Source organism: Apium graveolens, chromosome 10 (genome assembly GCF_009905375.1).
Source record: "Apium graveolens cultivar Ventura chromosome 10, ASM990537v1, whole genome shotgun sequence".
Classification (NCBI taxonomy): Eukaryota; Viridiplantae; Streptophyta; class Magnoliopsida; order Apiales; family Apiaceae; genus Apium; species Apium graveolens.
Window position 1 is genome coordinate 149214248 of NC_133656.1, and position 72089 is coordinate 149286336.

General features: G+C 36.5%; 1 protein-coding gene across 3 annotated transcripts; it reads left to right on the top strand.

The window, feature by feature from the left end:
- The first annotated feature begins 34229 nt into the window (after positions 1 to 34229).
- On the top strand, positions 34230 to 42006 carry LOC141689199 (UPF0481 protein At3g47200-like). 3 transcript variants are annotated; one of them, XM_074493406.1, is made up of 3 exons: positions 34230 to 34365; positions 35447 to 36047; positions 41723 to 42006. In XM_074493406.1, the coding sequence occupies exons 2-3, from the start codon at positions 35459 to 35461 to the stop codon at positions 42004 to 42006; spliced, it is 873 nt and encodes a 290-aa protein (XP_074349507.1). In that variant the 5' UTR covers positions 34230 to 34365; positions 35447 to 35458. The 3 variants fall into 3 exon arrangements, with proteins under 3 accessions (XP_074349507.1, XP_074349505.1, XP_074349506.1); XM_074493404.1 differs by lacking the exon at positions 41723 to 42006 and having other exon boundaries at positions 35447 to 37124; XM_074493405.1 differs by lacking the exons at positions 34230 to 34365; positions 41723 to 42006 and adding an exon at positions 34410 to 35206 and having other exon boundaries at positions 35447 to 37124.
- Positions 42007 to 72089: the final 30083 nt, after the last annotated feature.

The window sequence follows — 72089 nt, forward strand, 5'->3', positions numbered from 1 at the left end:
TATTATTTGTTTATTTGTTTGTTTTGTTTTTTGTTTTTTTTTCAGATTTGCCTTGTATGACTATCGGTATGACAATCGGTAAGACTATCCCGAATTGTCATACCATTTGTCTACTTATAAGTTTTTTTTGTTTTGTTAAGTCGGTCATTCAGTTTTTGTTAAAAAAAATTCCAACAGTCTATCAATCTCTCTCTTATTTTTCTCTCTCTCTCTCTCTATTCGATCAAGCTCAACCGCCATTGTTCTCTGTGTCTTCCTTGCTCGAGTTTTTACTCAGCATACTAAAACTTCACTCCTGTGTTATATACATACACGTATATACGTACAGGAGTGCTGCCAATTTTTTTAAAAAACTTTTGCACTTCGTTTTGTTCCCCTCAAAATCGGGTTGGGTTTGTTGATTTTGGGTATTTTTAATTTTAATTTCTGTTTTGTGTCTTTTGGCTTTTCAAATCTGCGTTTGTGAGTTAAGAATTTTAACGAGATACAATTCTATCTAAATTTTTCGATTATAATTAATTCAATTCGAATTATTAAATTAATTTAATTAATTCGAATTTTCTTAATATTATTCTTAAAATTCTGAAAGTGTGTGTCTTATTATTATTTTTAAATGGCTCTCAATTTCCAAATTATTTCGCATAATCTTGTTGGTTATTTTAATCCGGATAAATGTGATGTAGAAAAATTTAAGTCGTGGATTAGATTTTTAAATGACCATTCGATTGTTAGCTCTGCTATTAAATCAAATGTGATTTTAAATGTTGATCTGCTAAGACTGATTTGCACAACCTCTACTGTGGCTGATGATTTTAAATCTTTTTCATTCACCGTGGCAAACACACAGTATGTGGTTGATGAAACAGTCGTCAATCGAGCTTTAAATTTTCCTATGGACAATTTCTGTAATTTGCCCTCTGAAAATGATATTTCAAACTTTTTCCATGCTATTCACTATCAGGGGGTCATCAATTTAACCAAACTTTCAAAATCCAATTTGGTGTCAGAATGGGACATTTTCTTCGATACACTTTCTAAAGTGTTTGCCAACTCCACTAAATCCAACTTTCGCAACATCACTTCCACTCTTCAGTATATTGATCTTGCGGTTGTTTTCAATCAAAGGATCAATTTTGGCAAACTACTTTTACCCATTCTCTTGAGACGTCTCACTACTGCTTTACGTGATCATTCTATAAATCGTAGGGTCTCGTGTTACTATGCTCGTTTTCTCATGCTCATAGCAGAACATATTCTCTCACCTGAGCATAAAGCCCTTTTTGCTAACTCCGCAGTAACCGAACCCCCTCCTGTAAGTAAAAAGATTTACACCCGCCAAGACACAACTTTCAAATTCATGCAAGTTCCAGTACTTGTATCTGCTTTCATGGCCACTTATATTCCCTTACCTATCTTCAATCTTCCCGGTCATGAACAGCAAGCTCAACCTCCAGTGGTTCAAACAACCCAGGCTCAAGCATCAGATGCTCTTCCTCTACAGGTAATAGTTCCTACAACTCAACCTCTTCCTACTTATGTTGAAAGATCCCCAGTGGTTGATAGGACTGACCATGAAGTTGTAGAACCACAGCTTCAATCCCAGGTCATAGAGCCAAACACAGAGTCACAACCTATCTCAACCTCTCCCTCACTGTCTAAAATGTTGCCTAGAAGGTTAATAGGAAGTAGTTTGTTGGTAGATGTGAATGAACCCTCAGCTCTGCCTCCTCCGAAGAAAAGAAGAACATTTACTGAGGCATCTGAAAGCCCATCCTTGTCATCCCAACAGGACATGGACTTTGAAATGGCCACTGAACAGTTACTAGAAACATCCTCTCAACAGGATGAATCTATTGAAATTCGCCATAGGGTCATGGCATCCTATACTGAGTCAAGCACAATTCCATTACTCACAATGGAAGCATACAGACCAGTAGATGATACTCAGGACACGGAGCGAGGAGTGCACATAGAGTCGGTTACAGTGCCTGCCATAGTTACGGCAGAAGAGCAGTCACATGCTTCTGAGGGAAAATCTGACTCTCAACCACCTTTAATAGAGTCATTTTCTCCCCTCCCAGATCCAACACCTCTGGCTCCCTCACGGGATTCTCCACTCACAGATTTATCTGGAGAAAGTGGAGGGCAACTCGGTCAATCTATCCCTGAAGCAATTCATACATCTATTTCACATGAAATGATAGGTTTGACTGAGGATCGGGACTCGCGAATTCCCATTACACCACCACTGACCTCTCTTGAAGAGGCTAGGGTGATTTTAAATGCAGGTACAGAAGATCAGCCTCAGGAAGACTCCTCACGAGCAATTATATTGAGAGATACACATGCACGTGAGATGAGTGAATTAAACAGGAGAGATATTCAGATGAGCGCACACACAGACACAAACACTGAAAATCTGTTAGCTCAAATTGCTGATCTCAGGGAACAACTTGCAAAAAGTCAGGCTGAAGCTAAATCATTCAAAGCACAAGTGGTTGAACGGTCTTCTTCTTCCACCTCTATCAATAATCAGCTGGCTCTTATCAGGACTGAAATATCATATCTCAAGACCACTGTCATACCAAAGCTCAATTCCATTCAGGAAAATCCAACTTTATCAGCTGATGACATTTCTAACTTCTGCTCTCTACATACAAGAATGACTTCTCTTGAAGACCTGGTTGAAATGAATCATTCACTGGACTCCTCCAGATTTCTAAAGATAGAAACGGGCATGGAACATCTCAATGAAGGGATGAAACACTTTTATTTCATGATCAAGAATTCTCACTGCCCTAATGAAGAACAAAGAACTTACTTTGAAGGGCCGTCTGGTGGAGGCTCAGGCTCTGGAGGTGATGGAGGACATGGAGGTTCTAAAGAAAAGTTAGTAGAGGATCCCTCAACTAAGGGGGAGAAGAAAGGGAGTAGTGGAAAAGGAAAAGAAAAAGATACCTCTGCTAGAGACAAAGGAAAGGCTGATGATGTCTACTATAGTGGAGAACAGGATGACTTTGATATTTTTGACATTCCCACTGAACTAGTCTTGCAAGATAAAGATGGTTTATTTGAAGCTGAAGAGGAAAGTGATTTTGGAGAATGGGAAGAGGAAGCTACAGTGGATCCTATCTTTGAGAACGAGTTTCAGCAATAGCAGTCAGACTTGAAAAGAAAAGAAGCTGAACTCAAAAAGGTATCCCAGATCATTGATATGAGGAAAAGCATTGAACGAACAGAAACTCTTGAAAAGCAACGTCTTCATGACATTAAAGCCAAAGAAAGGAGAAGAGATGTAAGGCTGAAGATTGGTGAAAAATAGGATGAGGCTAGGAAAGTACTTGATATGCCTCAGCTGAGCACTAACAATGATAGGCAGTTCCTACATCTTCTTGACAAGCTGGAAATCTCAAATCCTAACAATGACATGTACATGAATGCTATAAAGACTGAAGTCTCAAGGATCACAGCTGCTTTTGACAGATCTCTAAATGAAATGAGCATATTTATATATTGTCAAAGCGAAGGATCTTTCAAGGTGTCACTTCATCTGTTTGAGAATCGTTCTTTGTCAGAGATTTGTATTCTTCTCAACAAAGTAAAAAGAAGCTCAGAATTGAATGAAGTTCTTCGAGAAAGGCTTAAAGAGTTTGCCAGCAGGGCTAGTCCTCAAGTGGTCAACAATCCTCATCAGGTGAGATTCTTTAAGTCTGATTGTCTTCAAATCTGTCAGCTAGATGCACAATCTCTTAAAGACTACTCAGCTAAGCATCTGGTTTGGATGGAACATCATTTAAGAACTGCTGGATACTCATCCATGTTGAAGACTCAAGCTGCTGATTTGATTCAGGCTTATTATGAAAAGAATATTAAAAGGTACAATCAGTTCAAGAATAAGCTGAAGTCAGTTGGAGTTCAACCAGTCAGACCAGCAAGCTTCACTTCAGAAAAGGATCGTGTCTTTGACAAGGAGTTGCTTTAAGATTTAGAAGAAGGTGAAGTCAGAAGAGAAGACAACTGAAGTCAATTAGCTCAAAACTCAATGTAATATGATTAGAGCTTTATGAATCAAGATAGACTAATGTAGTTATATGTTCAGGCTAGAGGAACATCTATCTTGTATTCACTTGTAAATTTCTTTTGGAATCTGGAAAATGTTAAATATAATCCAGAACTTTTCTGCTATTTACTTTGCAATACTGTTTATATCTTTTTCTTATTTGTTAGTTGAGTTATCCTCTAGGTATTTGTTGTTATTGTCTAACAAGCAAATAGGGGGAGATTGAAAGGCATATGTCATAGCCTATTTGTTTATTCGAGGATTTAACTCAACTCAATTAAGAATGTAATAAGTAAATAGTGGATCTATCGTCAGAGAGATCTCACAGAGTAACATATGTCAAAGGATTAAGAAGCATTGTTCATCTACAGACTTGATAACTTAATTCACTGGAAGAAGCTCAAGAAATTGATCAAGCCTCAGTGATATAAATCAAGATTGTGGATTTAATCAAGTGACAGAGATCTCGTCAGGGTATCAATTAATTACAAGGATTTAGTCTGAAGAAAATCAAGAGTATCAAGGTCAAGGCATGAAGAAACGTCACGGAAGTTAGTCACTCATGAACCAGGCAGTACATCAAGTGTCAACATTGAAGTGGTGGAATTGATTCATATATTTCAGTGATTTTCAGAAGATATACAGAAGAATGGATGCTGCTCAAGATTAGTATTAATTCTCTATTAATTAATTAAGTCATATAATTTAATTAAGAAAATAAATTATATCTGCAAAGATTAATTTATTTGATTAATTGAATTAATTGATTAATTAATTCTGAATTAATATTAAGATTTTTCAGAATTTAAATTGGTTTAAAAATCTGTTTTAATTCAACAAGACAACTGATTGTATTAGTATGACAATCAATAGTCATACCGAAAGTCATGCTAATTCAAAAGGATTGTCTTACCAGAATTATTATAGGATTTAAATCTATTTATTTTCAGCAAAAACAAACTGATTGTCCTACTGAAAGTCTTGCTAGTTCATTCTGATTGTCTTGCTAGCTCTAAAGATAGTTCTACCGAAAGTCTTGCTGAGCCAAAGAGATTGTCATGCCAGTTCATTTCGATTCGGCTGTTTTGATAAAAGAGGCAGAAGACATTCATTCAAAAATATTATACATAACACACAAGTCAAGAACACAGCAGAAACAAAAGCAAATCATTTCATTTTTCATCTACTTTATTCAAGATCAAAATTCTAGATTGTAAAGTTAAATCCAAACCACTAGAATTATTTATCTTGTTCTTGTGTAACAATCTAGCGGATCAAAATCCCTAGAACTCAATCTCAAATCGCTTATAGCATTTGATCTTTTTATTGCAAAAATAGAAAAAGTTCATGTTGAATTTATTCTAGATTTGTGATAATTGATTTGAGATTAATCCCTTGTAAACGATACCGTTGTTGTAACACCTTTCAAGTTTAATAATAATTTTATTTAACTTGAATTTTGTTTCACTTTTTTATTCCGCATTTTATTCGATTAAACGGTATTGTTTGTATTCAACCCCCCTTCTACAAACATATTGAGACCTCACAAACTCAAACTTAAGAACCGAATGGTTCTTGATAAAAACCGAATAACACACACATACCACACATATTCAAGTATGTATATGTATATTTAGAACACAAGGAACTTAAATCTTAGATAAAGATTGAGTTTTAATGGAGGATTTGGAATAAAACGAGAGAGAGAGAGAGAGAGAGAGAGAGAGAGAGAGAGAGAGAGAGAGAGAACAGATCTTTTAAAACAAAGATCATAAAATTAGCTCTTCTCCCATATTTTTAAATAAATTTTTGAGCGAATGGATTATTTATTATGGATTTTACAAATAAATCTCAAATAATAGAAATGGACTTTGAAAAATCATTTTAAAATATCAAAGCTTCAAGATAAATCCATCTATCATTTTTAAAAAGTATTTGGGATCATTCTAAAGCTAACGAAACTAATTTCGCACCTTGATCACATTTTAATTATTTAATAAAAATATATAAGGACCATTAAATCCTTGTTTAAATCAAATAAATCTTTTTTAAAATATTTAAAAGCTCACAAATCTATAATTCATACACGTACTTACAAACAACACATATTCACATAACACTAGTCACCACCATTCACATTATATACCTTAGCACATAATGCTCTTTTAATTTCTGATTATGCGAGTAACAATCGCTTGATAAAATAATCAAAATAACTTTTTAATTACAAACTCAAATCATAGAGACACACAGAGATCTTCACATTTATCACAACTCATTATAATTCGATCCATCCTCTGAATAACGGGTCCCGTTCAACTTGACGGCCCGACAATCACAGCTTAAGTCATTAGCTGACTCATCAAACTGGAACGAGACCTTACCCGTTTCTTATCACTATTTCAAAGAAATTATACATTAACCACAAAATTATATTCTCATAAATCCACACAACAGCACAAGAACTATACTTTATTCATATAAAAACATCACGAAAATCTCAGTCGCTATAGTGTGTACTAACCTGGTATAACATTTGTTTTTTACTTTAATTAAACATAATATCTATATAACAATCGAATAATTGTTTTCACAAGATGATATAGTGATTGGTTTTTATGTAGAACTACTCAATCAAAGTGTTTTTTCACGATTCTCACAAAAAAATGCTTATTGGAGAAAACGACTATCGTAATAGCCGATTATACTTAAACATTCCAATTAGCATATATTTCAAATTATTAAGTAAAAACAGAACATGGTAACCAAATTGCCTATATAAACTGAGGTAACAACCTAATAAATCTCTTATCACAATTGGTCAAATTATTGATTATGCATAAGTTACCATAAACTGAAGTTACAATCTAATAATTATCTAATCACGATTGCTCACATTTTTGATTATGCCACAATCTAAATATCATTCTTAAAATTACTAAAACATATTTAATCTTCTAATTTAGTCCAATAAAAAATAAAAATAGATATTAGAACATCTTATTCAATTGAATAATTACATAGCTTTTTCTATAATATCTATCATGTTAGCATAATTATCAATGTCATATAGTTCCATTTTTCAGATAATTGCTGGTATGCTTACCTCTATGATTGGACGATGATTAAGGTGAAACTGCGGCTCTTCCATTTGTATACTCCTGACATATTTCAACTATAAGTATTTGGGTTTGTTTTTAATTTTGTTGAAGTAGTTGATTGAACCTCACCCTGCAGTTTAGTTTTCTATGTTTCTTTTTAATTTTAACTAAATTTTCATAATTTATTTAATATTATTTATTAAATTATTTAGAATATTATAGTATTTTTTAGTGTTATTAGAATATTTAAAACTAATAAGTAACAGTTTACAGCATTGTCACTGATGTAAACATAACATAAAAGTATAAATATGGTTGGTAGGTAGTAGTTTGAAAATAAAAAAGTAGGAGTATTAATATTTTAGCGATATGTTTTGTAAGTAAATCCTTAATATTAGATTTTGGCCTATATATGATAACGTCGACCAATCATTTTTCTAAGCCTGATAAGTAGTATGTAAAAAGTAAAAAAGTAGAATTATTAATGTGTGATGATAGGTTGTGTAGATAAATTTTCATTATTATACTTTCAATGAATTTTGTGAATGTTCACTATCTAAACACTTTTGTATTGGCTTTTTATAAATTTTTTGTGTTGATAATCTGTACACATATATGCTTCGCTACATTATAAATATAATGAACAATATTTAAAAACAAATGCAAAAGTTTTAAATTTTAGATTTGCTAATGTGTTTTTTGAATATTATTTTAGCATTTGTATTTAAGATTTTTTTGGTTATTCAATGTCTATGTCCTTTCTAATTTATAATGTTATTTGAAATATATTAGAGGTTTTTCTACATCAACATTAATGTATCTTTTTTAGTTGTCTAATTTTTATTTTGATTTATCCAATTAATTATTTTAACATTTTTGTAACATGTTTTGTGCAAGTTACAAAAGTATATTAATTAGACACACGCCCTGTCTCAATCTTTCAATGATTGCAAGGAAAGGAGGAGACCATGCCTCAATTTACAAAGTTTTTGATTGAACAAATGTGATTGTAGTGAAGAAATCTATGAGGCTAAACAACTTATGGCGAGCATCGATGTGTGTTAGGTCCCGAATTATCGTAAAAGGAGGGTTGAATACGATAATCACTAAATTAAAAATTCTTTCGAATCCTTAGCGGATAAAATATTAGTGCTCGGTTAGTGTTTTCGTGTTCTTGAGAGGAATAGTGTTTGGTCGGGGAAATATATATATATATATATTTGTATATAAATTCTCGAGGGTGTTGCTACACTCCGGTAAATAAATTAACCGGCTACAATCTAAGAACAACAAAGTTCCTAGTTACTACAAAGATTTACAAATCAAAACCTATACAATAATCTAACTTTTATTTATACTAGGATTTAATTACCGGGTAACGATTATAATGCTTCTAAGAATATACAAGAATTGAATCGGGCATTATAACGTTACTCTGGTGAGAAGTTAAACGGATATACAAATAGCTTGAGCTTCTCTGTAAATTAATGCTGCCATTTTCACTTCTCTTTTGGGAGAGAAGATGAACAGTAAATAATTCAGAATAAATGGTTGATTATCTTCTGCTATAAAGTGTAGACTTTATCCAATAATTTTGTGGCTGAGAATTGAGGAGCTCTGTGGCGACAGCTTTATTTCTTTGGCGACAGGTGTGTGTGGCGACACCTTGGAAACACAGGGGAGGGAGTTGATATTCTCTCTGTGGCGACATGTACTCACAGGTACATGTTAACCACCAAGTACATGAATGTACTTAAAAACAAAATCACCTGTGGCGATCATAAAGTCACCCAGGTTCCTTTTACTTTCTTTTATTCCTTTTTTTGTTTTGATTTCTTTTCTTTTGTTTTGTTTTCCTCTTTTTCTTTTTCTTTTTATTTTCTTTTTATTTTTCTTTTTGTTTTCTTTTTCTTTTCTATTTTTCATTTCTTTTTCTTTTTAAGTTTAAATTGTAACTAAATTAATTTATAAAATAAACTTAAATATAACTTATATAAATAAACTAATTTAGATTTATAAAATAAACTTATTTAAATTTTATGAGATAAATCATTTTAATTTTATTAAATAAATTATATTAAAGTCCATTAAATAATTTATTTAATTTAACAATTAAACTTTGAGTTTCGCCAGTCCCCTGAGTTGTTTAGCTGTATACCTCGCGCACCTCTTCTCGTACTTTAACATATAAATGTTTAATCCAAGTACGTTCCTCAACTTAACAATTCTTCTATAAATAATATCCAGATTCCTATCACGAGCTGTTGACGCCTGGTGCAACTGGTCTGGTTCACAGGCGACTAACCCCGATTCAGGTCTTCGTATTATAGCCTTGAATATATTGTTATGCTTGCCTCAACTTTATTGCTTTGAAAACTGACTGTCAATAAACAACTGTACTTTCACAGGAATCCTTTCTGGTACTTTAGACAACGTCTTCATTAGCCTATGCTTATACCCTGTCTTCAATTCTTCAGATTCCTATGCTTCGAACATTGTCTATCTTCAATCAATGCCAATACACTGAAATCTTCCGGTAGCGCTTGTATACTGAATCTTCAACCTTTCTGAAACCCTGAAAGTCTATAACCTTTGTTCTTCACTGAGGCATGATCATATTAATGAACTTCTTTCAGTGACTTGTAGACAGACTTCAGGCTTTCTTCTAATCTTTTGATTTTTTATATTCGCCTTGTCTTCATTCTTCTTGATTTCTTGTGTAGATATAGTATTATTAACCTGTCCAGTTCTAGTGTTGTTATCGTGTTGAGTTATCACGTAACTGTTCATACAACTACGTAGTCTCACCAAAAATCTCCCCCTATTTGATTATTAAACTTAACAAACAAATTAAATAGAGAGGATAACTCAACTAACAACTAGAAAAAGTAATGTACCAGGACTTGTAAATAATGCTACTGGTTTTCTGGATCAAATACTGCATTTCCAGATTTCTTGAGTAACTGAAATGAAAGATGCTTGTTCCTCTAGCACTGAACTAATCTTCAAGTAGTTTCATCTTCATTTCCTTGGTTCTTCAAATCTCTTCCAGATAGTACTTCTCAATCTTGAAGTAATCATCAGCAGCTTCTTTTGTACAACCATATTTCCTGTTGAGAAGTGCATATCTCTCTTGCTTCTCCCCCTATGAGAATCAACTGCTTAAAGGAGATCACCTTCTTCTACCACATCTCCCGTACAATAGGATCCGCAGATAAGAACTGATGGTACTCCCCTTTTGGAAAACAGCTTCTCCCCTTATGAAGAATAGTGATGAACCAAACCACTTCTTCTGATTACCAGGAAATTACCTTGTGTTTACCACCTCTCCCGTACAATAGGATCCGTAGTTACAAACAACAATGTTGTGGTGTAGTGTACATGTGCTTTACATTTTTCCTCCTTCCTGCTATTTCTCCCCCTTAGTTGAGGAATCCTCCAAACTATTATATAAGCTTTTATCTTCCCCTTAGAGAAGGAATGTATGTTGTTGTCTGAAGGAGTTCTCATATGTTACTTGGTTGGAAAAGAAATAACAAGTCATAGTCTGATCAACCATGTCCCTTTAAATGCTGTAAGAATGACTTCACTGTTAATCATCATGTTCACCAATCTTCCCAGCTCCTTATACCTCCTAACTGTGAGATCACCAATTGTTAGCTCCCAACGGTCCCGAAGTATTCTAATATAATCTGTAAATGTAAGGTCCCTAAGAGTTAGGTTTCAATCATAAACAGATTCGAGACCCGAAGTATCAAGAACCATGTTTAGGGATAGGGAATGGGATATGGTTTTTGTCTTTCTTCCTCACTGTGAGTGTGTGATTCTGTTTCGTGTACCTCACAAGTGTTTCACTTTTCTCTCCACTCATGTTTATACTCATTCTCACAAGTGTATCACTCCTCTCATAGCTCCAAAATCCAACTGTACCTGCAGGGAAAATCACCTTAGCCATCCTTAAGGAGGTCACAGGTGGTGTAATGGGAGTTCGCAAATCCCCATCCTTATTAGACTTGTCAGATGAATCTGAGTCATAATCTACAAGTTGCTTGTATCCCTTTTAGGGTTCCAGATTTGAACTCTGGGAAGGTAAACAATGATCCAAAGAATTTAGCATAAAGATCAAAGTTCTCTTCTAATGTCCGTGAAGACATTTCCTTGTGACTCATCAGGTAATATCTGAATCATTGTCAACAAGTTGCCGATCTGCACCTATGTCAGATCCACTATCCGCAGATGCATCCAGGTTTATTAGTCCTGGGGAGGTAGACACTGACCACTGACATATGGCTATTGGATCAGTATCCTCTCCTAACACCTGTAAAGACAATTGGTCCATTAAAGAACCTTGAACAATCGAATCTGACCGTAAAATGACCGAAACTCTTATTTCCGTCAATTCATCTTTTGTGTGTGTAACCTTTTCTTGTGTATCAAGAATTGTTTATGTTTGATGTGGTGACACTACATCGGATGCCTTGGCCGACAGGCGAATTTCAATAGACGCACCCTGTTGAGAGGATGAATCTAGTAACTGTTTTGTTCCTTTTCAGCCATTACATCTTTTTGAGAAGATGTATGGGGGCTAGCAATTGTCTCGGTTTAAATACTACTCATCTTTGTAGGAGACAGAGCTGTTGGGTTGACTTCAGAACCTTCCTTATGTGGTGCACTAAGGCACTTTCTCCCTTAAGCTCATTCATACTTCATTTTAGTGGTAAGAGAGTGTTGTTTGGTTCTGTTTCTGTGTTTGTCTTTACAGTCTGGGATAGAAGTTGTGGGTTTTCAACCTCATGACTATCAAATGAAAGAAGGCCATTGGAGGCTGAACCTGTATCACAGAATATATGGAAATATAGAGATAAAATGTACTTAAGATCTATAATGAATGAAAATTATGCATTTAATCTTTTGAGAGAAATGATGTACAACAGTGATTTCAAAAGATTTTAATGAAATAAGCAATCACCAATGTAGAAAGAAGTTTGATTTTTCTCTTAAAACTGTTCGAGTGCATGAGTCTGTTTTTATGCCTAAAAAGATAAATGATTTGATAAGACATAGACTGATGACCTAGCAGTATTAAGAAGAGAAAGAAAGATTTTGTCTTTTATTATGAATGAGTTTTTGTAAAAGCATTAATCACTTAGGGTAAAGTCTAAGCAATTCTCATTCATATCAAAAGCTCCATAATCTATCTTTATAAGATTATAATCAACAAAATTGTTTTTTGATAAATATCCTTAATAAGACTGACTATGCTGCTGGTTTGAAATTATAGTGAATCTTTCAGATATAGCAACTCATATAAATTCACTAGAACTCAAAATCTCACAATTATCTGCAATAAAATATTAACAATATATCATTGTATGATACTTGTCAAGTACTTTATATGCCAATAATTATGTTGCATCATATTTTAACTATTAAAAATAAGATATCAATTAATTAAATACCAATTATCTATCAAAAAGACATCAGCATTCAATTTCATATATCGTACAATTGTTAACTCCTAACAACTGTAATATCTCAAACAATATTGGTTCGATAAATAAAGCAACATTAACCAACATTGACTTGTTTGCAATCTTAGAAAAATATTCTAAGTTCCATATACTTTGATCCATTGAGTATTGCATCTATTATCAAAGTGTTTAGGAATTTGCAAATAAGTATAAAAATTATTCTAGGTGAACAACATATGGTTACTTCTAATCAAGAAAAATCCTCATTGACCATAGTTGTACTTTAAGAGATATTTTTACATATTTTATATTAGTATAAGTGACTGAGGATAAGAATTGATTACTTAGAGGAGTTCTAAGTAATGTCCAAATACTAATACTTCACAATTAGTTCATAGTTAAACTCTTAACTAAGTATCATTGACTGATATGAGTCAAGAATTAGCACACAACTAATCATGCTACAATCATGATTCTGATTTCAGAGAATTCTTGAGATATAAGCATTGCTAAATTCACTAAAACCAAAAGCTCATAATTAACTTATAACACATAAGTTACAATCAATATACTAGATATCAATTGTTGACAGATTAGTTATAATCAATCATGCTGCTTATTTTATTTTAAGTTAGTTTGAATTATGGAGCAAATAAAATCATTGAATTGCTTCAATTTCCATAATCCAAACTACCCAAAATAAATATTAATAAATAAATACTAAATACCTATGAGTTAGATACTAGCACTTAAATATTTTCATAATTATCCTTGAATAATCACCAATAGGATATATGACTTATATACATGGAAATTACTCTTTGGATAATTAGTAATTTTAGAAATACTTCCTAAACATATAAAATATTGAGAATTTTATACACATAACTTAGAAAATACTTCAACTTTCAATATTAGTGATTTTAAAAATAAGCATTGATTACTTAGAACAAAGATTCTAAATAATATCACTAATACTAAAATTATCACAATTATTCGTACATGATACAAATAACTATGTTGCATATTATTTTAATATAATTTAAATTATGAGACTGATATAGAATGAAATTATCTACAGCCATAATTTAAATCAATTAAAATAATATTCAAACTTAATGCTATAATACTTAACTACCACAAATGTATATGATATTGTAGTCATGATAATCAAGATAGTAGCACTAAGTACGAGGTACTGGATTACTAATAAATTCACAAGTCCTTTAAATATTGAAGATTTAATACTTGTGAACTTATATAAAGAATTCCTTACAGATGGGATTTCCAACTAATATGCAATGAATGATATCCCACACTTACAAACCATTCTTGGAAAATTAACTTTATCAAGTGATTTAATAAATGTTTATGTCAGTAACTCTTTAACTAAAAGACATACTCTCGAATTAAATGATACCTGGTGTGAAGGTGCCTTGTCATAGAGTGTTCACAGAGTTGTTGGATTTGAGGTTGTTTCTTATCATAACAAAGAAATCAATCTTCTTTCCACGAAGTTGACAGCTTCCTGAGATGCTTCTCCTGTCACTTATGTTGACAGCTTTAGAGATGCTTCTCCTGTCTTTCTTACAACCTGCGTAATCTATATCTATATAGTCAAACATGTTAAGCATAATATCTTTAGGGTACTTTACTCCAAGAGTTGATAGTCCCTTAAGATATCAACCAATCTTGTTAATAGCTATATGATTGGATTCTCTAGGATCCACTTGGAACCTTGCACTTTGGCATTTTGAGAACATTACATGTTGTCTATTAGCATATGAGTAAAAGAGTGAGCTCGTCATACCTCTATAGCTTGTCATTATACCCGAGTTGCACTGATCAAGCTCTAGTGGTTTCCGTTGGTAATTATTCTTGGCATGTTCAGAATCTTCTAAATTTTACATCTTCAGAAGATCCTTATACTTACTTGTATTGCCATCATCCTTTTTGTTTACTCGTGCTCCTAAAAGAATTTGTTTTTTTGGCTTGCTTGAGCTCCTAAAAGAATTATCCTAATGTCTTGTTTGAAGTAATTCCAAAAAGAATTGTAACCTTTCCAACATGCTCCTCCATACCTACTCTGCAATTACTTAGCAAATAATCTTGCACAAGTTTTTGTTAGTAGACCAACATATAACATTATCATTATATCAGAGCACATATATAACATTATATGTGTGTGCCTAGTGATAAGAAAGTTATTAATATGATGACTCTACTAGTTCATATTAGACTGTAACTTCAGTTAGAGTGCCATACCATGTCCTTGACGATTGCTTGAGTAGTATACTAGTTCATACCAACCTGAAGTGAGCTTGTGAAGAAGAGATATACGTAGACCAATAGATCTGCAACTGCAAAGTCCATGAACTATTGTGCATTAACTTCCTCTTTTGACTCACCAACCAGGAGTGCACTTGTACACATCTACTAGAGTCCAATTCCAAGTATAATGTGCATCAGGTGCCTGATATGTCATAATATCCTCAAGTCTCATCACTGGTGCTATCTGTTAGATACTGCTTCCTGACAATAACCTAGCATCCAGTTTGGCCTTGTCCCTCATAACAATGCCATTGTCATCTAGTTTGACTTCTGGTTATCCTTGTACCAATTACAATATTGTCATTTGGTTTGGATACCAGCTTCCATACAATCTGTTTGCTGACTGATTGAGTTCATCTTGCTTTGCAATCACCCAATCAATCCGGATCTTATCAGAGCTTCTGTAACTTTCTTAGTTTCTTCTTCAGATAGAAAACTAGAGAAATAATTATTCGCACTCAGTAGCCCTGCTAATCATTACTCCACCATCTGGATCACTTAAGAACTAGACTCTGGGAATAATATTGACATCAAACCCTTTGTCTCAGCAGATATGTTCTTGTAGTGTCCTCTTGATATTCAATGTGGTGTTGTATCTGATTTTGTTTATCCTTCTATTTCTCCCCCTAAGCTGTTGCTGGGATTTCCTAAAAATACTTACCCTTACTGACTGGCTTTATTGAAGTAATAAGTTGTATTATACACTTCCATTCCACTGCTTGGGTATGAATCATCAATACCATCAATTTCACCTTTAACATCTTGTAGCATGGAGTTGTTGAACTGTGCACTTGGACTTTCTATCACCTTCTGTTGATTAACCATAAATGCCCTGTAGGTTGTAGACTCCACTGAGTAGCCATAAAAAATATCCTAACTGTAGAACATTCTCTCCAAACACTTAGAGGTTATCCAGTGTTTGCTTCTGTTGGCTATTAACTCATTTATGGTCTTCATGTATACATCCCGATCAAGGTTTGATCTTACTTGTTGCAAACTATTTTGACTGCTCCAGCCCTTTAGTATTTAGAAAGTCTTGATTAGCTTGATATTTCCCTTGTAGCTTTAATCAAGTTCTAGTTCTTCCTTTGTACCACTTCATTATGACACGGAGCTTCCAGTGCTGAATATGTCTCAAAATATTCTTGATGTTACAGATATTAATTAGAACTGCTTCTTGAATTCAGTTCCATTATCTGACCACAAGATCATTTCTTTTACAGTTGCTTCCAGCTTGATCTTCTTTGATGTGATCAATCACCATCTGTGATGTCTTGTCTTGAGAACGCACGACCAACAAATTTATTTCATAAGAGTAGTCAACCACCATCACTAAGTTATATCTTTACTTTGATGTGATGTTGTCTTTGACTTCTCTTCTTGACATGCCTCACATTTATCATCCTTCTGAATTCCAGATGTGGCAGTCCTCTCACTAAACCCTTTTTATAAAAGAGTTCATTGTGTTAATGTTCAAGGGTGAGAGCTTCTAACTCACTCTTAATCAGAGCAAGCTTCTCAATCTTCCTGCTTCAGATGAGACATTAATCCTTCATTGAATTGACATTTTGTCCTTTGATGCAGAACTGTCTGATAAGAAGATTTGTGCCTTGATTCTCCAGCAAGGAAGTTGCTTCAAATTCCATGATGACATCCCTTTTCTGAATAGCTTGTTCCGTAATTAAAACCTTTGTTGTCATCACCAAAGATTATTGACGGAATAGCTTTTGTTGATCATATTTGATTGTGAGGCTCTTTCTTTGATCATATGCCTTGAATATGAATTACCAAGAATACATAAGAATCAATTGATCTGTTATGTCCTGCACTCACAAATGGATTAACAGTTCTTGGTACCCAACTTATCAGTTTGGGTCCAGTTGGATTAGAGATATTATTATAATCAGAGATAACAACAGCTACAACCTTATCATGCTAATTCTTATCTTTGACTGACCATTTTCTCCATTTTAATACCCTTGACATATTTGTCTCTAGGCTAGGGGAAAATGGTTCCAACCTTACATAAGGAGGACTAGCAGTATTTGCCCTATTGTAATCCTAAATGGGAATACATGACATTCATTCAGAAATATTACACATAAGAATTAAGCAAGACAGGCATGATATGGAACAAACAGAATTAACAAATAAATCACTAATTCTATCTAGTCCAATTCTGTTGATAAATCTCATCTAGCTATCTCAATCCAATTATAACTAACACATCTTAATAAACAATTCAGATTAAATGAATAAATCACAATGTAATAGGATATAGGAGATAAGCATAAATAAAGGTCTTATATGCTGGAAAAAAATATATCTCACTAAAGCAATTAATCATGTTCAACAAATATTCAAACTCATATTTAAGATCATCCAATGTAACATGCAAAAGTTAAACATCAATCCTAGTTACCAGAAAATAATCTAGTGAACTAGTTCAGCATTATCTATGTGTGATGCTATCATGCTTGTGCGAGTGTTAAACATTTAAACACTAAGATCTTATCATGCATTGAATATTGAGAACAAGATATTGCAATGGTTTAAGAAATTGAAACCTGAGATATGTGAGTTGGACCATCTTTAGAGAATGCTATGAAAGCAAGATATTCATGATTCTCGTCATCTGATCCATCCCAACTCTTTCCCGTGCACTATAAGTTTTGACTGGCTGCTTCCCTAAGAAAATATTCCACCTTTGTCACAGCTCTTCAACTGAAACCCTACTCATCCTTGTTTGTCAAGCTTCTCGTTCTGTTGTAGCAAAACCCCTGATAGTTACTTGACACATATGTCTTGTCATACATGTAGCTATCAAATCTTGTTTGTGTCCCAATCTCAGTCTTGTAACCACCTCTTGAACTGAATCTGTAAAAATTTCTGCTTCTGAATATATAAGCTTGATCCTTGGATATAGCTTATGTATTCCTTGTGAATCTGATACGACCAAACTTCCCTGACATGTGAACCACTGCCCTGACGTCCAGTCCCTCAAGTACTTCTACCTAAGCTTCTTCTGATTCAGCTGTCAGTAACTCTTACATTCTGTCCTGAGGTTCCAACTATACTGCATGTAACTGAGATATTTGTTTGTCCCCAATGTTCTCTCTGACCTCCACAAATCCTGTTCTCTCTGACCTCCACAATTCCTGCCTGTATGATTTCATTAATTCCCGGATAAATATAGCATTGGTACAAACCACTGTGTGACTATATAATCTGAAAACATAGAGTTGTCTTAAAATCTCTGAGAAAAATTGTACCCATAGAAATTTCATTCATTCCCTGCTTTTGAAAACCCAGTGGTATCCTATAGAGTAAGCCTTTGAGGAAGATCCACAATTTTCGTCTGTAGGTCTTGAATCAGTTCCATTGGATTAAGAAAACCATTATCTATAATTTCCGTGTTCGGGAATTTTCCGTCTGAATTGCACATGGTCTTCGTTTTCTTCAAAAGATTAAAATCCACTTTAAAAGCCCGGAGGAATCCTGAGTCTACCAATCCTTGAGTACCCTTAATTTAATATTTAAGAAAAATTTAAATTTCCAATATTTTTAATTTTCTTAGAAAATAAATTAATCAAAAATAAATATTTACGTAAAATCTAATTTTCAAGAATTTCGAATTTTCTTAAAAATTAAATAAAACGTAAATTATTATCTCAGAAAAATTTAAATTTAAGAATTTTAAATTTTATAGAAAAATAAATAAATCAAAAAATGATTAATTAAAGGGTTACAAAAATTGCTAAGTGTTTTATGGCGATCAGTCATTCCTGTATAACTTTTTGTGGAGATCAAATACTACAACAAGTCACAACAGAGTTTTAATATCCTTTTATATTCTTCTGTGGTGAACCCTTCTATGGCGACAAGAATGGTTATAGGAGGAATTACAGGAGTTGCCTTAAAAAAATAACAAAATACCTGCGGCGACCCATGTGTGGCGACTGCGGAATTCGGCTGTGGCGACACTCCTGCTAGCTTCTGTTCCTTTCTAAAAAAACAAACAAAAAAACAGTTCACAGCCTGGAGGGTAGAGAGCCCACGCACGGAAACAGGTCCGTGAAACTTTCTGTACGCGTGACTTCTCGTGTGTGTAATTCACATGCGCGTGTGACTTTAGTTGCGCACAGGAGCTTAAATGGTGTACATGTACAAAATAATTCAAGCTAATTCCATTTGCTGCCAAACCAACTTAGAATATAAATGGCAGCTAAAATAAACAAGAAACTGGCACACATTTTATAAAATAAAATGTCCCGAAAAATTAATTTAAGTTAAAAATTTTATTTACTAAAATTTAAATAATAAATTTATTTAAGTCAAATTTATAAAATAAATTTATTAAATTAAGTTCACAAAATAAACTTATTCAAGTTTAAATAATAAACCCATTTAAATTAAATTTATAAAATAAATTTGCTAAATCAAATTTATAAAATAAATTTATGTAAATTTAAATTAATAAAATAAATTAATTTAACAAGGTCTCTTGTCAATTTGAGTTCAAACAGTTTCTACACTTCGAACTGCACTGGCTGAGGATCCTGATTTGTGTATCAATCAGTCAGCTCTGATACCAATTGTTAGGTCCCGAATTATCGTAGAAGGTGGGGTTGAATACGATAATCACTAAATTAAAAATTCTTTCGAATCTTTAGCGGATAAAATATTTAGGGCTCGGTTAGTGTTTTCGTGTTCTTGAGAGGAATAGTGTTTGGAATGATAAAAACAAGGAACACAAGATATTCGGGGAAATATATATATATATATTCGTATATAAATCCTTGAGGGTGTTGCTACACTCCAGTAAATAAATTAACCAGCTACAATCTAAGAACAACAAAATTCCTAGCTACTACAAAGATTTACAAATCAAATCCTATACAATAATCTAGCTTTTATTTGTACTAGGATTTAATTACCGGGTAACGATTATAATGCCCCTAAGAATATACAAGAATTGAATCGGGCATTATAACGTTACTCCGGTGAGAAGTTAAACGGATATACAAATAGCTTGAGTTTCTCTGTAAATCAATGCTGCCATTTTCACTTCTCTTTTGGGAGAGAAGATTAATAGTAAATAATTCAGAATGAATGGTTGATTATCTTCTGCTGCAAAGTGTAGACTTTATCCAATAATTTTGTGGCTGAGGATTGAGGAGCTCTGTGACGACAGGTGTGTGTGGCGACACCTTGGAAACACAGGGGAGGGAGTTGATATGCTCTCTGTGGCGAAATGTACTCACAGGTACATGTTAACCACCAAAGTACATGAATGTACATAAAAACAAATTCACCTGTGGCGACCATAAAGTCACCCAGGTTCCTTTTACTTTCTTTTATTCCTTTTTTTATTTTGATTTCTTTTCTTTTGTTTTGTTTTTCTCTTTTTCTTTATGTTTTCTTTTTGTTTTTCTTTTTGTTTTCTTTTTGTTTTCTATTTTTCTTTTCTTTTTCTTTTTAAGTTTAAATTGTAAATAAATTAATTTATAAAATAAACTTAAATATAACTTATATAAATAAACTAATTTAGATTTATAAAATAAACTTATTTAAAATTTATGAGATAAATCATTTTAAGTTTATTAAATAAATTATATTAAAGTCCATTAAATAATTTATTTAATTTAACAATTAAACTTTGAGCTTCGCCAGTCCCCTGAGCTGTTTAGCTATATACCCCGCGCACCTCTTCTCGTACTTTAACATATAAACGTTCAATCCAAGTACGTTCCTCAACTTAACAATTTTTCTATAAATAATACCCAGATTCCTTTCACGAGCTGTTGACGCCTGGTGCAACTGGTCTGGTTCACAGACGACTAACCCCGATTCAGGTCTTCGTATTATAGCCTTGATTACATTGTTAAGCTTGCCTCAACTTTATTGCTTCGAACACTGACTATCAATAAACAACTGTACTTTCACAGGAATCCTTTCTGGTACTTTAGACAACGTCTTTATTAGCCTCTGTCTATACCCTGTCTTCAATTCTTCAGATTCTTATGCTTCAAACACTGTCTATCTTCAATCAATGCCAATACACTGAAATCTTCCGGTAGCACTTGTATACTGAATCTTCAACCTTTCTGAAACCCTGAAAGTCTATAACCTTTGTTCTTCACTAAGGCATGATCATATTAATGAACTTCTTTCACTGACCTGTAGACAGACTTCAGGATTTCTTCTAATCTTCTGATTCTTTGTATTTGCCTTATCTTCATTCTTCTTGATTTCTTGTGTAGACGTAGTATTATTAACCTGTCTTGTTCTAGTGTTGTTATCATGTTGAGTTATCACGTTACTGTTCATACAACTACGTAGTCTCACCAATAATGTGCTTGCAAAATTTACTATATTTCATTGTATATCTTTTTAATTATAATTCGAGTAAGGTGTTTCCTTTAGTCATGTAACAAGTTTAGCTTTAAATCTGAACTTATCTTTTTTAAATATCTTTTGTATGTTGATGTGGTTGAACCTTGTTAACATATATAATGATGTTATATTATTGGATAGTTTCATTATAATAATAGTTTTCTTATTAGGATATTTTCCTTATTATGTTTGGTTTTTGGGTATATAAACCCCTCTTCTATTGTAATCGAGAACAAGTCATATTATAATAAAATCCTACTTTTCTCTCTCCTCTAAATACTTTATCATGGTATCAGAGCTATGATTCGATCCGGAATAAGTTGATGATGAGTTATATCGGGTTGGGTTTCACATGTTGGGTTTAAAACATGTGATATGATTATTGTTTCTTCTCGTATTCTTCTTATTCCAATCGACTATTTTTTTCTTTTTTCGGATGATTTCAAATTTTAATCACGACTATTGTATTTTTCTTCGAATTGGTTGGATTTTTCATGGGTAAAAAAAATTGATTTTGGTTAAAGTTTATTTTTTCTGCTGGTTTTGGTTGGATTTCTCATGGGTAAACAAAATTGATTTTGGTTAAAGTTTGTTTTTTCTGCTGGTTTTGGTTAAGACTCTCATACAACTTTTTCTGCTGGTTTTGGTTGGAACTCTCATACAATTTTTCTGATGGTTTTGGTTAGGACTCTAATACACACTCCAGTCTCGCATTGATGATATTGGCTCCTTGATAATATTTTTTTTTAATTTATTACGCTCTCATCTTCCTTTCTTTTTATCGTGTTGATGATGGGGTAGCCCTAGGCACATCTGTATACTTTTCCACTTTTTTGTTTTATTTTATCTGGTACTCTAGGCACATTGTCCCTTCATTGGATTGGTGTAGGTTATTTGGTGCTCTAGGCACATTCTTTTAATATATTTGATGCTCTAGAAACATCGGCCCTACTATGGATTGTTTAGTTTATTTGGTGTTCTAGGCACATTGGCCCTTTGAGTGATTGGTTTAGTTTATTTGGTGTTTTAGGAACATTGGCCCATCACGGGGATTGGTTTAGTTTATTTGGTGCTCTAGGCACATTAGTTTAGTTTATCTGGTACTTTAGGCATACTGGCCCTTCGCGGAATTTGATTAGATTTGGATACAATTTGAATTGGGATACAGTTTTTATTTGGTAGAGGATTGAATACAGTTTGTTGACTTGGATTCAGTTATTTTGATTTTATTTTGGGTTGATTATTTAGTTTTGGATTTGAATTCAGTTCCGCATGCAGTTTTGGTTTTTATTTGGTTGAGAATTGAATACAGTTTGTTGACTTGAATTCAGTTATTTGGAGTTTGTATTGGGTTGATTATGGAGTTTGGTTTTGGATTTGAATTCAGTTTCGCGTACAGTTTTGGTATTGTTTTCAATGGTTGCAGATTTGTTAATTTGGTGATTTGATTGCTTTGTTTTCTCTTGGGTTGCTGCGCCTTCGGACGATTTCTCTTTTTCTGTTGCATTCTTTTTTATTGTTGCGTCTTTGGATTCGTTTGGAAGTTTTGTTTTTTTTGGATTTGTAACTCTGTTTTTGAATTTGTTTGGATGCTCTTGAATCTGATGTGGCGGCTTTGGATTTGTGTTTAGTTACGTGGCTTTGTCTCTTGGTTGACAAACTCCTGATTTAACATCGTTAGTTTGAGGGTGGATGTTAACATATATAATGATATTAAATGTTAGATATATTTGAGATGTCATGTCTAATATGATTCATGTTTAGTTTTCAGATCTTAACAAACAGGAAATATCAGGACTTACTGGAAGTCAGAAGATAGATATCAGAACTTAAGGTCATATCAGAACTTAAATACGGGAGGACTTATAGTTAAGGAAGGAAGCTGATTTACAGGATAGAAGATCGAGACTAAAAAAAAGAAGATATGCATGGAAAGAGAAGATAAGAAGACTTGTATAAGATATCTGATTGATATATTTTAGGAGACAGAATTATATTCCATATCAATTAGAAGTTATCTTGTAACTGTGTACTATATAAACACAGATATAGGTTTACACTATCTGTGTTATCATTATCGAGAAGATCATACATTATAACCTAGCAGCTCTTAGTGATATTTGTTCATCACTGAGAGAGAACAGTTCCATTGTAACAGAATTTATTATATTGAATATATTTGTTTACTATTACTTGTGTTCAAGATCGATTTGATTGTAATGACACTGTATTCAACCCCCTTCTACAGTGTTGTGTGACCTAACAATTGGTATCAGAGCTTATCTGTTAAAACACATACAGTAAAGATCCAAAACAATCATGTCTGAAGAAGCAGAAACTCCAAACAAGCCCACTAAAACTGAAGAAACTCAAAAGACTCAAACCCACAGTCGATATGAGACTATTAGGGTTCCCATACTGAGACCTTCTGAGTATCCCATATGGAAAGTGAAGATGGTTATGTTTCTGAAAGCTACAGATCTAGAATATCTTGACAGAATTAATGAAGGACCATATAAGCCAACCAAGCTCTCTGTTGTAGTTACAGATCAGCCAGCAAAGACCATACCAAAGGAGAAAAGTGAGTATACAGCTGAAGATATCTCATCCATTGCCAAGGATGCAAAGGTAAGGCATTTGCTGCATAGTGCCATTGATAATGTCAAATAGGGTAATTCATTACAAGACTGCAAAGGAAATATGGGATGCTTTGGAGATAAGATGCCAGGGAACTGATGCAATCAAGAAGAACATGAGGACTATACGCACTCAAGAGTATGAGCACTTTGACTCAAAAGCTGATGAGTCATTAACTGACTTATATGACAGGTTTGTCAAACTCTTGAATGATCTGTCATTGGTGGACAAGGAACATGATCTTGAAGATTTAAATCTAAAATTTCTTTAAGCTCTTCCTGAAAGTTGGGATTTGAAGTCTACTACTATAAGAGACAACTATGCTCTTGATGAAACTACTCTTGATGAAATTTATGGCATGCTCAAGACTTATGAACTTGAGATGGATGAAAGGAGAAAGAGGCATGGGAGAAAGTCAAGGACAGTTGCTCTTAAGGCTGAGGAGGAACCCCCCCCCCAAAGTGGTTGTCTCAAAGAAAGGCAAAGGAAAGGCTCTCATCATAAAGTCTGATTCAGAATCATCAAGTTCTGATGATGATGATTCAGAAACTGAAAGCTTACCAGAAATGGATGCTGATGCAGAGATGATGAAATTGTGTGCCCTTATGGTGAAGGGTATCACAAAGATAGCCTAAGGAAATTCAGAAAGGGAAAGAAGTTTTCCAGGAAAGGTGTAAGTGTTGATAAGAAAGGGTTCAGAAAGTCTGAATGCAAAAGTGCAAAGTCTGACAGAGGAAACTACTCAAATGTCAAATGCTACAATTGTGGTGAAAGAGGCCACATATCTCCTGACTGCAAGAAAGGAAAGAGTGATAAAGGCAAGGCACTTGTCACAAAGAAGAAAAGTTGGACAGATTCTGAAGATGAGGTGAATTATGCCTTGATGGCAAATGCTGAAGGCAGCCCTGAAACTGCTGAATTGAAGGTACCTCAAACAACTTATGCTTTTCATACTGATGATATTACTGAGTTGAGATTATATCTTAAAACCATGTTTATTAGTTACAGAGATCAAACTTTAACATGTGAAAGATTAACTTCTGAAAAGCTTGCTTATAAGAAAAGGAATGACTATTTAGAAAAAGAGTTAGTTATGTTCCACCAAACTCTGAACGAAAGAGATGATGCTTTTTATGTTAGAGATGAAGTGCTAAAATTGAATGAATCTCTAAAAACTGAGTTAGAAAAGGAAAGAGAGATTATCAGGACTTGGACTAACTCTGGCAGAACAACTCAGAATTTGTTAAGTAGTGGAAATTGGAAAGAGGGCTTAGGTTATGGAGATGATAAAAGTGAAAAAGGAACTGAACAAATTGAGCCAAGTATTGTTAAACAGACTGTTAAGCCAAAGGTGAATCCTGTTAAGTTTGTAGCTAAAACTGTAAAGTCTGATTCTGAAAAGATGAAAGAGTCTGTAGCTGAAGTTAAGGAAAAGTCAACTTCTGACAAATTAGAATAGGATAAACCAGCTGAAGTTAACATAGGCTTAATGACAAAGAAGTAGTTTAAGCATAAGCTGAAAGAAATTAGGAATGACAACAAGGTAAAAGCAGCTAGGAAAAATAGGAATGGTAAGGAAGGTGTGAATAAAAGTAATAATTATATGCCTGTTCCTAATGCTCCTAGAAAGAAATGTTATAATTGTGGAAACTCTAACCATCTTGTTTCTTCTTGCAGGAAGAATAAGAATATAAACTCTTTACCTCCTAAGTCAGGAGTTAAGAGTCAGTCTGTTAGGTTTAAGCCACAAAATCCTTGTTTTCATTATGGTAGTTTATGGCATTCCATTTGTACTTGTAAGGAATATCATAGTTTGTACTATGATTATTATCAAATAAAACCTTCTTTGAAGAAAGTTACTTTAATTCAGTCTAGTGTAAAGTCTGATGCAAAGTCTTATATAAGTTTCCGAGAAAGGTTCTGAAAGAATGATTCCCCCTGATAAACAGCATGTTAGCATAAACTCTGATATTAAATCCGCTGCAAATGCTAATAAACTTAAAAAGGCCAAAGGATCCAAGCAAGTCTGGGTCCTTAAAACTAATCATTAGTGGTCTTTGTGATTGCAGGGCAACAGGAAAGATATCCTATTGCTGGACAGTGGATGTTTAGGACATATGACTGGAAATAAAGCCATGTTATCAGACTTTGTGGAGAAAGCTGGCCCAGGAGTTTCTTATGGAGATGGCAACATCGGAAAAACTCTGGGATATGGCAATATTAATCTTGGAAATGTCATCATTGAATCAGTAGCTCTTGTCTCTGGACTTAAACACAATCTTCTAAGTGTGAGTCAAATCTGTGACAGAGGTTATCATGTGGATTTCTTTGAAGAACATTGTGAAGTTGTAAGCAATTCTACAGGAAAAGTGGTTCTGAAAGGTTACAGGCATGGTAACATTTATAAAGCCAGACTTTCAACAAGTACTGATGGTTCTGCAATCTGTCTGATGAGTAGAGCATCAATTGAAGAAAGCTGGAATTGGCATAAAAGAATCTCTCATTTAAATTTCAACAACATAAATGAGCTTGTAAAGAAAGATCTTGTGAGAGGATTTCCAAAATCAGTATTTGCTCCTGATGGCCTTTGTGATTCATGTCAAAAGGCAAAACAAAGAAAATCTTCATTCAAGAGAAAAACTGAATCCTCAATTCTTGAGCCTTATCACCTACTGCATGCTGATCTATTTGGTCCAGTCAATGTCATGTCTATTATAAAGAAGAAATATGTTATGGTTATATGGGATGAGTTCACAAGGTACACTTGGGTGTATTTCCTGCATAAGAAAAATGAAACTGCATCTACACTAACTGATCATGTCAAACAGCTAGATAAGTTGGTCAAAGATTCTGTTAAAATTATAAGAAGTGATAATGACACTGAGTTCAAGAATTCAATCATGTAAGAGTTCTGCAAAGAGCAAGGAATCAAATAGGAATTTTCTGCACCTGGAACTCCACAGCAAAATGGAGTTGTAGAATAAAAGAACAGGACTCTTATTGAAGCTACACGAACTATGCTTGATGAAGCAAAGTTACCAACCTACTTTTGGGATAAAGCTGTGCAGACTGCTTGTTTTACACAGAATGCAACACTCATAAACAAGCATGGAAATACACCAAATGAGATGGTAAAGAAAAAAAAGCCAAATCTGAAATACTTTCATGTATTTGGATGTAAGTGTTTCGTTCTTAAGACTCATCCAGAACAGCTGTCAAAATTTGATCTAAAAGCTGATAAAGGAATTTTTGTTGGATATCCACTTTCCACAAAAGCCTTCAGATTCTACAATTTAAGAACAAGGGTTGTCATGGAATCTATCAATGTATCTTTTGATGATAAGAAGATTACTGGACTTGAAGATTTCAATGATCACGATCAGCTGAGATTTGAAAATGAAGACTTAAACTCTGATCCTGTAAGTTCTGACGGGTTAAGTTCTGATGTCATTTAAACTGTGGTAATAACTCCAAAGGAAAATGCACCTGTCCAGGGGGAGCAAGCTGAAGATCCTACCACAACTCAAGACTCTTAAGAAGCATCAGAACCTGTCACTAGATCTTCAAGTTCTGATTCATCTAGTTCTGATGAGCCAAATTCGGATAATTCTGGAAACTCTGATACTTCAAATCCTGAAATATCCAAGTCAAATTCTGAAGTCTCAGAGAGCATAACTACAGGGGGAGCATCATAAAATGCTGATGGAGATAACATGGATCATGGGTGAGGATCCAGTTCTAGAAATTAACTTCCATCTGCAAGGAAGTGGACCAAATCACATACACCTGACTTAATTATTGGAGATCCTGAAGCAGGTGTCAGAACTAGAACTGCAACATCAAATGAATGTTTCTATCATTCTTTTCTATCTCAGACTGAACCAAAAAAAGTGGAAGAAGCTCTTCAAGATGCTGATTGGGTGCAAGCAACGTAGGAAGAGTTAAATGAATTTGAAAGAAACAAAGTTTGGACCCTAGTGCCAAGACCAAAGAACAGATCAGTTGTTGGCACAAAGTGGGTGTTCAGAAACAAAACTGACAGTGATGGCATAAATACAAGAAACAAAGCAAGGCTGGTTGCTAAGGGTTACTCTCAACAGGAGGGTATTGATTATGATGAAACATTTGCAACAGTTGCTAGATTGGAAGCCATTAAAATCTTTTTGGCTTATGCTGCTCACAAAAAGTTTAAAGTCTTTCAAATGGATGTAAAAAGTGCTTTTCTCAATGGAGAATTGGAAGAAGGGGTGTATGTTCTGATGGAGCTTCAGCCTTGCTAAGAATAGACGAGTAGTTGTTAGGAACAACCTTAGCTCCATTGAAAATCAAGTCTTTTGGTGCCATCTCTGTAAGAAATTAAGTGAGAGAATAGATTACTTGAAAGGTGTTTGTGAAAATGCCTGTAAGAAAAACTGCTTCAGAGAATATTAGTGGGTGAGAGAAACAAGAGAGATGAGAGAATAAGAAAAGTAGGTAAAGATTAGAAAATCTTTTAACTCTCTTATTTATACATCCCATGTGATAACAGTTAATTTTTGAAGCATGACAGAAAATTTACACCTGGCAACGTGTGAACAGTCGGTAAAAAGTTAAGGCAGGGGTTAATGGGTACGGGAAATAAGCAATAATTACCGGCACATGTAGTTTTTCAGGACATACACGTGTACCACTAACCCTTAATGATTATGACTGTTTTTATCTCACCTTAATATATTCTGATTAAATAAGACTGTTTTAGTTTTTACCACAAATAAGTCAAGTAAAGAATAATGCCACGTAAGCATCAAGGATTCCATCAGGATTTAATATCGAAACTTTAACTTATATCAGATTTTAACAGTCATCAGAATATGGCTTACCAACTCAAACAGTGAATATCTTTTTCTGTGATTCTTCATACAAAAACTGACTGGATTCTTCAGAGTTTAATTATCAGAATTTGTCCTCAGAATTTATGCAAATGACACTTAACTGTTTTTTCAAAAACATCTTAATCACCACAGTAATTTTTATCATTCATATGGAGTGATAGTGTGTGCATTTAGCAGAATATCATATAAAGATTAAAGTCTGATAAACTTCAGTACATCTTAGAAATAAGGCATAACTGAGAAAAGTGCTTAAAATCTGTCATTTATCATGGAGTCTACTATAGAACAAATTTATGCTAGAGTCCACCTCAACTGTTTGTGCTCATTTTATGCATCTTTTGAAATTCCTTTTTACAGTGGCTTCACAGTGTAAGTGAGTCACAACTGTTTATCAGAATTTATGCTATTATCAGAGTATTTCTCCAGTAATCAGAGAATGTGAAAAGTCACCAAGGAAATTTATTTGCTTTTCTAATGCATATTACTTAATACCAGCAATGCACTTGGGTCTTACCTTTCACATATTTACTCTAGATCTCAAAGGAGTACCTGACTTTTATTTTCTTTTCTTTTCTTTTGATAAGTGAGGCTTATCAGCATTTAGTTCATCCTTAATATTTACTAACATCAGAATTTGACAGATAAGAAACAGAAATCTAGTTTGTGACTTAGTAAAATGATACACAAAGTAAACTTGACTAAGCTCAATATCAGAATTTGCTTGTGTTAATGAGTTTCCACATAAACAACTAATTCAAACATGGGATTTCTAGTATATTAAAGACTACTATGTCAGCATCTAGCACATATATCTTCATTGGATTGAATAGTCACAGAACATTCAAATCACTATCAGAGTATAAAGTACCTTGGGAAGAAACTCACAGGGGAGTTGAGTGGACCAAGAAGTGGAATGAATCAGATTTTATTCCAAACACCAAAATTTTGACAGAACATGTGTCAAAAGCTGATGAGTTATTGTTAAATTCTGATTTCAAGACTCAACTTAAGGTTACAGCTATGAGTACAAGAAGTCTTCATGGTCTACATTCCATTACTCATGATAAGGTTGATACACTAAAGGAAAATGTTGATAAGCTAGATCTACAGATCAAGCTTGACAAGAACAGATATATGAGACCTACTCTTGAGAAAATTGAAGCCATTGAGAAGATTCAAGAGAAGCAACAGGCCCAAATTACTGAGGTCCTACAAAATCAAGCTTCTCAGAAAGCTCAATTGGATGAGATCCAATCTTCAGTTGAACTTCTTCTCTCTCTCTCTTACTTCCTGACGATGCCAAAAAGGGGGAGAAGGTAGTTAAGTCCAAATGCTCACCTACTCAAATACTGAAGAAGAAGGATGACAAAGGTGATGACCAGGGAAACTCTGATAAGAGCAGAGGTCAAGAAAAAGTTCAAGGAAAATCTTCTACACAGAACAAGTCAAGTTCTGATACTGTGAATGCTAAAAGTCTAAAGTCAAGTTCTGATATCCTGATTCAGTCAGGATCTAAAGACTCTCAGAAGTTTTTACAAACTCTGAAGCTAAGCAGACTACTGTTTATTACAAAGATCCTAAAATACAGACACTTGATGAGGATATAGCTAGAAGATTATTTCTGAAACAAAATCCAGGAATGGATTTGGAAACTCTCAAGGAGGAAGAAGCTAGATTTGCAGCTGAGAAGACAAATCTAAAGTCTAAAGTTTCTGATGCAAAGAAACCTCTAAGGCCTAAGGAAAAAGGCATTGTTATCAAGGAAAAGTCAAATTCCGAGGCTTCAAAGTCCAAGACTAGATCACAAACTGAGATTGATCCTAAGTCAAAAGGAAAAGAAAAGGTTGGTGAACCTTTAAAGATTCAGAAAAAGATAAGTTCTTCCGTTCCAGTCTATCAAGCTACAATGCATGATGATGATTTGATAGAAGATGAAACTGTTCAAATTCTGAAAAGAAGAAAGTTAATTGAAGAATCTAAAACAACCTCTGACACTGCTCAAGTTGTTCAGAATGAAGAACAGCAGGCTATAGAAGAAACAGCAAATTCTGATCAAGCTATTAAGACATCAACTACTGACAATGCTCACGTTGATTTGAAAAAGATGATAATTGCTTATAAGAAGAAGCTGTTATGGAAGAAAACTACTCCAGTTGAACCAAAATTCAATCAAATGATTAATCAACTCGCAACGTTTGGGTTGAGAGCCAAGCAACCTAGAGATAGAGCTAGATTATGTTCTGATGAACAAAAGATACAAACATGAGTAGAAGTTACTCTAAGATATCCTTTCATGTTGACAGAAAAACCATATGAACAAATCAAACAAAAGCACATTGACAAAGTGATGTCTGCTCAAATTGTGATAGATGCTCATGATAAAGAAAATCTAAAAGAGAAATTGATCTTATTTCTCAATGATGGAAGAACTTACAGACTAGCTGATAGAGCTTCAAGATATTCACTATCTTCTGGAAGTAAAATCTGATGTTACAAGAAGATGGTCAGAGTACATTTTGAAGGCTATAAGAGATCTTCTCAGAATCTCTGGTACAAAGGCTTCTCAGTACATTCCAATGATTACTAAAGATGATGGAAGAGAAATTCCTATGCTGAAGAACTCTGTTAAGGTGAAAGTTATTCTGAAAGGAAGATGCTTATGTTATAATGAAGACTCTTCACATCCTAGAGTTATCAGACTTGGTGATGGACTTGAAAGAACATCAATTCAAGCTCTCAGAACAGCCATTTATCAAATTGGTGACAACAAAGATGAAGAACTGATGCAGGTCAAAGCACAGTTAGTTGAAGTTCTGAGAAAAGCTGAAGATAAGTTGGTAAAAGATTTTGTTAAGAATCGTTATGGATTCCGATTGATCCAGCGATGTTGGTAAAGCTGCATGTTCTGTAAGTTGTAGTTAATAGTCTTATTAAACTCTTATTGCATTTGAATTTAAATATTTTTGACATCATCAAATCTATTAACTTGTATATTTTGCATAATTTACAAGTTGGGGGAGATTGTTAGATATATTTGAGATGTCATGTCTAATATGTTTCATGTTTAGTTTTCAGATCTTAACAAACAGGAAATATCAGGACTTACTGCTGGAAGTCAGAAGATAGATATCAGAACTTAAGATCATATCAGAACTTAAGTACGGGAGGACTTACAGTTAAGGAAGGAAACTGATTTACAGGATAGAAGATCGAGACTAAAACAAAAGAAGATATGCGTGGAAAGAGTTAGAATAGAAGAAGACTTGTATAAGATATCTGATTGATATATTTTAGGAGACAGAATTATATTTCATCAATTAGAAGTTATCGTGTAACTGTGTACTATATAAACACAGACATAGGTTTACACTATATGTGTTATCATTATCGAGAAGATCATACATTGTAACCTAGCAGCTTTTAGTGATATTTGTTCATCACTGAGAGAGAACAGTTCCATTGTAACAGAATTTATTATATTGAATATATTTGTTTACTGTTACTAGTGTTCAAGATCGATTTAATTGTAATAACACTGTGTTCAACCCCCTTCTACAGTGTTGTGTGACCTAACATTATATTATTGGATAATTTCATTATTATAATAGTTTCATTATTAGGATATTTTCCTTATTATATTTGGTTGTTGGGTATATAAACCCCTCTTCTATTGTAATCGAGAACAAGTCATATTATAATAAAACCTTACTTTTCTCTCCCCTCTAAATACTTCAAACCTAATATTCGTAGTAATATTTTTTCTAATAATTTATAATTAAGGGTGTGTTTGAAATTGTTATTGTAGACAGTAACATCAGTTTTTCGCTAACAGTTTAGTAAAATGAAAAAACTGTATTATTTCCCCTATACTTTTGAAAAAAGTTGTTCTTCAGCTTTTGCGGGAAGTAGTTACTGATTTCACCATCAAATCTTACCAAAAACATTATTTTGTTTCAAAAATATTACCAAATATTAATCTGAAATAGAAACTAAGTTTTTCTTTTTGCAATTTAATTTATAAATGTTTATAAATTAAATAACCAAATCGTAATTCTCGAACGCGTAACGCGAACACACGTCCTAATTAATAAGAGAAAACATTAGTGTCAAAATTGATAAACCTTACAAAGGAAAGTGAGCCTGGTATCACCCTGAAAATAGCTAAACTTTAAAAAAGAAAGTGGATTAGGTATCACCAATGGATAGTAAACTTCAGTGTTTTAGTATGCATGCCAAGATTTATTGATATTTTAATATTAAGTAATTTTTTTGTCTTAAAAAATCTAGGCAAATTGTATGTAGCACTACAAAAAAGTCAGGGTATTTCCGACCAATTAAAAATGACTACGACTAATTTTACTGTATTTTATCGAATTTACGGGGCACGAGTAAATTCGACCATTTACGGTCGGTCGAATTAAGGAGAAGTCATCTTTAATCGGTCGAATTTAGCAGTTTAATTTAGCACCGATTTTTATTCGGCCAAATTTAGCACCGATTTTTTATTTGGTCGAATTTAGCACCGATTTTTTATTTGGTCGAATTTAGTAATCTGCCAAAAAAAGGGGAGAAACTTTCCACTAATAACTTGAATTTTGAAAAATAAATTCAACCATTTTTGGTAAAATTTAGTAAATGGTTTGGGCAGGAAAAATCCCGCCTTTTTTTCAAAATTAATGAAAATAATAAATTTATCGCCAAAAGAAAAGTATCAAAAAATTTTACTAAATTTGATCAAAACTGATAGAATTGAGCTAAATGCGACCAAAACTAGTTAAAAATTTCTAATTTTTTTAAAAAGATTATTTTTATTTTTTTAATAGGTTAGTACATATATGCATAGAAAAAAATTAAATTGAAGTGAAACTTTCATTGTTTAAAAAAAATTATTTAAGAATATATATATATACCCCACCTTTTTCTCCACTTGAGTTGAGTTGACTAGAAAATGTAGATAAAAATTTTGTTTTTAATACCTATATATATTCACTGGCACTTCAAATCCTCCTTATTTAAATTTTTAACTCAAAATATAGCTAAAAAAACAAATGAAAATACAATTTCAAGAGATTTTTAATGGTTCTGAAATTACTAAAAGCATCTTTTACCTTTTCATGTTCAAGTGCATGTCACACTTATTATATTGTATTATAAAATTATATTTTCACCTTTTCTGTTCTCCATTTTTTTGTTCTTTTATAAATTAAATTTACTTTTATTAATAAAAAAGATAGATAACAAATGGGTTAAAGATTATTACAAGAAATGACTTACATTATTTTATTGAGATCTAATTTTATATTGATTAAAAATTATTGCCAGAGATGACCTAATGACAGCTAATTTTTATATCATTTACTAAGGTTAGGATCGGATGTTATAAGAAATATACACTTGACTTGCCAAGCTGATGAAAAGGAGGCAGGAAAGGTTTAGCTTTAATACAGTTATTATACAAGTCAGCTCTAAAGGTCACCGGTCATCTCTAAACCAACAGGGTACAAATTCTATCTAAAGTTTCTTATATTTAAATTTATTTGAGCTTATCGTATAAGATTTGTACATCTTGATAAGTTTGTAGCAGTTGCATTGCCTGGTTCCTAATGTTTACAACTGGTTTATTTTCTGAGTTTTAGATATTAGATATGATGTGCAGCACCTGAAATTCCTTGGGTTTATCAAACTAGCAGATCATTGCAATGTTTTTTTTTTCGAAGTAGGGTCTAGGGATAAAAATACAGCATTGGTATAATGGTATTAGTCCAAGGTGCATAGTTAGCGGCTTCAGCTTTGGTTATAGAATATTGATAAATTGGACAAATTAGAATTGGTAGTTTTAAATCCTCAGTGTGAGGTGTATTCCAACTGAATTTCAGACAAGTTAGAACATCTGTGAGTAATGCAAGCTCCTTTCTTAATTGAAAGAATGTAGAAATATTGCTTAGTGAAAATCTAGAAGCTAGATCATTGCAGATTTACTTTTCAGTAGACATATGTGAAGTGAAGTAGTTCAACAAGTATCGATGAAATGGATGTGAGTATCCAAGAGGCAAGAGATTACCAGATGAATGGTAGGGTTCCAGAGTGAAAAGTGCGGTGATGTTTCTGCAGGTTACTCATGATTTCCATCCATGAGCCCTATATCCTAATAATTCTGCTTTGTGGAGCAGGAAGTTTTGCAGATCGTCATTCTTTGCCAGTGATGATTAAATACTGTACCTAAACTTTCCGAAGCTAGATGTTAAAACTTAAAACTATAGAGGGGAACTAAACTGCACTTGCACTTGTTTGTTTTTCTTGATAACAAGAGTTCAGTGGCATGTATGGTTATAAACTAAGGTATGTAAAAATTTGTCAATAGTAAATCTAGGTGGTTAATTCCTCATTCCATGTATACACAAAACATGATTCTAAATGTCTGACAATTTTCCCAAAGGTTCGACAATGCATAGCTCAACTTGATTTCACAAAATATTTGTCAGTACATTGCTAAACTCGATGTAGTGCCAACCAATTGCTTGCTTTCTTTTTTAACAGCATCACTGTCTGTCAACACTAAATCAAATATATTTTCTGCAGGATACAGTGAAAATGGAACCAACGTCTAGTTTCAAAGGGAGGATAAACAAAAATTACTCCCCTAATGATATAGAAAAATATTGGGATTGGATACACTCTGTTGATGCGACACTAGGTCTACTAAGGAGCAGACCATGGGATGCAAGTACTTATAGGGTTCCCAATAAGCTTCGAGCAATAAAACACGAAGCATACACACCTCAAATGGTATCTATTGGTCCATATCATCGAGATAAGCCTGACTTGCGAGCTATGGAGGAGTTCAAATGGCGATACATGTTGGCTTTTGTTGATCGAGTGGTAATATCGGATACAGAAAACACGCAAAGAAAGGAAGTTAATAGCGAGTCTAAGGAGCACTCCCCTGAAATATTAGCATTACATAAGTGTAGCAAAATCGTATCTGAACTGGAAGAAGAGGCTCGAGCGTGGTATGCTGAAGACATGAATTTAGACAAGCATCAGCTAGTGGAAATGTTACTTGTTGATGGTTGTTTTATACTTGAACTCTTCCTCAGGTGCAAAGTGACAGATATGCCAAAGACTAATGATGACCTTCATGTACCTCCGCAGGACCAAGTCCCGTTTGTATCGCTAGCAGGTAATTTCACTATGGTACAAACTTTGGCTCATGATTTAATGCTACTTGAGAACCAGATCCCATATGTCATTCTGCAAAAGCTTTTTAACATAATACAAAGTTCGAAGCAAACATCTAATGACATGTTTTTAGACATGTTGCTTTCAGAGTACGCCATTTGGTTTTTCAACTCTGCTCCGATGTTACATTATAAATTCTTAGAAATTACAATACTGATTGATGACACCTGCACTCATTTATTGGATTTGTTGCACGATGCTTGCTTCTTCAGCTTCAAGAAGTTACCCTCAAATTACTACCACAAAAATTGGGGTTTCAAAAGATGTGCAACGGAACTCCTACAGTCTGGCTTTAAAATTACATTTGGTAATAGATTGCTCATAGTGGACATAGGTTTTGATGCGGGAGAGATATCTATCCCACAAGTGATCGTAGATAAATCCAGTGATACATTGTTTAGGAATCTTATTGCTTTAGAGCAGACTAGCTTTGGCAGACAGGCTATTACCTCGTATGTTAAACTTATGCGCAGTTTAATTCGTTCCCCGGAAGATGCTTATTTACTTGAACGAGCAGGTATCATCATTACATCAGATGAGGTAGAGGACGCCTCTGCTTTCTTTAAGAGTTTATGCAGAGAAGTTGTTTTCGTAGACTTCTATTTTGAAGCTTTGTGCGATGATGTTGAAAATTATCAAATCCCTCTCTGGAGATGGCGCAGAGTAAAGGGATATTTTAGTATTATGTGGTTTAGATGGAAAGAATCTGTTAAGGACTTGGAACGAGAATATTTCAGAAATAAATGGAGTTTAATAGCATTCTTGGCTGCATCTTTTGTAATCGTTCTTGCTCTCGTGCAGACTTTCTATGCTGTTCGTGCCTACTATCCTCCGTACCACTGAAACCGCCTATAATGTGGTTTAGTTGTTTAACTAAAATAAAGCATTCATTTAGGTTTATGGTTATTTCTATCTATCAAAGCTGAGACATTTGTATACGGGTCTTCAAATGTTCAAGATCTATTTGCTTGGTTATAAACATCTATTTTCTCGCTCAGTCAAGGAAAATTTTGTTGTCTGAGATTTATTTGCAGCATGTTGGTCACAGAGAATATAAATTAGACCATCTTATAGATATCCAAGCATGAACTTTAATTTTTAACCTCATTTTACTGCTAATATATTTATAAATCTGCTGCCTGCTACATTCTTTGCCTGTCTGTGCCCTCTTGTGTTCTGGTCTTCAATACACCTCCATTTGGATATATATTAGCTGTTATGAACAATTGCCTTATAAGGTATAGACTTGTAGTTAATTCTATATATCTAGTATGCATATAAACAACTTCATCAATTCATCGATAGACGAGGCTTTAGAAGGTCTAAGGTTGAATGATGGGGGTGTTCCACAGTTGTGGGATTGCCAAGGGGGATCTATAATTTACTACCTTCGTTTCATGAATGTATGAACCAGAATTGTTGTTGCCAACATAACAAAGACCCCAACTCAAACAAGGAAGATTGGACAAATTATGACGTTACAGAGATCTCTTTACTTATATTATAGTATTCAATAGCTTCTTCGTGTTCTTCATCTGCCTCTTTGTGCACTATTAATAATATTTCAGGCTTCGTGAAAGAAGAAGATACATTTTTATTATGGTTATTTGATAGAGTATTCTAGTTCAGTAGTTCGGAAACTCCCTTGAAGGATATTTTTTGTAGGCCAGTGATACATGTTGACGGAGGAATCTGGTAACAACAAAGATTGAGGTTTCTCTCCGGAACTAAGATCTATGACGGTGATTTTTCGCCGGAAAATCAAGCGGTATATGGTGGTTTGTGGTTGTTTTAGGCTGAGATTGATCAGAGTAAGTGGTAGCTCTCTTATCAGCTCTCAACTTCTTACCTCTTCAATGTGCCTACGTACCCTTTATATAGGGATCAAGCCTGACGTAGTTCTTGTGGAACAAGAAATCTAATGGGCTCAGACTTCTTATTCATAGGCCCGGTAGAAGCCTATCCAAAGTCCGTCTTCCGCTAGCTTTAGGAATATCTAACTATGAGGCCCAACCGCAAAGGCCCAAGGCTCGTCCGTAATCGCAGGACTTCACGGATAATGCATCTCCCTGCGCAAGGATAACATTCCGCTACAGCTATTTCCCTTGATTTACGGACGCAGGTATAGCCACGGTTCACCCCAAGTGCCGTACGCATCCCTGTCCCCCGAATGAGGATAACCCACCAGATAACAGGACAGGTGATCCCAAGCTCTTGGGTGCTAAGTGCAGGATGACTCCAAAGTTCTCCAACGAAGACACCCGTTGAATACAAGAATAGAGTTCCTGAAGCACACACCAATGTTAACCCCGCATCCCCAACGAGAACACCCGTTGAATACAGGAGGAGGCCTTCAATCATCAGGCATACCCCTGGAGGCCTTCAAGCTTTTCACGAACATCCCCCTCCTTGACCGCCTCAAGGAGGGAATTCTTCAAAGAGTACCTGCAACAAATACATTAGTAAAAATAACCTCCATTGCTCCTCTCCATGCAAGCTCTGTCCTGAAGTCACCATTGAGAACACATAGACCAATCACAGGACGCGTCCTAACACATTGGGCGCGTCCTCACCTTTATGAAACTTGCACTGTCTCCTCAAAAACCATCATGCACAGCATTCCACTACTTAGGGCGCATCCTTCAGCGTCCACTGCCATAAGACCACATTTGCCAAGTACTTTCACCACGGTTGACGCGTTCACATAGATTGGGCGCGTCCTACCCTAATCACGCACTCCCATGCTCCGTCATTACCAGACTATAACACATCTTCTCACAAGTAGGCGCGTCCTCTGCGCCTAGACGCGTCATACTCTTCTAAAACGCAATACCGGGTTTGACCGCACGTAATCCGCATTTGACCCGAGTCAATTCAATGCCAAATTTTGGGCATAACAACTACCCCCCAAATTCCATTTGCAGTTGAAAATAAAATTGGAATTTTTATCCTTAAATCCAAGCAACAAAATTTGGCTCACGAACACAGGACGCGTCAATTACTGAGGACGCGTCTTGCCTTCACTGGGTACTTGTGGCATACAGCTGTCCTCCACGTCAGCTATCCTTTCTTCTATGAATACCCAAAAAGGGAATTTCTATCAACACTTTACCCTCTTCTCGACAACCACCATTGCCGCCCTTGGAAGCAGTAGTATTGAAGTTCAAAAATCCGGCGATCTATCCGGCCATTTCTCGATTTTCTCAGCTTAATCAAACCCCCAACTTACGAGGTACATAAATCATCCTTTATTTCTTCATTTGGTCGAATAACCCCGTTAAAATAAGTAAAAAACCGTTCATATGCTCCATGTTCATGTCAATTGTTCTTCATTTTCTTTTGTATGTATATATGTATATATCTATAAATGCATCATACTTTGCTTCTTTGATTCCATAATTACATGTTTTAGGGCTTCAATTGGATTTCCCCAAACTGCTAACAACCGGTTAAAATTCCATTACATTACAACCACATAGGACGCGTCTACCTTTAAGGTTGCGTCCTATCTTTCCTTGTTTAAGACGTATGTTTAAGTCATTTTAACCAAAGGTCACATAGGGACAATATTCTACTAGGACGCGTCGTCGTATTGCATCTCTCGAGACAGATTCTTAGGACGCGTCCTCGAATGTATCCAGTATCTTCTCTTCTCTTTTTTTTTATTTGGACGCGTCCTCAAATTTTTTCTTCCTTCTTTGCAGATGGAGGACACGTCTTCTTCATCACCTTTTCACCCATTCAAAGTTCTCAACAAACGCCTTGGAATTTATTCCCCGCACTTGATCTCTTTCAAACCCGACTTCCCTGAATCTCATAGGACGAGCTCCTCTCTTAAAGAGGAAAGACGCGTATTTGAATCTCTCAACTCAAAGACTTCTATAATGTCTGACTCCAGCTCCGATTCCATGGATCACGTCCCCATAAGCTCAAGAATGAAAAAGAAAGGACTCAAACGCCAAAGTACTCCAGTTCTCCATACTAGGGCCGCCATCGAAGATTGGACGGACGATGAGATTATACCCACCACAAGCCAACAGCCCCAACGCATGCCTGTTTCAGACGAGAACGCGTCCCCTTCTCAGGACGCGTCAGCTTCGTAAGGCGCGGCTCCTTCTCAGGACGCGCCCTCTCCTCACAGCGAGGGTGAATTTGAGAGACGAGCCCCAGAACCTGAAAAATATGCCATTTCTCCTCAACAGTCTGTTTCCCCACTGGAACATTGGGAACCCAGTGATGTAGAGCTTGATTTTGATTGGAAAGAACTGGAGGACCTCCCTGAGACTAAGAAGAATACTTGGAGGAAGAGGGAAAATAAATTAGCTTGTGTTGGGATGAAATCCACTGCAACTGATCTAGAGATCGGGTGGACCATGAAGCACTACGACATGGAGGGAATCTGGGCGCATCCTCTCAGGATGATGAGACCTCATATCTTTAACGTGGAAAATCTGAGAATTCCAAGAATGGTTCTAACCCCAAAGCTCATTTCTTTAGGTGTGGGCGCGCCCTTGCACCCCTTCATCAAAAAGATCCTGAAATGGTATGATGTTGCCCCCATTCAACTGTCTCCAAATTCATACAAGTTAGCATGGGCTCTGTACATTATGTACCACAACCTTGGGTTGGACACGCCCTCTATGAAAGAGTTTAGCTTCTTCAACAGTATCAGGAAATCCATCCCAGGATACCACTTCTTGGTTGTCAACAAGTGGTTGAACAACAAAGGGTTTAATGAGGGCAAAATCAGCCACGAACGAGATTGGAAGGAGCCATTCTTCTACATCTATGATGTTAAAAGGGCTCGTGTTCGTTTTAACTTAGAGCCAAGTAAGTGCAACATCTAGGACGCGTCCTCTCCTGCAAGACGCGTCTTTTTCTTTTGTTATTTTTTCCCTTCTCCTTTTTATAACTCTCATCTCTCTTCCTTAGATAAAAGAACTCAGAAAGAGCTTACAGGAAGAAAGAAAAAGAGAGTTGCGAAGGTATTGAAGTATGTCGAGAAGCACTTTAATCTTAAGGACATGATCACGGAGGCCAATCTCAAAAAGATTGGGGCTTTGTTTTCAACGGTTGGCTCCATTTGTAAATATCGTAATTTTTACAATGGAAAACCCGTCCTAACTGCATCTGAGAAAGCTAGAGGGTTAAATGCAATGGAACTTGTCCAACTGGACATAAGTAGACAAGTAGATCTAGAGCAAGGTAAGAATCATCTGGACGCGTCCCTCGCGGACGACGCGTCATGCACACTTTTACCCCTTCTCTTACAGGCATAACCTTAATCTAACTTGTAAACGTTTCCCACATCCTATTTTATGGCTTTAGATGTGTCTTTTCCATTGGGCGCATCCTCTTTTGTTATTAGCTTGTCACTTATACCATTCTCATAGTCTATGATATGGGCGTTGTGTCCCCTATATTGGACGCGTCATATGTTTAGGACGCGTCGTGACCCCATAAATGCACCTTTTACAGCTTCATGCATTTATATGTGTCCATATGCATTTTAATTGGCATCCATACCTTTGTCTTTAAATTATGCTTATGGTGCATCCTTCTATAAGGACGCGTCTACCTTATCTTGCTAACACTTTTTCCGTATTCATGTCGCAGAAATGACTTCCCTTCCAAAGGGATTCGCAATTGGAGCTTCCAGAAAGTTGAGAGCCAAAAAGCAGACTCATGTGAAACCTGATCCCAAAGCTAAGGATCCTACTCCTGCTGTGACACCTTCCCCTCCGCCAAAAATCATCGACACCACAGTGTTGGACATCCCTGAGAAGGAGGACGCGCCCTTAAAACGTCAAAAGACTGTTCCTGACGACCAATTTTTCGTTCTCGGATATCTGAGCGCGTCCTCGGTTGGCGACTTTACAAAGGATGAAGTCAGGGGTTAGACTTTCAGGACTGAGCAACAGACAGAGGAGGCTATGGTTAGGGCTGCAGCTGAGCTTCACTTGCACGCCAGGCAAAGTGCTAATATGTCTGCAAGGCTCAGGGCGCGTCTTGCCGCCACCGACACTGCAAAGAGACAAGCGGAAGATAAGGTAAAATCTCTGGAAAAGTATATTAATTTGCTTGCCAAAGAAAAGGATGCTGAGATCAAACACCTGGAGGAGGAGAAGACGCGTCTTGAGTCAAAAAAGGCTGTGTTAGAAGGTAATGTCTCCTCTTTGGAGAAAACGATGGAAAGTGTTATCACACTGAATTCCACCATGCAGCTGGAGCTTGACACTCTGAACGATGACAGGCTGCATGGATGGACAGAGGAGAAAAAGCTGGTTTACCAAAATGGCTTCGCAGCTGGGTTTGAGGAGTGGTGCTCTGGGTTTATTGCAAATGATCCAGAGTATACCTTTTCAAAGTTCGATGCAGACACCCAGATATGGGTCAATGATTTCAGAGTCAGGTCCGCGTATTCCATAAAAAGTAAAAGGATTTTTCTTGGTTTGGAGGAAGAGGACGCGTCCCCTGCTCCTACTCCGCTTCAGGCTCAACCTCCTCCTGCAGACTACCAAGACAAACCTCAGGACGCGCCTCCTGCCTAGGACGTGTCCTATGTTTTTTCATGGATTTTTTTTACTTGAACTATTTAAGGGTGCGGGCCCTTTGAATCCTTGCAATTTGTAATGATCACTTTTGAACTACTTTTGCTTGCATGCTTTCATGGCATTTCTCCTTAATTTGCCTCTACATATCTTTTTCCTTATAAACTTTATTCAGACACAAGTATGGGCGCGTCTTGTACGAAGGACGCGTCCCCATTGAAACATTTATTGAAACATTGTTATCCTTTTTACTCATATATTAAACAGGTGTTATGAATGGGCGCGTCCTTTCTACTTGGAGCGTCTGTGTAGAGTTGTCTGGAAAGTGCATTTTTAAGTAGCATAATATCATGATGCGCTTGTGCATTTAGATGAGACAGAGCATGTGGGGCGCGTCCTCAGTAAAGACGCGTCTTCCCTTTAATTATTTTTATAAAATTTGAGGGAACATAAAACTGTCGGAGCATCAACCAAAATAACTTGGGCACGTCCTTTGAAGTATTACGCGTCTTAATTCCAATTTTACTTGAACTTTATTGTTCCTTTAAAATCTGCATAAAACTATTAACTAGGGCACGCCCTGTAGCTTGGACGCGTCATGAAACCAAGAAAATTAACAAACAAATATATATTTTTTGGAAAATTTCAAAGTTTTCATAATAATGCGCTCTAGTGTCAAAATTGCACTAGTCCCATGGCTACTATGCTCTGTGGGGAAATTATTCGAAAGAATGACCCTTCAACTAGTTCTAAGGTAAGTAGTACATGCACTACCCCCATAGGCTAGGAGGAATTTATTTAATTCTAGCCTATAATCCGGGCATAGCCCTGAATATATAATAAAAGAGGTACGTAAGGGGCCAAAGCCGCGTCTTACTCATAATACTTTCGGAGATGCTCCGCGTTCCACGCTCGCGGAATCAGCTTCCCTTCCATATCTTCAAGGTGATAAGTCCCTTTCCACAAGATGGCCTTTATTTTGTATGGTCCTTCCCAATTAGCTCCAAACACTCCATGTTGGGGGTTCTTCGTGTTGGGCATTACTTTTCTAAGTACCAAATCTCCCACCTTCAGCAATTATCCCTTTACCTTCTTGTTATAATACCTTGCGGCACGTTGCTGATACGCTGCGAGCCTTAGCTGAGAATTTTCCCTTGTCTCCTCCAAGAGATCCAAATGAAGCATTTGATTAATCTCGGCATCTTCCTCTGTGTAACGGTCTCTACGAAGCGATCGCGACCTGTTAGGTCACACACACTGTAGAGGGGGTGAATACAGTGTAAAATACAATCAAATCGAACTTTAATATCTTAAGTAACAGAAAACAAACTTTATTGAAACAATAAACTCTGTTACAGTATGGAACTGTTACCTCTCAGTGATGAACAAGTATCACGAGAGCTGCTAGGGTTACAATGAATAATCTTCTCGAATATGATAACACTTATAGTGTAAACCCTATGTCTGTGTTTATATACTACACAGTTACAAGATAATCGCTAATTGATATGGAATATAATTATGCTTCCTAAAATACATCAATCAGATATCTTTTCTTCCAAGTATTTTATTCTTCACGGAACTCCTTCTTCATGCATATCTCTTCTTATGTTTATCTCGATCTTCTTTCCTTTAATCAGCTACTTTCCTTATCTAATCGTCCTTTAGCACTTAAGTTCTGATATCCAACTTCTGATGATTATCTCCTGATAATATAAGTACTAATATCCTTAAGTCCTGACTTCCAGTATAATTACTGATTCCCAGTTAAGTACTGATTTGTCCTGTTAAGTAAGATCTGAAAACTAAACATAAATCATATTAGCCATGACATTATCAAATATATCTAACAATCTCCCCCAACTTGTAAATTAGCATAATATATAAGTTTAACAGATATTTGATGATGTCAAAAACATTAAGTACAAATGCATGAGAATTAGACTAGATAACTACAACTTACAGTCCTTAAAGCTTTACCAATATTTAACTTCTGATAACTGTTGGATTTTTAATCGCAGTGGAGGCATGGTAAAACACTTTTACACATATAAAATCCAAATAAAAGCATATAAATCATGGTAAAAACATAGGGATCGATTACTAACCTTTAATATGCGATCCAAAAGCAACGATCGGAGATCCTTAGCAGCTGCTCCTCAAACGTGAAGCACTCCACCGGTATCCACCAAGAAAACGACGTTAAGGAGGAGAAGGAGGTGGAGAGAATTAGGTTTTATAAAAATTTTGGGGTTAGAATAAAAATAGGGTTTATAATAGTATATTTATAGGCAAATTTTCAGCTGAAATTTTCCCATAAATATTATTATTATTATCCCATTTATTATTCTCATTAATAATTAAAATACCTTTTAATTATTAATCCTTTTTCTAAACACTTTAGAAATAATTCTCTCTCTTGATTTAATTTCCAAAAATTAAATCCTTAATTAATAATATTAAGAACTTTTCTTAATTAATTTATAATCAATTAAATCTCATTTAATCAATTATTAAATTTGCCAATTAATTATTTATTTCACATATAAATAATTATTAGCCATTATTAATTAATTCCTCCACCATTAAATCATTCTCTTTTTATGGTGTGACCCTGTAGGTTCAATATTAAGCCGGTAGTAAAAATAAATAATAATAAAACTATTTTATCATTATTTATATAAATTCTCTAATTTATTAAATATGATTAATTAATTAATCACATTTATTCTACATCGTGAGGGATACTTCTCAGCATATCGCGACTATCCGGATAATATGAGTTCACTGCTTAGAATACCAAGAACCTATTCAGTGAATAGTTACCGTACAATAAACTCCTTCTACCCTACAATGTCCCGATTAAATATAAGGCATGGATCTCGTGTCAAGCCTATCTAATTCAATCATTTGCTTACCATTTAATATGCGTAGTTCTATGCAAATTAGAAACTCCTTTCTAATTTCATTCACTCTGGCCAGAGATTCCTGAACTAGCATAAGTGGATCAGCCTTGAACATTCGCTTCCTTCACTGGAAGGGGTAGATCCTTTATTGATCATACACTATCTTCGTGTACAAATTCCTATACCCAGTAGAGCCCTAATAATTGTCCCTGGAGACTAAGAACTAAACCAAAGCATAGTTCAGTGTACACAAGATGACTATGATGACCTCAAGTCTAAGGATACTTGTACAACTATCACTATGTGAACAACTGCTGACACGTGAGTGAACTCCATCAGTTGTTCAGCTGGGCGAGTCATGTTCAGTGAACTTATTCTATAATAAGCACCTACATACTAGCTATAGTGTCACCACACAAATGTCTATGAGAACAGACATCCTTCATAATGAAGCAAGCATAGTATGTACCGATCTCTGCGGATTATTAATTACCAGTTAGTAATCCTACGACCAGGAACTATTTAAGTTTAGAGTTATCATCTTTTAGGTCTCACTATTATGATCTCATCATAATCCATAAAAAGCTTTACTCTAAACTATGGTATATCTTATTTAAACACTTAAATAGATAAAGGCCGTAATAAAAAACAAAACAAGTCTTTTATTAATATCAATGAAATCAAAACAGATTACACAGGAAGTTATTCCTAAATCCTAATATATGATTGGACTTAGGACATATTCCTTTCAATCTCCCACTTGTACTAAAGCCAATCACCCTGGTATCTAATACCCATCTAGTCTTTATGACGATCAAAGTGACTTTCAGAAAGTAGCTTTGTGAGTGGGTCTGCTATGTTGTTATGTGTGTCAACTCTATTTCAATACAATACAAGAAATGTTACCGCGCTCCCACTAACCCTTTTGTAGACGCATGGTTCATCTACGTTTTTGATAAAATCAAACTCTTTGATTGTCTCATCAAAACGAATGTTCCATCTTTCGAGAAGCTTGCTTTAAACCACATATAGTTCGCAGCAGCTTACACACTAGGTTTTCATTTCCCTTGGAAAGAAAACCATCTGGCCATTTGCCAGATCTCATAGTCGTAGTAAGCAGCAATCGCAAGCAAAATCCGAACTGATTTTAACAGGGCTACAGGTAAAAGGTTTCATCAAAGTCAATCCATTGCCTTTGTTTGAATCCTTTTGCCAAAAGCCTGGCCTTATAGGTCTCCACCTGCCCATCTGCTCTAATCATTCTTTCGTATACCGTATACATAGATTCCATTCCGGATTTCATGGCACTTTGCCATTTCTCTGAGTCAACACTACTCATAGCCTCATTATAGGTCAGAGGGTCGTCATCATCAATGATCGACAACTCATTGTCATTCTTAATGACAAGGCCATATTACCTCTCAGGTTGGCGAGACACTCTCCCTGTTCTATGAATGGGCTGTTCCACAAAAGGTTGTTCAGTCAGAACAGGTGTTTCCACTTGATCCGTAGTAGTTTGTGCTTCTTGAACTTCATCAAGTTCAATTTTGCTCCCACTGTTTCCTTCAAGGATAAACTCCTTTTCCAAGAAGGTAGCATGTCTGGAGACAAACACCCGATGATCGGTGTAAAAGTAATACCCTAAAGTCTCTTTAGGATATCCCACAAAACTACATTTTACGGATCGATATTCCAGCTTATCTGGGTCAACTTATTTGACATGAGCTGGACATCCCCAAATCTTAACGTGTTTAAGACTCGGTTTCCTTTCTTTCTATATCTCATACGGAGTTTTGAGGAACAGATTTGGAAGGCACCTTATTCAGTAAATATGTTGAGGTTTCCAATGCATAACCCCATAGGAATACTGGAAGATTTGCATAGCTCATCATGGACCGAACTATGTCTAACAAAGTTTGATTTCTCCTTTCAGATACCAATCTGGAGGCGTCCACTGGGAGACTATACCATTTACTTTGAGATAATCCAGAAACTCTCCATTCAAGTATTCACCACCTCGATCTAATCGAAGAATTATAATACTTTGTTTGGTTTGTTTCTCCACTTCATACTTATACTTTTTGAACTTTTCAAAGGCTTTAGACTTGTGTTTCATCAAACACATATCCGAATCTAGATCTATTATCCATGAAAGTAATGAAGTATGAAAATCCACCCATAGCTTGCGTAGACATTGGTCCACATACATCTGTGTGTACCATTCCTTGCAAATTTGCAGCCCTCTCTCCATATCTACTAAATGGAGACTGCAGTGCCACAATGAAGTGAGATTTTCATCATCCCTTTTCTTTTATTAGTTTGTTCAATCTGAAGTAAATTATGTCACATTTATATAGACCATTATTTAAAGTACCACGTCCATAAAGAATATTATCTCTAAGAATAGAACATTCATTATTCTCAATAATAAATGAAAATCCAGCCAAGTCTAACATGGGAATAATATTCCTCACAATCGAGGGAATAAAATAACAATTATTTAAAACAATAATCTTGCCCGTAGGCATATGTAAATGAAATAATTCTACATCTTTAGCAGCAACTCTTGCTCCATTTCCCATCAGTAGAATCACCTCTTCTTCCTCAAGAGTCCTACTTCTCCTTAGTCCCTGCAACAAATTACAGATTTGAGAACCACAGGCGGTATCTAATACCCAAGTAGAAATTTGATTTAATGACATATTCACTTCTATCATGAACATACCTGAATCAGAAGCGGTAGTCTCACTACCCTTCTTCTTCTTCAATTCTGCAAGGTAAACCTTGCAGTTCCTCTTCCAGTGCCCCACCTTGTTACAGTGAAAGCAAACAACTTTGCTCTTGGAGTCTTCAGCTTTTGGTGGAACCGGCTTTTCTTCACCTACTTTCTTCTTCTTGGAAGAGTTCCTCTTCCTTTTCTTAGGATTGGAACCTTCACCAATTAGAAGAACAGAACTCTTCTTAGGGGGAAAATTCGATTCCGCAGTCTTCAACATGTTGTGGAGTTCAGGCAGGCTGACATCCAACTTATTCATGTGAAAGTTCACAACAAACTGCGAGAACGAACTCGGAAGCGATTGCAAGACCAAGTCTTGGCTCAGCTCCCCATCCATGGCAAAACCAAGTTGTCCAAGACGTTCAATCAAATTGATCATCTTAAGTACATGGTCATTCACAGATGATCCCTCAGACATCCTACAATCGAACAACTCCTTCGATATCTCATATCGAGTTGTCCTCCCCTCCACATCATACAACTCTTGTAGATGCATGAGGATAGTGTGAGCATCCATATGCTCATGTTGCTTCTGTAGCTCAATGTTCATGGAAGCTAGCATGATGCATTGAGCAACATTTGCATCATCTATCCACTTACGATACACAACATGTTCATCATTATGCGCATCGCTAGCAGGTTCAGTAGGCTTAGGTGAGTCAATCACGTATTCCAGCTTCTCAATCCTGAGAACAATTCTCAAGTTTCGAAGCCAGTCAGCATAATTAGGACCAGTCAACTTGTGAGCATCTAGTATGCTCCTGACTGATAGTGCAGAAGACATGACGTATAAAGTAAATCTGTAAATGATAAACACATAACAACACTTAGCAAATATTTGATTTCATTTTAAAACACTATATGAATCGGGTCTTTATTCATAAGTGGCTCCCACTAGTTTATCTAATTTATTCAACCCCCTACGTGAAAGATTAAGCATTCATAATGCTAGTGGGAATAGGGATCCTACATTCCATTACACAACCCCGGCTGTGGCACGAACCGCCATGTAATGTTCAATAGGCAGAAACCTCTTGTCAATTACATCTAATCTTATTCCCTAATCAAACTTTAGCCTCTTGAATACTTGAGTCACGGCTGTGGCACGACAAACTCAATATTCTAAGTCAAGTCTAACCCAACATTCCGTACATTTGAATCAGTCTCCAAAGGCCCACGGCTGTGGCACATACCGACCTTTAGATTCTAATTCAATGTACACATCTCTATGTAATAGACAAGTATTTCTTATTTCGAAATCAAAGCCATCGGCTGTAGCACGAACCGACAATTATTCAAAAATAAGAACTATTTTTCTATCATGTTGGAAGGCTATGACCGACACAAGCCCGTTGTGTCATTGGCCAATTACTACTTGATATTATTTAATTTTAGAGGGATTATATTACGTTACAATCATAATCATATTATAAAGAGATTCTTCCTTTTAAATTAAATATTTCAAATCAATAATCAATAATCAGATGATTCCCAGATCGGGTGGAGCATTGTCAAGAGGCGTCACTTAATAACCCTTTCTTACAGATAAAAATCTGTTGTTGACAGAATCATCCTTTCTCTCATATTGAAAATTCATATTCAATTACGTGTTTCATAAACACAAGAATCTCATGATTGTATTCATAATATTATTATTAAGGTTATGAAACAATTTCACTATACTAGGTTGTCTAACAAACGCCTTATGTTCATTTAAGTTCACCTAAATCTATCATCGCATGATAAACTAAGCATATATCACATATATAAACATGAATAAACATCAAGGTAGACATGTTACATCATCTAGCATATTAGTCTAAGCATTATACATCTCTATGTATCACATGAAGCATTTAAAAGCAGTTAAAACAGCTTTAAAACACTTTCGGAAATATAAACAGTTCAAAACTTTTATATAAACTAAAATTTGATCACTCCATTAGATCCGTCTCGGAAAAACGAATCCAACGATATATTGCACGCCCAAAACAGAGTTACGAAACTCCCAGAAAATCAAATTTAATGTGGATAGTCGGGCTGTAACGCATTACAGGAACGCTTACAGGAACGCGTTACAAGCCCTGTAACGCATTCCGGTGATGCGTTACAACCCTTTTAACCAATTAAAAGGTGTAACGCATTCCGTGAATGCCCCACAGGGTGTAACGCATTCCCGGAATGCGCGACACCCCCCCCCCCCCCCCCGCGCACGTGCGCTACACGCGCCTGCAGCAGCCGCACCTGATCTGTCTTCTTCGATCGTCGTGCCTGTCCTTTTTCTGTCGTACCTTTGCTTTGCTTTTCTCTGTCTGTGCTTCCGTGCAGCAGTAACAGTAGACAAACAGATGTACAAGTATATAGACATACTTACAGTTCACATATATATATATGATTATTTAATTACGAATTTAATTGCAAGATCTTCAAAAATTCATAATAAAAAATCTATACATCATAAAATTATGAAACAAATACCCAGACGATCTACAACACTTGTAGAACCCAGATCAACATTCAAAATTATTCTGAGAAACGATTTCTCATCAGACAAACTTAATCCATAATATAACTTGTAAAAATCATAATTAATTCATACAAGCACATAAAATTCTGAAATTTTTACCACAGATCTATATGCATACAACCTATGCTCTGATACCATTGTTGGATTTTTAATCGCAGCAGAGGCATGGTAAAACACTTTTACACATATAAAATCCAAATAAAAGCATATAAATCGTGGTAAAAACATAGGGATCGATTACTAACCTTTAATATGCGATCCAAAAGCAACGATCGGAGATCCTTAGCAGCTGCTCCTCAAACGTGAAGCACTCCACCGGTATCCACCAAGAAAATGATGTTAAGGAGGATGAAGAGGTGGAGAGAATTAGGTTTTATAAAATTTTGGGGTTAGAATAAAAATAGGGTTTATAATAGTATATTTATAGGCAAAATTTTCAGCTGAAATTTTTCCATAAATATTATTATTATTATCCTATTTATTATTCTCATTAATAATTAAAACACCTTTTAATTATTAATCCGTTTTCTAAACACTTTAGAAATAATTCTCTCTCTTGATTTAATTTCCAAAAATTAAATCCTTAATTAATAATATTAAGAACTTTTCTTAATTAATTTATAATCAATTAAATCTCATTTAATCAATTATTAAATTTTCCAATTAATTATTTATTTCACAAATAAATAATTATTAGCCATTATTAATTAATTCCTCCACCATTAAATCATTCTCTTTTTATGGTGTGACCCTGTAGGTTCAATATTAAGCCGGTAGTAGAAATAAATAATAATAAAACTATTTTATCATTATTTATATAAATTCTCTAATTTATTTAATATGATTAATTAATTAATCACATTTATTCTAAATCGTGAGGGATACTTCTCAGCATATCGCGACTATCCGGATAATATGAATTCACTGCTTAGAATACCAAGAACCTATTCAGTGAATAGTTACCGTACAATAAACTCCTTCTACCCTACAATGTCCCGATAAAATACAAGGCATGGATCTCGTGTCAAGCCTATCTAATTCAATCACTTGCTTAACATTTACTATGCGTAGTTCTATGCAAATTAGAAACTCCTTTCTAATTTCATTCACTCTGGCCAGAGATTCCTGAACTAGCATAAGTGGATCAGCCTTGAACATTCGCTTCCTTCACTGGAAGGGGTAGATCCTTTATTGATCATACACTATCTTCGTGTACAAATTCCTATACCCAGTAGAGCCCTAATAATTGTCCCTGGAGACTAAGAACTAAACCAAAGCATAGTTCAGTGTACACAAGATGACTATGATGACCTCAAGTCTAAGGATACTTGTACAACTATCACTATATGAACAACTGCTGACACGTGAGTGAACTCCATCAGTTGTTCAGCTGGGCGAGTCATGTTCAGTGAACTTATTCTATAATAAGCACCTACATACTAGCTATAGTGTCACCACACAAATGTCTATGAGAACAGACATCCTTCATAATGAAGCAAGCATAGTATGTACCGATCTCTGCGGATTATTAATTACCAGTTAGTAATCCTACGACCAGGAACTATTTAAGTTTAGAGTTATCATCTTTTAGGTCTCACTATTATGATCTCATCATAATCCATAAAAAGCTTTACTCTAAACTATGATATATCTTATTTAAACACTTAAATAGATAAAGCCCGTAATAAAAACAAAACAAGTCTTTTATTAATATCAATGAAATCAAAACAGATTACACAGGAAGTTATTCCTAAATCCTAATACATGATTGGACTTAGGACATATTCCTTTCAATAACAACTTCAGTCTGTACAAATATCAGAATTTAAGCAGTTGTAGATCTTTGACTTGGCTTCATCTTCTGATCTCTCTGATGTCAGGAGTTGTTCTGAGATAGTTCTTCAACAAACATCTCTCAGCATATCTAAGTTCATCAATCATTCTCCTCTTGGCATCTTTAAGTTCTGCAGTATCTTCACCAATTTGAAAGATTACAGCCCTGAGATCATTAATCTTTGCTTTTCTTATATTCTGATCCAGTCTGATCAAATAAGCTTTATCAGACTCAAGATTGAATTCCACAGCCCTGTACCCTAGAAAGGTAGTTATAATTTGAGCAGAATTAGGCTTCATTTCAACTATATCACCCTTGTGATCTCTGTACTTTGTAACATATGTGCTGTCAGACTTAACAGAATAAAGCATTTTCTGTCTCTAAATCTGATCCTTCAAATAGTTTGCAGCAGTTCCTGTCAATCTGTCATCCACTTGAAGTAAGAATAGTACATGCTCCAATTCTTCAAAATACTTCAATGGAATGGCATTTTGCCTTATATGATAAACCCTACCATCTGTCATGAAATACAACAAGATGTATTCTTTCAAGTAGGTATGATAAACCATTTGTACAGATTCCAGTTGATTCAATCTCTTAGGAGTTGCTCCAAAACCTGGTTCACTCAAGGAAGTTGGATCATTGGTAGTGTTATGTATTCTTCTTTCATCAGCACTTCCCAATCCAGTTTTATCTCTTGCTTCCTTTCCAGTAACTACTCTAGCTTCAAAACCACTTGTAGTAGTCTTCAAAGGTTGAGTCTGTTTTGCCTTAGTGAATCCTGGTAGGAGTGTCTTTAGTCTATCTTCTGATATCAAGTTAACTTGAGCTATGTCAGAGGTTACTTGCTTCTTCTGAATATCAGAACTTACATTTTCTTGACTCTGAACAACTTGAGCCATGTCAGAGGTTGTTTTAAGAACTTTTCTTGAAGTCAGAGCAAGATCATCATTTTCATCAGTAATTTCTTCATCCTCAGGAGGCACATAAACCTTGATAGGTTCACCAACCTTTTCTTTACCCTTGGATCTTGGATCTATCTGCGGTTATGATTTAGCCAATGTTGCTTCAGTATGTGTCCTTTCTTTGATCACAATGCCTTTGAGTTTTGGAAGTGGCTTTTTACCAGAAGCTTCAGACTTAGATGTGACTTTCTCTGATTTAAGTCTGGCTTCTTCTTCCATTAAACTCTCCAAGTCCATTCCTGGATTTTCCTGAAGAAATAACTGTCTTGACATTTCCTCATCAAGATCTAAAAGTTCATCAGAACTTATCCTTTTACCAGTAGTAGAACTTATTCTTTTCCCAGTATCAGAACTTGTCCTGTGACTTGTGATTTCAGCTTTTCTTGATGTGAAACCTCTACCTTGACTATGACCTCTACCCATTCCAGAGTTTCCTTGATCATCCTTTTCATCATCCTTCCCTTTCAGTGTCTTGTCAGTCTTGCATTTGGACTTTATTACTTTCTCCCCCTTTTTGGCATCAGCGGGTAGTAGAAGAGAGACAAGCAATTCCACTGAGGCTTGGATTTCATTAAGTTGTGATTGCTGAGAAGCTTGATTTTTCAGAATATCATCAATCTGAGCTTGTTGATTATCTTGAGTCTTCTCAATATAAGCAATCCTGTCAAAGGTAGGTTGGAAGAACTTTTTCTTATCAATCTTTTGAACTTGTTCCTGTTTTATAAATTCTTCCTGAATCTTGTGTAGCTCTGCATAAGTAGTTGAATGAAGACCTTGTAGATGTTTAGTACTCAATGCAGTGACTCTAAGCTGGGTTTTGAAATCATCAGAATTTAACATTTCATCAGCTTTAGTCAAGTGCTCAACAAGATGCTTTTCAGTTGGAACACAGGAAACTGAATTCCATTCCTTAGTCCACTCCTGTCCGGCAGGAGTTTCACTCCAAGTACTGGTGCTTCTCTGGTAACAAACTTCTTAACAAGTTCAGACTTAAGAGTAGTTTGTTGAGGAGTATGTCCTGAAGGACCTGCTGCATCAGCATCTGCATTTGGAGCAGCATCACCAGTATCTCCAGCATTTGCAGCATCAGAACTTACAGAATCAGTATCTTCTGATAAAACAACAGTGTGAGTAGCAATAGAGGCTTCAGCATCCTCGAATTGCTGATCTGGTTCTAAATTCTGATCAACAGCCATATCCTGATGCTCACCTAAAGTCTGATCATCAGCATCTAGATGCAGAGAAGGTGTTGTAGATAACTCTGGAGTTTGAACAGCATCAGTAACAGGTGTTGTTAAAGGATTAGTTGTTGTTGGAGCTTCTAAGAGAATTACTTCAGGCACAACCAAGTTTTGAACATCAATATCAGCACTTGTGCCTGGATCAACAGGAGATACAGATGGTGTGTTGACCTTTTCAGAAACAGCTTCCTTAGATGGAGTTAATGGAGAGGAAATAACTTTAGCAAATTCCTTTTCTTGTGAGATCAGAGATTCCTGATCCCCTTCCTTAGCTGCTTCCTCTTCATCATCTGAAATTGGCCTATTTGCCTCTGTTTCTTGTATCTCTTTATAGATTTGGATTCCTTGGGAGTTTCAGGAACTGTCATTCTTCTAAGCCTCTTGAGAAGCCTAGATCCCCCAATTCCAGAATCCTTCTGAGAAGTCTCTTTCTCAGCTTCATAAACAACAGGTTCTGAAGAAGGAACCTGTTCCTCAGTATCAAATTCATCTCTCAAAGCAATCTTCCTTTTCTTCTGAAGTATTTGAGGAACAGTCTTTATCCTCTTAGGTTTGGAAGATGAAGGCTTCACAGTAGGTGCTGAGGATGAGGGTTGAACTGTTTGTGAAGTGGAGAGATAGGATTTGATATATTGCCTGAGGGTAGGTTGAGTAGAATGAGTGATAGGTGCTGATGGTTGTTGTGATGTTTGGGAGGTTGTTGTTGGTTGGACATCAGAATAAACAGATCTATAAGTATCAGGATCAGCATTTACTAAGATCTGTTTTACAGACTGAGGAATCTGTAAAGGTGTAACCACTGATTTCTTAGTGTCAGCATTTATCAGGTCATTAAAGTAACGTTTTGCAACCTTAAAAGGTGGAGTTGAGGAACTGACTAATTGAGGTTCATCAGTGCAAAAAGTATATATAAGTTGACAGAATCTAGCAAAGTAAACAACATTCCTATCCTCTGTCATCCTATCCCCAATAAAACCAATTATAGCAGTTGCAAAATCAAAATGAGTTTGGTTTATAATAGCATACCCGATGTGCTGACTCATAATTGGGATAACATCAAAATTCGAACACTTGTTCCCAAAAGCTTTAGTGATGCAGTCGAAGAAGAAGCTCCATTCTTTTCTGATATGAGCCCGTTTCAACTGCCCAAGTTTTGCCAAACTCTGTTCATACCCCAAATGGGCCATTAAATCCTGAAGAGCTGATTCCTCTAGAATTGAAAAGGTACATCCTTCTGGGAGATGTAGAGCCTTGCGTATTGTACCAGGAGTGACTGCATATGAAGAATCACCCACTTCGAAAACAATACTGGGAGTGCCATGTGTACCACCATTATCAAAGTGCCCAGTCCGCCAAAATGTCAGAACTTGTTGGCTCGAAAAGATTGAAGGCTGGGTCAATGCATACCCAATCTCACTGTGTGCAAGAAGATCTTGCACAAAATGCAATTCAGATGGAGCTTCAGCATGAGCACGAATTGCAGCATAGTTGTTTGGAACAAATTTAGCTCCATCAATGATTAAATCCTTAGGTGCCATATGAAAAATTGAGATTTAAGAGTGCCTGTTAGGTGTTTGATAAAATGTCTGTATGAAAAACCAACATTAGAAGAAGAAGGAGAGTAAAAACAAGTAGAGAGAAAAAGTATGAAGGGAAATAAAAGATTAAAAAAAATCCTCTCTCTTTCTTACTTATACTCTGAAAAAAAAATGTTACCGTTTGACACCTGTCAGACATGCAGTAATAACGGATAGTTACTGGGCTCGAGAAAACAGGAATCATTACTTACCCACTTGCCGTTTTTCAAGAAAAAACCGTTCCACATACCCAAATATTCCATTAATCAAGGTGAAACAATTTTAATTCAAAATTGAAACCGTTCCCACTTGTTTAATTTTTTTTTTACTGCAACATTAATATTCTGAAAATAAATCAAGTGAAAATGACCAAAATAAATCAGAGGAGTAAGTACTGATAAAGTAAAATCAGAACTTAAATTAAAACAGAATTTATATGGTCATCAGAATATGAATATTTATCAGGATTTATCAATGCATTACAAAATATCTCAGAGACAAAATCTTGAAATAAAAACAAATTTCATTAATATATCAAGAGAATACATTCATGAAATTGAAATTACATCAGAATTTATACAAGATTTCCCTAAGCTGCTAAACCTAACATCAACAGCCTTAGTCTTAGCTCAAGAAGCAGGGCAAGGCTGATGATGAAGAAAAACAGGAAGAAGAAAATAAATCATTTCTTCTTCCTACTCTCGACAAACAGAATGGCGAGTCGAATGATTCGCTTTTGCTGGCGGAGAGCTTCCAGCCTTTCCTCCTCCAATCGCTCCAGATGGCGATGGTAATCCATATAGAAGAACAGGAGGTGGGTGAGTACCTCCTGTGGGACAGAGTCTCATATCTCATCAGGAATGACAGTGACGTGCCATTCCTGCTGCCAATCGGCACAGCTTAGCTCCATAATGAAGGTTTCGTAGTTCAAAAACATGTTGTATCTGACCATGGTGTTTTTGAAAGAAAAAGTATGAAGGTAAGGTGAGTTTGGGAGAAAAGATTTGATGGGAAGGCTGATGTGAAGTGGTTGCTTATATAGGCAAGAGAATGTCAGGAGACGCAAAGGAATTTAATGCTGACAGGTAGAATTAATTCTACCTCGTCTCCCCAGACTTGGAAAAAGAAAAACATTCATTGGAAAGAGAAAACATGGTTTAATGCGCATAAGAAGCAAGTAAAAGTTGACTGTTCAAGTACGAATACCATTAACCCTAACCATAGTGACTATTAATCTTCCACTTCAACATATTCTAGTTTGAACCGAGACTGTTATCAAATTTTATCCACAGATAAGTCAAGTAAAGAATTAGACTGTAATATCAGAACTTAGACTTATATCAGAACTTAACAGTCATCAGAACATAATTTCTTAACTCGAAAAAGGAATGCCTATCTTAGTAAGTCCTCATACAAGTTCTGAGTTATATTCTTCAGAACTTAATCATCAGAACATGCAACCAGAACTTGTCCTCAGAATTCGTGCAAATTGACACTATGACTGTTTATCTAAAACAACATAGATCACCACAGTAATTTTCATCATTCATATGGAGTGATTAGTGTGTGCATTAAGCTAAAAGTCAGACAAAGAGTAAAGTCTGATTCACTTTAGTATATCTTAGAAATAAGGCATAACTAAAACTTTGCTAAAGAGCTGTCCTTATTCGGAAACCTACTGTTGAATGAGTTCATGCTTGAGTCCACCTCAACTATTTTGTGCTAATTTTATGCATCTTTTTAAATTCCATTTCACAGTGGCTTCTCAGTGTAAGTGAGTCACGCCTACTTATCAGAATTTATGCTATTATCAGAGTATTTCTCCAGTAATCATAGAGTGTGAAAAGTCACCAAGAAAATATTTTGCTTTTCTAATGCATATTTACTTAATACCAGCAATGCACTTGGGTCGTCCCTTCCATATTTTTACTCTAGATCTCAAAGGAGTACCTGATTTTATTCTTTGATCCTTTTGTTTTTTCTTTTGATAAGTGAGGTTTATCAGCACTTAGTGCATTCAGCAGATTTACTAGTATCAGAACTTAACAGATGAGTAGCATTATTCTAATTTGTGACTTAGTAATAAGATAAACAAAGTAAACTCAACTAAGCTCAATTATCAGAATTTGCTTGTGTCAATTGATTTCCACAGAAATAATTACTTCTTTCATGGAATCATTTGTTTATTGAAGACTACTAGGTCAGCATCTAGCACAGTTATCCTCATAGGATTGAATAGTTACTTAAACAGACATATCACTTATCAGAGTTTAGAAACATATATCAGACAACGGTCAGTACTTAAACACATTTGTCAATTAAGCATAGAATACACAAAGAGATTAAATTCTGTAAATACTGATCATAAAGTCTGATATAATAGAACAAGACTAAGAAGATTTAGAGAAAGAACCTGAAACCATTCCAAGTTCATTTACCAATCTTGTAAAAGTGGCTTCACACAATGGTTTTGTGAAGATATCTGCTAGGTGTTGATCTGTTGGAACAAAGTGCAATTCCACTGTACCTTCATCCACATGTTCCCTTATGAAGTGGTACCTGATGCTGATGTGCTTTGTCATAGAGTGTTGAACTGGATTACCTGTCATAGCAATAGCACTTTGATTATCACAGTAAATAGGGATTTTGAAATATGTTAACCCATAATCCAGTAACTGATTCTTCATCCAAAGAATCTGTGCACAACAGCTTCCTGCAGTAATATACTCTGCTTCTGCAGTTGATGTGGAAATTGACTTTTGTTTCTTGCTGAACCAAGAAACCAATCTGCCTCCAAGAAATTGGCAGCTTCCACTTGTGCTTTTCCTGTCAATTTTGCAACCTGCAAAATCTGTATCTGAGTAACCTATTAGTTTAAAATCTGATTCTCTAGGATACCACAATCCCAGATCAGCTGTTCCTTTAAGATACTTAAAAATTCTTTTCACAGCTGTTAAGTGAGGTTATCTTGGATCTGCTTGAAATCTTGCACAAAGACAGGTAGCATACATGATATCAGGTCTACTAGCAGTTAGATAGAGTAGAGAGCCAATCATACATCTGTAATCAGTAATATCTACTGATTTACCAGTATCCTTATCCAGTTTTGTTGCAGTGGCCATGGGAGTGGATGCACTTGAACAATCTTGCATTCCAAATTTCTTCAACAAGTTTCTGGTGTACTTAGTTTGACAAATAAAAGTGCCTTCTTCATTCTGCTTGACTTGAAGGCCCAGAAAATAGCTAAGTTCCCCCATCATACTCATCTGATACCTTGACTGCATCAGTTTGACAAACTTCTTGCAAAGTCTGTCATTTGTAGACCCAAAAATAATATCATCAACATAAATCTGGACCAGAAGTAAGTCCTTTCCATGGTTGAGGTAGAACAGTGTTTTGCCTATTGTTCCTCTGTTGAATCCACTTTCCAGAAGAAACTGAGCTAAAGTCTCATACTATGCTCTAGGAGCTTGCTTAAGTCCATAAAGTGCTTTATCAAGCCTGTAGACATAATCTGGATGTTTGGAGTCTACAAAGCCTAGAGGTTGTTCAACATATACTTCCTCCTCCAATTCTCCATTGAGAAAAGCACTTTTCACATCCATTTGAAAAACAGTAAACTTTTTGTGAGCAGCATAAGCCAAAAATATCCTTATGGCTTCTAACCTAGCAACTGGTGCAAATGTTTCATCATAATCAATTCCCTCATGTTGAGAATATCCTTTTGCAACCAGCCTTGCCTTATTCCTTGTAATTATGCCATCACTGTCAGTTTTGATTCTGAATACCCACTTTGTACCAACAACAGATCTATTCTTTGGTCTTGGCACTAGGGTCCAGACTTTGTTTCTTTCAAATTCATTTAACTCTTCCTGCATTGCTTGCACCCAATCAGCATCTTGAAGAGCTTCTTCCACTTTCTTTGGCTCAGTCTGAGAGAGAAAAGAATTGTAAAGACATTCATTTGAAGTACCTGTTCTAGTTCTGACACCTGTATCAGGATTTCCAATTATCAAATCAGGTGTATGTGATTTTGTCCACTTCCTTACAGATGGAAGGTTTTCTCTAGAACTGGATGCTCCCCATGATCCATGCTGTCTTCATTTTCATTTTTTGATGCTCCCCCTGAAACTATGCTCTCTGAGTTGGATTCTTCAGAATTTAGATTTTCAGCACTATCAGAACTTGGCTTATCAGAACTTGACGAATCAGAACTTGAAGAGCCAGACGTATGTTCTGATGTTTCTTGAGATGTGGTAAGATCTTGAGTATGCTCCCCCTACACAGGTGCATCTTCCTTTGGCGTAGTCATCACGGTTTCAATAACATCAGAGTTTAATCCATCAGAATTTACAGTATCAGGACTTAGACTGTCAGGATTTTCAGTATCAGAATTTGAGTCTTCATTTTCAAATCTCAGCTGATCATGGTCAATAAAATCTTCAAGACCAGTAATCTTCTTGTCATCAAAGGAGACATTGATAGATTCCATGACCACTTTTGTTCTCAAATTATAGACTCTGAAGGCTTTTATGGAAAGTGGATATCCAACAAAGATTCCTTCATCAGCTTTTAGATCAAACTTGGATAGCTGTTCAGGATGAGTCTTGAGAAAAAAACACTTGCATCCAAATACATGAAAGTACTTCAGATTTGGCTTCTTTTTCTTCACCATCTCATATGGTGTTTTTTCTTGCTCATTAATGAGTGTTACATTTTGAGTAAAACAAGCAGTCTGCACAGCTTCAGCCCAGAAATAGGTTGGAAGCTTTGCTTCTTCAAGCATTGTACGTGCAGCTTCAATGAGAGTTCTGTTCTTCCTTTCAACAACTCCATTTTGTTGTGGAGTTCCAGGAGCAGAAAATTCCTGCTTTATTCCATGGTTTTTGCAGAACTCTTCCATTATCAAATTCTTGAACTCAGTGCCATTATCACTCCTTAAGGTTTTCACAGAATCTTTGACCAATTTATCCAGATGTTTGACATGATCAATCAAGATAGATGCAGTTTCACTTTTTGTGTGCAAGAAATACACCCATGTGTATCTAGTGAACTCATCCACTATGACCAATGCATATTTCTTCTTTGCAATAGACATGACATTTACTGGACCAAATAGATCAACATGTAGTAGATGATAAGGCTCAAGAATTGATGATTCAGTCTTGCTCTTGAATGAAGATTTTCTTTGTTTGGACTTCTGACAAGAATCACAAAGGCCATCAGGAGCAAATACTGACTTTGGCAGTCCTCTCACAAGATCTTTCTTGACCAGTTCATTTATATTGTTAAAATTTAAATGAGAGAGTTTCTTGTGCCAATTCCAGCTTTCTTCAATTGATGCTCTACTCATCAGACAGATTGCAGAACCATCAGTACTTGTTGAAAGCTTAGCTTCATAAATGTTACCACGCCTGTATCCTTTCAGAACAACTTTGCCTTTGGATTTACTCACAACTTCACAGTGTTCTTCAAAGAAATCAACATGATAACCTCTGTCACGGATTTGACTTATACTCAGCAGATTATGTTTAAGTCCTGAGACCAAAGCTACTTCTTTAATGATGACATTCCCAAGATTGATATTGCCATATCCCAATGTTTTTCCAATGTTGCCATCTCCATAAGAAACACTTGGGCCAGCTTTCTCCACAAAGTCTGATAGCAGGGCTTTATTTCCAATCATATATCCTGAACATCCACTGTCCAGAACTAGAATATTTTTCCTGTTGCCCTGCAATCACAAAGACCACAAATGATTAGTTTTAAGGACCCAGACTTGCTTGGATCTTTTGGCCTTATCAAGTTTGTTAACATTTGCAGCGGATTTAGCATCAGAGTTTATGTTAACATTTTTCTTATCAGAACTTACACTATCAGACTTTGAATCAGAATTTACACTAGAAGGAACAATGGAAACTTTCTTCAAAGAAGGTTTTAATTGATAATAATCATAGTACAAACTATGATATTCCTTACAAGTATAAATGGAATGCCACAAACTACCACAATGAAAACAACGATTTTGTGGTTTATATCTAACAAACTGACTCTTAACTCCTGATTTTGAAGGTAAGGAGTTTATGTTCTTATTCTTCCTGCAAAAAGAAGCCAGATGGTTAGAACTTCCACAGTTATGACACGTTTTCCTTGGAGCATCAGGAACGGGTTTATAATCATTGCTTTTATTCACACCTTCCTTTCCATTCCTATTTTTCCTAGGTGATTTTACCTTGTTTACATTCTTAACTTCTTTCAGCTTATGCTTAAGCTGCTTCTTTGTCATTAAGCCTATGTTTACTTCAGCTGTCTTTTCCTATTTTAGTTTGTCAGAAGTTAATCCCTCTCTAACTTCTGATTTATCATTATCAGACTTTTCAGTTACAAACTTAACAGGTTTTAACTTTGGATTTTGCTTAACAACAGGCTTAATTTCTACAGTTCCTTTATCATTCTTATCCTCTCCATAACCTAAGCCCTCTTTCCAATTTTCTCTACTTAGCAAATTTTGAGTTGTTCTGCCAGAGTTAGTCCAAGTCCTGATTATCTCTCTTTCCTTTTCTAACTCAGTTTTTAGAGATTCATTCATTTTTAGCACTTCATCCCTAACATAAAGAGCATCATCTCTATCCTTCTGAGTTTGATGGAACATAACTAACTCTTTTTCTAAGAAATCATTTCTTTTCTTAAAAGCAAGATTTTCAGAAGTTAATCTTTCACATGTTAAAGTTTGATCTCTATAACTAACAAACATGGTTTTAAGATATCTTCTCAACTCATTAATATCATCAGTATGAAAAGCATAAGTAGTCTGAGGTACCTTTGTTTCAGCAGCTTCAGAACTGCTCTCAGCACTTTCTTTATCAGCATTTGCCATCAACGCATAGTTCTCCTCACTTTCAGAGTCTGAGGTGTCTGTCCAGCTTTTCTGCTTTGTGACAAGAGCCTTGCCTTTGTCACCCTTTACCTTCTTGCAATCAGGAGATATGTGGCCTTTCTCACCACAGTTATAGCATTTGACATTGGTATAATATCCTCTATCAGACTTTCCTCCTCTGCCTTCAAATCTTCTGAATTTCTTCTTATCAGAACTTATGCCTTTCCTGGAAAACTTCTTTCCCTTCCTGAACTTCCTGTATGCAATCTTTGTGATCCCTTTCACCATAAGAGCACACAGCTTCAGCATCTCCTCATCAGCATCAGTCTCAGGCAAGCTTTCAGAATCTGAGTCATCATCACTTTCAGAACTTGATGACTCAGTATCAGACTTTATGAAAAGAGCTTTACCCTTGTCTTTCCTTGAGGTAGCTGTCTTGAGGGATTCTTCTTCAGCCTTAAGAGCAACTGTCCTTGACTTTCCTCCTTTCCTCTTGCTTCTTTGTTCCATCTCAAGTTCATGAGTCTTGATCATTCCATAAATTTCATCAAGAGTTATTTCATCATGATTGTAATTGTCTCTTATTATTGTTGCCTTCAAATCCCAACATTCAGGAAGAGCTAACAGGAATTTAAGGTTTGAATCTTCAAGATCATACTCCTTATTAACCAGTGACAGATCATTCAAGAGTTTGACAAATCTATCATATAAATCAGTCAATGACTCATTAGCCTTTGAGTCAAAGTGTTCATACTCTTGAGTGAGTATTGTCTTCCTGTTCTTCTTAATTGTATCAGTTCCCTGACACCTTGTTTCCAGAGCATCCCATATCTCCTTAGCAGTCTTGCAGTTAATTACCTTGTTTGACATTACATTATCAATGGCACTATGCAGTAAGTGTCATACCTTAGCATCCTTAGCAATTGATGCGATATCTTCAGCAGTATAATCACTCTTTTCCTTTGGTACAGTCTTTGATGTTTCAGTTGCAACTGCAACAGCGAACTTGGTTGGTTTGTGAGGCCCTTCCTTGATTTTATCAAGATATTCTGGATATGTAGCTTCCAGAAACATGGTCATCCTCACCTTCCATATGGCATATTCAGATGGTCTCAGTATGGGAACTTTGATGGTTTCATACCGACTTTGAATTTGTGTCTTTGGAGGTTCTTCAGTTTTGGTAGGCTTAGTTGGAGTTTCTGTGTCAGACATGATTGTGTTTGGATCTTTAACTGTATGTGTGTTAACAGATAGGCTCTGATACCACTTGTTAGGTCACACACACTGTAGAGGGGGTGAATACAGTGTATAATACAATCAAATCAAACTTTAATATCTTAAGTAACAGAAAACAAACTTTATTGAAACAATAAACTCTGTTACAGTATGGAACTGTTACATCTCGGTGATGAACAAGTATCACGAGAGCTGTTAGGGTTACAATGAATAATCTTCTCGAATATGATAACACTTATAGTGTAAACCCTAAGTCTGTGTTTATATACTACACAGTTACAAGATAATCGCTAATTGATATGGAATATAATTCTGCTTCCTAAAATACATCAATCAGATATCTTTTCTTTTAAGTATTCCATTCTTCACGGAACTCCTTCTTCATGCATATCTCTTCTTATGTTTATCTCGATCTTCTTTCTTTTAATCAGCTACTTTCCTTATCTAATCGTCCTTCAGCACTTAAGTTCTGATATCCAACTTCTGATGATTATCTCCTGATAATATAAGTACTGATATCCTTAAGTCCTGACTTCCAGTATAAGTACTGATTCCCAGTTAAGTACTGATTTGTCCTGTTAAGTAAGATCTGAAAACTAAACATAAATCATATTAGCCATGACATTATCAAATATATCTAACACGACCCAACTTTCACGGGGACCATAGCTTCATAACCGTAAGTCAACATGAACGGAATTTCTCCCGTAGTAGATCGTGGTGTAGTGTTGTATGACCACATCACCTTCAGGAGTTCTTCAGGCCAATTTCCTTTGCGTTCTTCCAGTTTGGCTTTGAGGGTATGCTTTATTATTTTATTAACAGCTTTTGTCTGCCCATTGCTTTGAGGATGATAGACCGCTGCAAACTTCTTCTTAATTTTCAACTCCTCACATAGTTGTCGCAACTCCTTGCTATCAAATTGCTTTTCGTTGTTAGAGACATGCTTGTAAGGGATTCCAAACCTGCACACGATGGAGTTGAAAACAAAATCTCTGATTTTCTTTGCGGTAATAATAGCCAATGGCATAGCTTCCGCCCATTTAGTAAAGTAATCGACCGCAACCACTGCATACTTGACGTCCCCTTTAGCTTTAGGTAATTCTCCGATAAGATCGATTCCCCACATGGAGAACGGCCATGGGCTTACCATAGGCGTCAAGAGCGTCGCCGGCATAGACGAGTAGTTTGCAAAGCGCTGGCAGCGATCGCATGCCCTAACAAAATTTGTAGCATCCTCTTTCATTGTAGGCCAATAATACCCTTGGCGCAAAACTTTCATCGAGCTACCGCCCGAGTGATTGCCACAGATTCCCTCATGTACTTCCCTTAAGATGTAATTTCCTTCTTCTTTGTCAACACATCTAAGCAGCGGTTGATTGAACCCTCTCTTATACAGAACTTCGTCATATATCACATACCTTGCAGCCTGATAGCGGAGTCGACGAGCCTTAAACTTATCCTCAGGGAGTATTCCCTTGTGAATGTAGACCAGAATGGGCGTCATCCATGTTTCCTTGGGAGCCTCATCCACATGCATAATTTCTATCTCTGGGATACTAGGAATCTCCTGGATTTCAAGGCAGATGGATCCTAACAACACAGCCTCTTGTTGCGACCCCATTTTTGCTAGAGCATCCGCGTTACTGTTCTTCTTCTGCGGAACACTTTCCAACCTAACTTCTTTGAACATTCCAATCAGGCGCTTTGTGCATCTCAAGTATAATTCTATTCGTAGGCCTCGCGCTTGAAATCCCTCGTTCACCTGATTCACCACCAGCTCTGAGTCACTCCTCGCAATTAGGTTTCGCACCCCCATTTCCAAAGCGATCTTTAGACCATTAATCAACGCTTCATACTCCGCATCATTATTTGTTGCATAAAACTTGAAATGAATTGCGCTCATCAGATAGTGGCCTTCTGGAGACACGAGTACTATACCCGCACATGCTCCTCCATTATTAACTGCTCCATCCACATGCAAGATCCACCAGGGATGTGGAAACTCCTCCAAAGACTCCTCAACATGAGGTGGATGTAGCATCATAAAAGCTTTGTCATCAACTTCAGAATCAAATTCCAACAAGAAATCAGCTAAGGCTTGCCCTTTAATAGCTTTCTGGGGCATATATTCCAAATCAAACTGTCCCAACTCCACAGCCCACTTCAGCATTCTTCCTGATGACTCTGGTTTATGAAGGACTTGTCGTAGCGGGTATGCCCTACGGACTTCAATTTTATGGGCCTGAAAATACGGCCGCAACTTTCTTGATGCAAGAATGAGGGCATAAACCAACTTCTCCATGCTTGTGTAGCGAGTTTCAGCGTCGTGCAACCGTTGCTCACGTAGTACACTGGTAACTGCTGCCCATCTTCCTCTCTTACCAGAACTGCACTGATTGAATACTCAGATACTGCGAGGTACAGTACCAGAGATTCTCCATCTAACGGTTTTGACAGCATGGGAGGGTTTCCCAGTTGCTCCTTGATCCTTCTGAAAGCCTCTTCGCATTCTGGTGTCCATACAAAGTCTTTCCCTGCTAACTTAATCGCCTTGAAGAATTCTTTGCATCTGTTAGAAGATTTGGAAATAAACTGATTTAGCGCGACAATCCTCCCAGTTAAACTTTGCACTTGTTTCACATTGGTGGGCGATTTCATATCTAACAGTGCCTTGATCTTTGCGAGGTTGGCCTCAATTCCCCTATGGTTGATGATGAACCCGAGAAACTTGCCCGACTCTATGCCAAACACACACTTTTGCGGGTTCAGCTTCATGCGAAACCTCCTTAAAATGTTAAACATTTCCATCAAGTGTCTGATATGATCATTCGCCACCTTGGACTTTACCAGCATTTCATCCACGTACACCTCCATAGTTCTCCTAATTTGTTTTTTGAACATCATGTTTACCAACCGCTGGTAGGTTGCGCCAGCGTTGATCAAACCAAATGACATTCCTATGTAACAGTATAACCCCCTGTCAGTGATGAAGGATGTATGCTCTTGATCAGGGCCATACATCGGAATTTGGTTGTAACCGGAGTATGCATCCATAAAACTCAGCAAGGCATGCCCTGCTGTCGCGTCAACCAACTGATCAATTCGTGGAGCAGGAAGTTATCCTTTGGACAGGCCTTATTGAGATATGTGAAATCCACACATGTCCTCCACTTCCCGTTCGGCTTTTTCACAAGCACTGGATTTGCAAGCCATTCGGGGTAGAAGGATTCTTTGATTAGTCCCACCTCCAACAATCGATCTACTTCTTCTTTTAATGCTATCTCCCTTTCCCCGCTCACCGGATGGCGTTTTTGACGTATGCCCGTACAATTCGGGAAGATATTCAACTGGTGACACATTACTTCTGGGTCGATTCCCACCATATCTGAATGACTCCATGCGAAGACATCAAGATTTGCAATTAAGAAGCGGGTAATACTTCCCCTCATTTCATCATCTAACTGGGATCCCACTTTCAAAACCTTGTTCGGGTCATCTTTGTCAACCGGAATAGATATTGTGTCTTCGGCCGGTCCCGTATTTTTGGCAAGCATTGAGATCCTGGGATCCAAATCGAAATCAAAGTCTCGGGGGTCCTCGACCTCCATTCTTGCATCTGAGGGCGCGTCCCCATAAGTGGGAGCATCTACCTCAGGGCAAGGCATGGTTTTGTGCAACGCAGGTGACGAAGGTGCATCCTCATTTGGAGGAGCATAAACCTAATTCCATTTTTACTCTTCAAGGGCGCATCCTCCTTTTGAGGAGCATCCACCTTGAAGTTATTTCCGAGACCTTGCAAAATCTCACTTCTTCCTTCCAATTTTTCCCCGTTAAACTCCTTCTGCGTGATCTCCTCTGCATGGTTCACCACAACTTCTTCCACGTTACGGATCCTCAAAACACTCCCCAGCGTCAAAACAGAGTTCCCGATGATATGAGATTCTTCCTCTTCGGGGCCTTCTACGAAATAGTGGGCATGAACCTCTCCACTCGGTTTTGTATGAATGTCCTCCGTACCCTCAAATGGAAGACCCTTTCCCTCGTACCTTCTTCTGCGGAATTCTTTAACAGCCTTATGATAGCAGTCGTGTGACTCGTACTGCGACCCTTTCAGATTGCCTACTCCGTTTGGTGTTGGGAACTTTATCATCAAGTGATGTATCGAGGTTATCACCCTGAACGCTCGTAACCAAGGTCTGCCGACCAACACATTGTGCGCGAAATCCTGATCCAGCACTTTGAAGTCTATCATTTGAGTGACCGGAAAAGCTCATTCACCGAGTGTGACGGGAAGCCTAACCGAACCCATAACTCTCACTACTTCTCCAGTAAAGCCAAAGACGTGTGCATCTTCAAAATACATGTCGCTATCCGGGAAACCCAATTTTTTGTATGTGCTGTAATACAAGATATTCGCAGAACTCCCATTGTCCAAGAAGACTCGATGTACATTCATTGCCCCAATAAGCATGGTAATCACCAGCGCATCGTTGTGGGGATGATGTACCCACCTTGATTCTTTTTCCTTAAATGTAATGTCAGCGGACTATCCCTTAAAGATCTTCAGAGGTCTGTCTTCCAGGCAATGAATGTTGGTAAGCGGCGGATGTCGCGCCTCTGTCGCGTTTCTTTCCAATGTTCAATTACCATCACCAATAAAAGGGTGTCCTCCAAAAATTGCCCTGATACTGCCAGCCCTCTGAAACTTAACTTCTGTTGTTTTTTCAACATCTTCCGCCCGCGGGGGCTGTCTTTCATCCTTACCATTGTCATCGCTTCCCCTGCGTCGTTTCACCTTGTCAATCCATTCCCCCAGGTACCCAGTCTTGATCAATTCCTCAATTTCATCTTTTAGGTGATGACACTCGTGGGTGTCATGGCCGGTAGACTCATGGTAATCACAATACTTCTTTTTGTCTCTGCTCTGTCATGAAGTTAGACGATCGGGTTTCTTGAAGATTCCTCTATCCTTATTTACCTCAAAGATATGATCAATGGATGCTGCCAGTGGTGTATAATTGTTGACCCTTCTCTCATAGTTTGATGGCGGGCTCCATTCTCTCCGTGTGCTCACGGTGTTCACCCTATTAGGGCTTCTGGCATTCCGTCGATAATCTGGGCTCAAGGATCTATCTCTTCTCTTGGCTCGCCCCTTGGAGTTATGGGTGTTTTCATTTTTTTTCCGCGAGCGACTGTCGCCTTGAATGATTCCGCTTGCGCAAGCACATCTGCTAACGACACCGGGTCCTTCCCTTGCAGGTGCTTCCAGAAATCTGTTCACACACGCAGTCCAGCTATAAGAAGTATTTTCAGCATTTCATCAGTTGCACCCCTTACCAAAGTGGATTCTGCATTGAACCTTTTGAAGTATGAGGTTAAAATTTCTCCTTCCTTCTGTTTTACATTAGCCAGTGTGGTAATTGGTGGTGTGAACTTCACTGCAACTTGAAATTGAGTCAAAAACAAAGTTTTCATCTGTTCCCAGGATGTGATCACACCTGGACCAAGTTTTTAGAACACTGCTGAGCGCCTTCTCTAAAAGTGTCCGCCAGGAGACGGCATCGAGCCAAATCAGGTACTTGATATACATCCATTTCAATGTTAAAGTGCCCCATAAATTCCACAGGATCAGAGTTCCCATGAAAACGCAAGTCGTTGGTTGTGTTCATGTATCGTGCAGGCAATTGCGCCTCCCTGACAACAGCAGCAAAAGGAGAAGGAGCTTGCGCAGTCACCGTTACTCTTCCTCCCTCAAGATGGTTGAGCAACCTCTTGAGATTGTTCACATTAAACGTCCCTACTCCAGGAATGGTTTGAACATTAGGCTGTTAGGGTTGCTCTGCGACTTGTTGTAGTTCCCCTTGATTGCCCCCCGGGTGTAGCGGTGGATCTCGCCGCCCCTCGCCCTGAGGCTGCGGATGTGGTATGTTACCATTTTGAACATTTTCCCGCACGCGAGGTTCCTCTTGACCGCATTACGGGATTCCGTCATTATTTTGCACTCTTACTTGAATTCGCTCACCGTCCTGGTCATGAGGACGCGCCCTGGACCCATTACCCGTAGCACTGTGGGAAGCTACAGGGATAACGACAGGAGCTTCTTCAGTGGAGGGTGTTCCATCTCTCCTACCATTGTAGGGTGTTCTTCCATATTGGTATCCCATCCTTCCTCGTTCATTCCTCTAATACCCCCGGTAGTAGCTCCCAGGCCTTCCTCGCGAAGGGGCACGCTCGTGCTCGCGGTGATGCGCCCTGTCATCCCTTTGGAATGTAGGGGGCACACGCATTGTATCATGGGGCCTCGCTTCTCCAGCGTTTCCTTCCTTTTGCCATTCTATCAGCAGCATCCTCAAATCGTCATCTTCAAACCTTATGCCAAGCCTTCTTTTCAAGGTTGAAAAATCCCTTCCTTCATCATCTTGATTCTGAGTATTCTCCGCACGATGACGCTCGTCCATCGTACGCCCAGACCTATGTGGGTGTGGCACCACCTGGTTACCAAGGCGAGGCCTTTCCCTACCATCAGTGTCCTCATCGACAAGCTTCACAATAGGCTCTACATCATCAGAATATTCCAAGCGCCGCGGAGTGATTCGCGGGTTTTCCCCGCTGCCCGGGGTATTTCCTTCAACTACTGGCGCTTTCCCCACGGCATGGCCGTAACGGGGAAAACGACGACCTCTCCTCGTTCTCCGACGCTCCACCGTATTCAGTCTTGAGTGAAAACTATTAAGAGTATCCCCCATGCGGTACAACTGCTCTAAGATATCAGCGTTGCTGATGAGAACCGGAGGTGTCCCCCCACATCCGGAGCTCTTGGTGGATCTGCCATGTTCCTGGGAACGTAGGGTTCATGGCGAGTGTAGCCTCCCACGCCTTCTCCTTCAGATCTGCTATCACTTCCATCATAAGAACTTCCATCACGATTGTAAGACATCTTTTCCTCCTAAGATTATGATCTTAATTAGCAGCCCCTCCTTCTAGCGCCAATTTGTTGACGGGGGAATCTGGTAACAACAAAGATTGAGGTTTCTCGTCGGACCTAAGATCTATAAAGGTGGTTCTTCGCCGGAAAATCAAGCGGTGTGTGGTGGTTTGTGGTTGTTTTAGGCTGAGATTGATCAGAATAAGTGGTGGCTCTCTTATCAGCTCTCAACTTCTTACCCCTTCAATGTGCCTACGTACCCTTTATATAGGGATCAAGCCTGACGTAGTTCTTGTGGAACAAGAAATCTAATGGGCTCAGACTTCTTATTCTTAGGCCCGGTAGAAGCCTATCCAAAGTCTGTCTTCCACTAGCTTTAGGAATGTCCAACTATGAGACCCAACCGCAAAGGCCCAAGGCTCGTCCGTAATCGCAGGACTTCACGGATAATGCATCTCCCTGCGCAAGGATAACATTCTGCTACAACTATTTCCCTTGATTTACAGACGCAGGTATAGCCACGGTTCACCCCAAGTGTCGGACGCATCCCTGTCCCCCGAATGAG

Coding starts and splice junctions, on each gene's coding strand:
- LOC141689199 (XM_074493404.1), top strand. CDS start 35,459: ATGGAACCAACGTCTAGTTTCAAAGGGAGGATAAACAAAAATTACTCC.